Genomic DNA, 58,977 nt, shown 5'->3' with positions numbered 1-58,977 from the left:
GATAGATAGATAGATAGATAGATAGATAGATAGATAGATAGATAGATAGATAGACAAACTATTGCTTTGAAAGATATATAAAAGTGTTTGGTTAGGTGTGAGTTTTGACAGAAAAACATAATCAATTCTGCTATAACTCCCTCTTGTGTAACAAATTTATCTTTTCTTTTTTAATGATTGCTTTTATGGCTATGAGGTAATTTTCCTTCTCACATAAAGAACTTTGTTTTAGGGAATATAAAAATGCTAAGAGAAAAAAAAATAACATGTGGTTGTTGTTGTAGTTGGACCTTTGCTCCATCCAACATCCACCCAGTATGTGTATGTCTATATGTATGTATGATGTTATTGAGGCTTGTTAGAATTTGATTGTTGGAGTTGCCCATATTTTCTCAATCCACCCAATATGTATGTATGTGTACATATGTAGGGTGATGGTTGGAGCCTCTTTAGAGTTTATTCCATCTTTACAATGTATGCATGTATATATGTCTGTCTGCTTGTTTATATTTTACATGTATATGTATATATGTGTGTGTGTGAAAATTGAAGCCTGTTGAAACTTGTTTGTTGGAGCTGCTCTGCTTCATCCACTGTTTGTGTGAAAATGATTCTTTCCTCTCTTTTCTTTCTTGCCAGCCCCCAAAGAGTTAAAAGATTTCAGAATCTCTTTTCAGTCACAGAGAGCACAAGCACCAGATAATTAAGTTTAGTACCCTCAGAGAAAAGTCTGCTGTGTGGTTTATCACTGACTCTGCACACACCTTCCCATTTTTTCCCCTGACCATGTCAAAGCTGGCCTATGACAGTTGTTGGGATTGAAAACTGTTGTAGCTACTCCAGAGATGAGTGGGAAGAACCGTAAAAAGCTAAAAATAAAGCAAACACATGATCTAGCTGTACCACTTCTTGGCATTTGATCAAAGGACTTGATAGCGTCTTTCAGTGATAAATGTTCAGTCACGTTCTATTGCCGCTCTATTCAAAATAGCTGCGGAATGGGAACCAACTTGAACAGATGAATGATGAATATGGTACATATGCACCATGGAATACTATTCAGTTGTAAGAAAACGAAATTTGTGGGTAAATGGATAGAACAAGGAAAGACCATAGTGAGTAAGGTCATTGAAAGCTTCCAGGGCTCTTGCAGGGCTATCCTAGACTCTCTACCTGTCTCCTTTCCTGGGCTAAGGAGTAAGCTGTCTTGTACTAGAAAGGTAGTAGTATGGACTTGGGTAATAGCATTCTTTCCAATCACTGCTCTCATCACCTTCTCCCTAACCCTGACCTGTACCCTGTGGTTTTGTCCCAGCCTGGGTCAGAACAGCATTCCCGTGTGAGCTTCTCCTGCATGACATGTTTCCCTTCAAGCTTGACCATGCCTACCCTGTACAGTACCTCCAACCTGCAGGGCTGTACTGTACCTTGAACCAGTCTTAAAGCAGGAGATCCAACTAGAGCCCTGAGCAGGATCTAATACTTACCTAACTTTGGGGAACAAGTACATGTGCAGACCGAACACAAAAATGCAGTTACCAGAGCCCTGGCTCATGAGGTCACAGGATGGACTAATTTCCTACCAGTCTGTGCAAAAGAGTTCTAGGAACTCTTGTGCCCACCTGTAGTTGAGGATGGAAAGATTCAGGCAGGTTGTTTTAACATCCAAGATTCACAACACACGATGTTTGGATGTGAGTCCAGCCTTTCATAGTAATGCTTATTACATTTATTTGTTTCTGGCCATTTTATTGTGCTTTAAAATTTAGTCCACAACAGAACATTCATAGTGATTCTGTTAGTATTTTGGAACACAACCTACTCCTGGGTTACCCAGCAACCTGTGTCATCATCATGTGTTGACAGCCAGGTGGCCATACCTGGAAGGTGTGGTTATCGTGTCCTTTAAAAGGGCCAATACCGACACGTGGTCTCTCTTATTTTCTCTCTCTTACACTCTTATTTTCTCTTACTTTCTCTTCTTCTCTCTCTTACACTCTCTTTGTCTCTCTCTTTCTTTTGTGGCACCCCTTCCCTTTCCCTTTCTCTCTCCCCACCATGTCCTGCTTCCCACTCCCTCCTTACCCTCCTAATAACTCTCTCGCAGAGAATATCGGGTGCCTCCTGCTTCGTTTTAATTTTTAACATTGGTGCATGGGCCGGGAATCATTCACTTAACGTAGCACAGTGCCATCTTAGGTTCAGGCAAAGAGGCCCTGCCTCCATCGCGCCCTTTCCATGTGCTCCCCCCTCCCCAAGCTGCTTTCCTTTCACTTCTAGCCCAGTGCTTTCTTCTTTTAGCTTTCTTTTCCCAAGCTTTAAGAATAAAAGAAAATCTTTTCTCCCTGATTTCTGTACACTTCACTCTTATGCTTTAAATTCCTTATCTAATGCTTTATATAATTTTCTCATTGGGTTTGCATTAAAAGTCGTAATCATAATTAACTGTTTATCTTATCTTTTAGACTAGGTCACAATAACGAGCCTCATTTCAAATTGGGATGCATTTTTATAAAAATTCAAAGTTACATTTTACTATCTTATGATTCAACCCTGCTTCAAAATAAATTTTATACAATAATAAAATTTCAAAGTCATGAATATCTATTCAAATTAAGTTGGTTTATGTGTTGCTCATATCTAATTTTAAGATTGCTTTATACTGTTCTGCTCAGGGGTTCATTATTACCCTTGATCAATTTGTTAATTTTTATACAAATTGTTTACCAATATTCTAAATTAAGATCTATTAATTTTAGAGGTATTTATTTATGTTAAAACTGTGTCAATTTGCTACATCTCTACTATCAAAAGGTTAAAATATACTTGGTCAATTTTAAATTTGGCTTATATGGTTCTGCTAAATTGTTGGTCTTAAACTTAGAGTTCAGGGGTTCATTATGTACAAGTAGTTTACCAATATTCTAAATTAAAATCTATTAATATTAGAGGTATTTATGTTAAAACTGGGTCAATTTACTATATCTCTGCTATCAAAAGGTTAATGTAAACTTATTCTTGTTCTCTTAAAATGATGTTATTAATCTGTAGTATAGCCTCAGACTATTATAAGCTATAAACTTATATATTAAATCATGCAAAAACTCTTGTGCTCTCACTTTAATAAATTATATTCATGACTTTTAAGATTCTAACTTAGCAAGGACAAAACCTAAAGGCCTAATATTTAATGGTTAACAGATGCAAGTTAATAGTCATTTCATAAAATACATGTTTATAGTCCTACAGATATTACTATATAATAACAAATTTTTGAAGTTATAAATCTTGTGGAGAACTGTTTGTTTGTTAAGCCGCTTTGTTTATCAAAAAACATGTTTCCACCCTAGGCTTTACCTTGAGACTAAAAAGAGTAAGTTTCACCAAGTTCCTTAAAACTTGTTCTAAGTTCCTTAGAGTTTGTTTATGTGACCTTGGACTACCAAGTCTGCTACAGGGAATTTTAGAACAATTTGGCAGTTTCAGAACTTCTTTTTGTATTAATCTAACTTGTCCTTGTTTAGGTATATCAGTTATGTTCAGGCACTCTGATTAGTGCTAAGTGCAAAGCTTTTGCTGTTCAATTTTAATGCAAAGTGGTAGGATCAGCAAGATTTGCTAGCCTCTCTATAAACTGTATTTGATTAAAAGGCTTGCTTTGATTTTAGTTCAGAAAGAGCAGATTCAAAGTTATGCTAAATACTGCAGTTGAGCCTTACCTAGTCTCTTTAGTTTTTTTTTAAGGTTGAGCCAAGGCTACTTAAAATATAGTTCTAAAACATGCATCTTAGAAATATGCCAGAATTAAAGATTATAGCATTCTGTTTTATAGGACACAGTTTAGAGCAGATGATAAAGACAGACAAAGTAACTCAGATATGCTGGCCCTCAAGCTTGTCAGAGATCTGATGAACATGGTCTCACTGCAATTTTTAATAAACAGCTGAGGATGGTCATTGAGTCACCATATAGGAGTTGGTAAAAATTGAGCCATCCCAAAGGGCTCTAAACCTAGACCTAGCTGTGTTCAAAAGCTGCTGATGTTCCCGCAAAAACGCAAGATGTTTGCATAGCCAAAATGTCCGTCCCACCAGGTGATGTGTTCAAATGCAGCCAGATGGATGCTGATCCTGCTGCTGACACGCCAAAGCTGGCTGCTGGCAAACTGGCCTCTGGAAGTCAAAATGCTCCCAAGCAGGCTTGTCCTCTGTGCCCAGCCATGGAGGTTCAACCAGCACAAGAGCACAGACACTTCATCCTTCTAGCTCGTTGGCCTGGCGGAGGACAGGTGGCTCCTTGACTTAGCGGCCTCCACAGCTCTCGCACAGGTCTGTTTTTGACCTCAGAATGAGGTCCCATGGACATATTGCCAACTTCTGTGTTGGGAGACTTCAGGTGCCTTCCCAGTTCTCTTTATATGCAGGAGACCAGGCCTTAAGCCTAAGTCCTAGAGCTGCTACTTTCAGGCCTAGACACTGTCCAGACTCAAAAAACAGGCCTAAATGAAAGCTTTTACCATCTCTTTAGCTAAAGGACAATAAATGTTCATAGCAGTTTCAACTATGTCTCATGGTAAATAACTAAACACAAAGGTCCCTCTCAGAAAACATATTTGAGAGCTGTCTTAAGGTTAATAAATACAAGTTATACATGTTTGAGAGTCTAAAAATGTGTCTTAATGTTGGTAATGCAACTTATAAATGTTTGAGGGTCTAAAAAATGGTTTAAGGTTGATAAATGCAAATTATAAAGGTTAAAAGGTCTAAGGTGATTTAAGGTATCTTAAATAGGTAAAAAGGCTTAATATTTCTTCCTGTTGTTATGCTACTGTGTATTGACTGTCCAGGGTTTTGACCTTTATTAATAGGGCTTTAATTTATTAATCTAACTCTGATACAAAAACATTCCACTATACCACGTACTATCATGGTCCTAAGCTCAAGATTGTAAGCCTCCATAATGTGTATGCTTATACTAAAAGTTAAGATCAAGTGAGTTTCCCTTTTTACTTCATAAAAGGCTTTTGCCTTTTCAGAGCTCACCTTAAAAAGTACTTATGCTGTTAACACATGTGTATGTCTCCTGCCTTTTTCTCAATGCACAGTACAATTGTGATACTAACATGTCTAAAGTTTTATATCCTTCTTAAAACTTAAAAGTAATTCTTGTAAGCTGCAGAAAGTCCACCTAAATCCACCTCTCAGGTCAATTGGACTCCAGATAAGTACTGCACTTATTGCCTATCTCAAAAGGTGGGACTCCTCCCCTTTCCCTGGTTTTGGGACTTCCTTTCCTGGCTACCAGACTGCTATTTATTGCATGCAACCACTGGCTGGATTGGTGAGTTCTCCTTATTGACCAGCCACTAGATTGGTGAGTTCACTCCATTTTGTCAGCATAAATGTCTCTCTTGGTAGGGGAAGCTTGACCGCAGAGCTCTGGTAACTTCCTACTATCTTTTGAGAAGAAGGGACCCCCCCTCAGCCGTAGCCTTAATTGTCTAGTTTTGACCCTCTATGCTGACCTCCATTTTAGGGCCACACTCTCCCTTGGATGGTACGTCTTTTCTCGCACACGGTCCCTTCTTTCCCTCGCTCGCTTGCTTGCTCGCTCATGGGAAGGTCCATGCTTCCTTCTCTCCCTCGCTCGCTTGCTCATGTGGCCCCTCTCTTGCTCGCTCATGGGAAGACGTAGCACTAGGCAAACCATCGTGCTCCGGTCGTGCCTCACTGGGCACCACGCCCTGGTCCCTGGCCAAGAGCTGAAGAGCTCTTGGACAGGTAGCACCCTTCTTGCTCAGAGTCACACCTTCCTTTGGGATGCCACTGGAAGATCTTGACTTCTCTGTCCTCAATGGGAGATACCCAGATGCTCATCCCTCCCAATGGGATATTCTCTGGAGAATTTCAGGTTTCTACACCTGGTGCCGGCTGGCACCAGGGACTCTAAGTTTACACACTTCTGTAACCAAACCTCACCTCAATGACAGATCCAAAACAAAGCCTTCTTTAAATATTGCCAGTGATTGGGTAAATAAAGGTCCCCCCCAGGTAGACAGAGGTTCCCATGTACAAGCCTCATTGATACAAACCTTTCAATGTATACCTACAGGATTTTCTCCCTACTCAACTTTATCTTTTGCCTATGTATGTGTTTTCAGTGTCCTGCCAGACACAGATGTTTCCTATAGCCACAACAGCGCCAAAGCAGCTACGAGTGTTCAACTCTGACCTCACAGACTTTCAACAAGTTGCGGTGTTCAGCTCTGACCTCACAGACTTCCATCAGGCTGAACCTGCACCTTCCCTCCCAGCCATGGATGTTCTTGCAGACTCCAGGAAGCATCAGTCAGCCTATTCTTCCTGGACTTGACCAACATTTCAGCCTTTTGACCTCCCCACAGCGCCCTCAGTGTCAGCAGGAAGTAGCCAGAAGAGAATCTAGACGTGTTATTCACTTGTCAACAAAAGGCTAAAATGGTGTGCTTCAGGACCAGGACAGGCGGTTCCAGGTTCTCCCAGCATTCCCCAGTCCGTACCTGCTGCCTTACATGACTGGCAATTCTCTTTGTTGACAACTCTCTACCCTAAATTTTCCAGGGCAGAGACTTCCCTTACTCTTGACCTTACAATCTGACCATTTTGTTGCCATAATTCTTCTCTCTCAACCTCTTGCATGACAACCAAGAGCTGCTTCCAATGAGCCTAAATTTATATACTTTAACTTACCTTATAAAAAGCAGCCCAAGCTCCCCATTTTTAATTATAGAAAAAGGGAGGAATGTTAGTATTTTGGAACACAACCTGCTCCTGGGTTACCCAGCAACCTATGTTGTCATCATGTGTCGCCAGCCAGGTGGCAACACCTGGAAGGCGTGGTTATCGTGCCCCTTGAAAGGGCCGATACCCACACGTGGTCCCTTTCTTACTTTCTCTATTTCAGGGCACCCCCCTTCCCTTTCTCTTTCTCTCTCCCCACCATGTCCTGCTTCCTACTCCCTCCTTAACCTCCTAATAAATCTCTCAGAGAATATCAGTTGCCTCCTGCTTATTTTTAATTTTTAACAGTTTCAATTTAAATTTTAAAGTAGTCTGCTAGAAAACTGATCTGGTAACTATTGCTAGTCCTTAAAAATAAATTTTGAAGCCAGTACTGGTGGCAACCACCTGTAATTCCTGAGGTAGGATGATCACATCCAAAGGCCTGACTAGGTGAGAGTGAGTTCAAAGCTGGCCAGAGCAATTTAGGGAAAACGTTAATGAAAAAGAAACAAAAACAACAACAGATAAGGATGGAACAGTGGCCAATTCTCAGGCCCATCCCTTACAGCATGAGGACTTTATCTCAATCTATATAAGAAAACAAAACAAAATCAAACAAAACCTTGATCTCACCTATAAATCTGATTCCATAGCTAGAAAAACAATTTCAGTGTGACATTGTGTAGGTGATGGGCTGAAGGGTTGTTCAGAATACTTACACAAGGCTAAAAGTCATGCTTCCTAAGTGGGGCATGGTGGAGAACTCCCTAAATCTCCAAACTAGGCAGTAAGAAGGACCAGTGTGAGTTTGAGAACAAACTGTGCTACACAGCAAGTTCCAGGCCACCCAGGAAACACAATGAGACCCTGTATAAGGAAAAAAAAAAAAAAAAAAAAAAAAAAGCTAAACCAAACCAAACCAACAAAAACCTCAGATTTCTGTTTTCATACAAAGAAACTTCCAAAGTCTACTCAATATCTTTCCATATGTTCACCACTTCCTCAGTCCATACATTCATGTTGGGGTGACCCACAAATATTGTATTTTCTGGTTAAGAAAATGTGTGTTTTTGTTATTTGAATCCAGCAATGCCAGGCTTGCAGGATATGTAAATGTCGCCTCCTTATCTGCCTTTAAAAATAAGGCAAGGTGTCCAAGGAATATGTCTTTTCGCTTAATAAAGAGCTGGCTGCCAGAGCTGGGGCAGGAAGTTCAGGTGGAAGTTGAGGCAGATGGAGACACAGGCAGACATGGACAGAAGAGGGGATGGAAGAGTGACTGGAGCAGGGAGGTAATGAGAACCTTGTGGCAAAACAGTGCTGAAGAAGTCAAGTTAGTAACTAGCTAAGAGACTTCCCCAGCTAACAGCCTTAAACCTTATAGACACCTATAAAGTGTGTTTTTATTAATAAACCGAAAGTGGGATCCACCTAAGCCCCTCACTACATCCATTTATCCTTTTTTTTTAAATTCACTTTTACATCCTTGTAGCCCCATCCCTCCACCCCTTCCAGTTCCATCCTCCCCCTCTTCCCCATCACCTATTCCTCAGAGAAAGGGAGCTCCCTCTCCTATCCATCCCAGCTCATTAGGTTGCATCACGACTGAGCAAGTCCTCTTACCCTGTGGCCTGGCAAGGCAGTCCCACCAGGGGAAAGTGATTAAAACATCCATTCATCCTTTAAGCAATTTAAGAATTTTTCATTTATTTTTATGACTACTAAACCAGAACTTCACCCTTCTGTGCCTCATTTTCAGAATAGAGGCCAAGTGTTCCCAACGAACTGTGTTCATGTTTTCTTCCTCTGCTCTTTTCTCAGAGGAAGAGATACATGGCGTTGTGGTCTTGAGCTGGAGTGCCCAATGTACTGATTCTTGGCCCGACGTCAGAGTGCTTATCACCTGCCTAAGCTTTGATCTGCATTGCTTAGCATCTTCAATTTTGTCTAATTCTGAAATTGTGCCTGAGTGATAGTATTCTTAAAGTCCAAAAGTTTCTCATAGTTTCCACAACTCACAACACAGGAAGATTCCATGAATAAGAAGTAATCAGAACTGAATTCTTGGGAGACAAAATGAGCTACTTGGAATAAAGGAACTCTCATCATTGCATGTATTAATGTGTCCCCATTTTCTCTTAGTTACTGCTACTCGTGGATTTGTCATCCTCGAGATCACTTATACACAAACTATCAGAAATAAGCATTCACACATGGAAGAGAAATGCTGATTTCTAAGCAGAGATAGTAGGACAACACAGCATTGGCAGTAGAACCCTCTCACATCTTCTTAAAAACTTCCTTTCAGTAACTGACAAGATTTCAGTTTATATTAGGTGACAGGAATGTCATTTTTATGATTGTGAGCCTAGCCTTTAACGGCTGAGCCATCTCTCCAGCCTTTTAGTCTTTTTAAAAATATTTATTTTTATGTATGAGTGCTCTATCTGCAATGTATACCTGCATGCCAGAAGAGGGCATCACATCACATTATAGATGGCTGTGAGCCACGATGTGGTTACTGGGAATTGAACCCAGGACCTGTGGAAGAGACAATGCTTTTAACACCTAAGCCCTCTCTGCAGCCCCAGAAATGTAATCTTTATATTGTAATGGACACAGGAAAGTGAATAACGCAGACTGTGGTGAACAGGAAGCGCTAATGCAAGAGTGCAAGTTAGAATCCTGCAAGATTGTTAGTGTTTTACCAAGAATTTAGTGAAAATATAGCTAGAAAATGTGTATCTGATCAGTTTTACTGCACAGTAATTTAATGGTTACAACCTTTTCTCAGGACAGATTTGGCTTTCACCCTTTCACTGTCACAAGAATACACTTGCTGATATAATCAACATCAGTACATTTTGGAAGCAGACACCATCTCTTGCATCAATGCTCATGCTGATTTTTAAAATACTGTTCTTAGTCTTTGGAATTTCATACAATGTATTTTCTCTTTTATTTTTTGCAATTAAATAAACAAAAATTAATTACATTATTTTCCCCTCCTTTTTCCAAGCTTCCCATAGTCCTCTTCCCTCCCCCACAAATTTATGGCCTCTTTTCTTACATATATGTGAGTGCATAAATATGTAAATGCAAGCTGCTGAGTCCATTCAGTGTTACTTGTATATTCATGATTTCAAGACTGACCACTTGGTCCTGGATAACCAATTAGTGGGCACCTCCCTGAGGAAGATTCATTCTTTCTCTCTTTCAGCAGTCATTAGTTGCTCCTAGCTCTTTGTTAGTGAGAATTCCTCATTCCATTTTAGCATGTCCATTGGTGTTGTCATTGTTCAGGTCCTTTGTAGGCAGCCATGTTATTGCGGTACCATAGATGTTACTTGTCATTTCTAGGAGACACAACCTAGTAGAACACTTCCTGTGCTTCTCATACTTTCAGTCTTCTCTTGGTACTCACTAACCCTCAGGCAAGAAGGTTCTGCTGTAGATGTGTGCTGCTTTGTGTGTGTGTGTGTGTGTGTGTGTGTGTGTGTGTGTGTGTGTACACATATGTGTGCATCTGTTGCATCTCTCCAAGAAATGTCCGTCACATAATTGGTCCCTGAGAAGGGACACCTAAGAACCAGTAACTTGGGGAGAAAAATGTGCATGGTACTAGGTGTGGGAAGCAAGCCAGGTAACTGAGGCTGATCAGGTTGGGGGGGAGCATCCAAGAACAAAATTCCAATACAACCATTCTTTCCCAAGTTAACAGTGGCTACATTGTCCCTGCTATGGGAAGTGAGACATGCAACTAAGGATGAGCAATCAGGATTCCCATAGCACAACCTTATAGCATACTAATATCCCAGAACGGCAATCTTTGTCTATGCGATACGAGGTGGCCTTCCTTATTGATGAGTGCAGTCCATCATTTAAATATGGAGATGTCATGAAAACAGTTAAAGGTCTAGAAACAATGTTGCAGCCTCTGACTATAAAACACAAGGGTTGAGATTGTTGGCAAACAGCTGCAGAGGTTGCCTGGCCTCTGTTGTATGTAATAAGAAATGTATCCAAGGCTGTGATGGCAGCCAAACAAGAACTTCTTTGTGTAAAGAAGGAATTCCAAGAAGTAAAGGAGTTGGGGCTAACATCCTCCATCATATCAATCTGTGATCCAATCTGATCTGGCAAGGAAGTTAGACAAAAGGGAAGATGAGAGAGGTGTCTTGGCTTGCCCTTTCTTATAGCTTGGAGGCCAAGAGAGCATGGCAAAGTGATAGATGCTACCCCTCTGCAGAACATGTGAAAGTCACAGTTGGCCTCTTTCAGGAGACCACAATAAGATAGTTGGCATCCCCAGGACAAAATGGTAAAAGTGACAGATTGTACCTCTCAGAAGACTTCAGTAAAGGTCATGGTCAGTACCCCTAATAAAGACAGATGGCAGTCCTCAGAACAAGGTAAAGGTAACTGATGGCACCTCTCAGGTCCTACCTTTGATTAAAAAGCAAAAACAAAAACACAAAATCCAATATGATCCAATATGCATGCAGAGGTATACTAATGCCCAATAAGAGAAAGCAGCATAATCAGGAAATACTCAGCATTTGATCTTGAATTAGGGAAGACTTTTAAACGAGAAATGAAAAGAATCTGTTACAGCCTGGCTAGGGAGGCTATGGGAAATCTGAGTAGATGGGGTCAGTCTGACTGCTATAAAGGCAGAAAAACAGATAGAAAATACACTCATCTCTCCTGAAGGCAAAGGCCTCCAAAGCTGATACAACATGAGGGAAACTATTCCTGATGGACTGGCTTACTTACCAGAGCCATGAGAAACGCCCACTTATTTCTATCTGAGGAGCTCAGAAATACCAGGGGCTAGACAACTAGAGTAACAAGGACTACTGAGGAACCCAGGAATAACAAAAGCTGTGTTTGAACACAGATTCATTGGGAACATAAATAGAACTAATTTCACAAAGGACTCAAAGGAAACCAGTTGATGTCTTCAGGGACCAGGAGACTTAGATGAAGCTTTAGTGGTTTTGCTGAGCCCTTTGGTTGGGCAAGATCATGAAGTGGAAAGCCTTTGATAGAACTCATTGATTTAGGCCAACATGTAAATAATGTCTATAAAGTGAGAGAGCCACCTAAAAGATATCAAAATGTAGACTAGATGGAAAGGTATGTCCAGTTACTCAAAAACAGATGTAGCAAGATTTGTTTTGCGTTAGATTTCTAGACCTCCATATCCATAATGTGTAAGAAAATCTAAAGACAAATGCTCAAAATATCATCTGGACTTAAAAGATATCTACAAAACATTACACAGAACAGACAATGAATATGCATTCCTCTAGGGGCACAAGGAACTATCTCTAAAACAATTCAAATTATAGGGCACAAACAATGAATTTATGAAAAAAAAATCCCGTGCATCCTATCAGAGTATGTTGTACTATAAGTGGAAATAGAAAGACCTACCTCAGAAAGTGGACAATTGGTAACTAAAATATTTATCTTAAAATGAACAGTGAATAAATCCAAAAGGAAGGCAGTCCTAAAAAGAAAGGTTACACTAAGATTCTTAATTGAAATATCACAGAGATCTCAAATAATCTAATGATATACCTCAAAGCTGGAGAAACAAAGCCAAACCAAAATACAGAAGTTGACATGAAGTATAAATATATATTAAAAATAATAAAAATGAGGACTAAAATTTATGAACTACAGAGTTGAAGAACAATATACTGAACTAAACAAATAGTGGGTTATTTCACAAGATAGACAAGATCAGCCAACTCCTAGTGAAACAACCAGGGATAGAGGGGTGATGGTGGAGAAGGGGGAAAAATGGAGGGAGAAAGGAGGGAAAAAAGGAAGCAAAGGAGGGAGGGAGACTGAGAATTAAATAAATGGGAGACAATTTTAGAATGTTAGAAGAAATGAATACACTTCTATACATTTGCAACAGAGTGAACATTAAACCAGAAGATACAAACATCCTAACCAGTCCTATAACAATAACGAAGCAGAAACTAAAAGTCTGACCATGAAATAAAGTCCAGGGCCAGGTAGACTTACTGCAAAATTCTACCAAGCTTTCAAGATCTAATGACACTCACTATTCAAATTCTTTCACAAAGTAGAAACAGAAGGAAACTACTAAGCTAATTCTAAGGAGCCAGTATAATTATCATAATAAAATTAGATACACAGACACACAAACACACACACACACACACACACACGCACACACACAAACCATACCACAACACTATTTATAATGAATGTTTATATACCCCTCCAAAAAAATAAAAAAAAAAAAAACACAAAGACCTCAAAACTTCTTAAACATGTTCCCACTTACTATACATCACAACTAATTGGGTTTATCTCCTAAAGTTGGCTCAACATATACAAATCAATATATAATGCAGCATATTAATATACACAATGACAGAAATCATATGAGTATTTCAGTAGATGTAGAAAAGGCACCTGATGAACTATAAAACACCTTGAGGAAAAAACTAAGAAAAGATGGAACATCTGTTAGCATAAAATCAGTGGATGACGAACTGATGGCCAACCTTTAGTAAGCAGAGAAAAATGTCATTGTTTAATTAAACAATTTCCTGTAAAATCTTAATGAGACAAGGGTTACCTATCTTAATTCTTCTTGTGCTCTAATTGTGAACTACAGAATTAAGACAATATACAGAGTAAAAGTACAAAAATCCAATCCAAAGTTACCTATCCGTATATTCAGATGACAGGATTCTTTATTTAAAAGACCTCAAATACACCACTAAAAACTTGATACTTTCAGTAAAATATCAGCTTACAAAATCAACATGCAAAAATTATTAGCTTTTATATATACATCAAAAACAAACATTCTAAGAATGAAGTCAGTAAAAAGTGCCCATTCATAATGGGAGAAAAAAAGAAGTGGAGGAACATGATGATGATGATGATGGGAAGAAGTAAAATATGTATGGGATAACACTAACCAAGGTGATGAAAGATTTCTTTTTGTTTTGTTTTTGAGTCAGGCTCTCACTATGTATCTGTGACAGGATTGAAACTCTATTCGCAAAATCTTAAAATACTGAAAACAGTTTTCAAAGGAAGACAGTAGATGATAGAAAGCTACCACATGTTCATGGATTGGCAGAACTCATGTTGTAAAAATGGCAATACTTTTAAAAGCTACCTACACACACACAAGGCAATCCAGGGCAAAATTTCAATGACATTCATCATAGAACTAGAAAACAAAAAAACAAAAACAAAACAAAAAAACCCTAAACCCCTTTGGGAACACAAAAGACCACAGGAAAACACAATTTATACAGAAATAATAGTTAGATGTATAGCATTACCTGACATCAAACTATACAAGAGCATAGTGAAAAGAGCTGCAAGGTACTCATAAAAACAAACAAAACAAAACAAAAAAGAGTAGTAGTAGAGACACCAATGTAATGTAAAGTAAGATGCAGACTTGAACCAATATGGCAATAAACTATTAATATTTTTTTTTTCCACAAAATGCCAAAACCATGTAGTGGAACGGATAACCTTTTCAAAAATTAGAGGTGGCAAAACTAGATGTGCAGTGGTAAAAAGATGAAATTAGATCTGTGTCTTTCATCCTACAGAAAAATCAATTTGAGCTGGATGAGAGGCAATAACTTAATATCAAAAATGCCAAAAGGTGATGGGCAGTGTTGGCACATGCCTTTAATCCCAACACTTGGTAGACAGAGGCAGATATATCTTTGTGAGTTTGCTCTGGTCTACAGAGCAAGTTCTAGGACAGCCAGGGCTATGCAGAGAGACCCTGTCTTGAAAAAACAAACAAAAATAACAAAAAGAAAAATGCAAAAAAGTGTTCTAAAACACTAACAGTATATTTACATCAACATGAATATACCACATGTGGTATCAAATTCTGAGAAAAATAATCACAGTAGTAAATTTTTACTGTTACTACATCTGTGATGTTTGTGTATGTACAAAAAGGAAGTAGTTTTGGGAAAGAATGAGGTAAGACAGGGACAAAAAGGAGGACAATAGAAGAACTAGGAACAAAAGATCACGGTGTGTAACAGTAAGTAACATTTTTTACTATTCTTTGGCTTACAGCCTTATTTCCCCTCTTGCTGTGATAAAATACCCTTGTATGAGCAATGTCAGGAGAAACAATTTCATACTGTTCCTGGTACAAGGGCAATGTTTCTATTACTTATTTTTCTGTTGTGATGAAACACCATGACCAACACAACTTATAGTGGAATGAGTTTACTTCACTTCATGGTACAGATGAGATCAAAGTCCATGACAGAGGGAGGGCATGGCAACAAGCTGCATGGTGGCCAAAGCAGGAAGCTAAGAGTTCACATTCTCAACGGCAAACCAGAAGCAGAGAGAGCAAACTGGATAAAGAGGGAGCTTTTTATTCTCAAAGTTCACCTCTAATGACCTACTCCTGAACCTACCCAAATAGGGGCACCAACTCAGGGAACAAGTGTTCGGACCTGTTCCAAGACTACAGGTGACATTTCTCATTCAAACCATGACACTGTGAATCATGGTAAGAAAGTTAAGGCAGAGGAGCTGAAGCAGCTGCTCGTGTTGCTTCAATAGTGAGAAAGCAGAGGATGATAGATGAACAGTTGTTCTCAGTTCACTTTCACCTTTTATACAATACAGGATCCGAGTCCAAGAGAGATGGATTGGTTCCTCCCAAACTCAACAGGTCTGACCACAATTAACCTAAAACAAAACAAGCACACCCTCCACCACAAACACACACACAGCACACTTTGTCAAGACTGATCAGAACCAGGGATGAGTAAATATAATTTTCCAAATTCATCACACTTGCAGTTTCTCTCCAGGATAAATGCTCTGTTAGACAGAAGGCTCAAGGTGGCACCCAGTACCTTTTCACACACTTCACACTTGAAGGGACTCTCTTGAGAATGAGCCTTTGCTGTTTCTTAAAGTTTGGTAAAACACTCTGCTACATTCTTTACATCTGTAGGGTTTCTCTACAGCAGGAAGCCCCTTGTGTTTAGTAAAGGCTTAAAGATTAATACAGGTATGGTTTCTCTTCCATATGAATTTTCTTGGTGTTGTGTAAAGTCCGAAGTAAAGAGTTTTGACGTATTCATTCCATTTGTGGTGTTTCTCTCCAGTGTGAATATACTGGTGTTTAGTAAGTCTTCAGCAAGTATAAAATACCTCACCACATTCTTCCCATTTGTAAGGTTTCTCTCCAGTATGGAGTAATTTGTGCAGAGTAAGGTAGGAATGAGTAGAAAAGCCCTTTCCACATTCTTGACACTTGTAGGGTTTCTCTCCAGTGTGAATTCTCTGGTGTTTAGAACGTCCTGAGCGAGTACAAAAGACCTTCCCACACACTTCACACTTGTAGGGGTTTTGAGAATGAATTCTTTGATGTTCCTTAAGGAGTGAAGGGTAGCTATATGATTTTCCACACTCCTCACATTTGTAGGGTTTCTCTCCAGAATGACCCAGTCTGTGCCGCATAAGGTATGAGTGAGTAGAAAACGCTTTTCCACATTCCTCACAACTGTAGAGTTTCACTTCAGCATGAATTCTTTGGTGCTTAGAAAGTTCTGAGCGAGTTCTAAACATGCTGCCACATATCTCACAACTATAGGGTTTCACTCCAGAATGAATTCTTTGATGTTCCTTAAGGATTGAAGGATAACAAAATGTTTTGCCACATTCTTCACATTTGTATGGTTTCTCTCTAGAATGGCCTAATTTGTGCCGAATGAGGTATGAATGAGTAGAAAAGGCTTTTCCACATTCTTCACAACTGTAGAGTTTCACTTCAGCATGAATTCTCTGGTGTTTAGAAAGGTCTGAGCTAGTTCTAAACATGCTGCCACACACTTCACACTTGTAGGGTTTTACTCCAGAATGAATAATTTGATGTCCCTTCAGGTTTGACCGATAGTAAAATGTTTTCCCACATTCTTCACACTGGTAGGGTTTCTCTCCAGTGTGAATTCTTTGGTGTTGGTGAAAGTACGTAGACCTACGGAATGCTTTGCCACATTCTTCACAACGGTATGGTTTCTCTCCAGAATGAATTCTTTGATGTTGTTTTAGGGTTGAGGGATAGGAAAAGGCTTTACCACATTCTTCACACCTGTAAGGATTCTCTGCAGAATGAATTCTTTGATGTTGCTTAAGAAATGAAGGTAAATAAAATGCTTTGCCACATTCTTCACACTTGCAGAGATTCTCTGCAGAATGAGTTCTTTGATGTTGCTTAAGTAATGAAGGGAAATAAAATGCTTTCGCACATTCCTCACACTTGTAGGGTTTTTCTCCAGAATGAATTTTCTTGTGTATGTAAAGTGCTGAACGAGTACTAAAGGCCTTGCCACATTCTTCACACTTGTAGGGTTTTTCTCCTGTATGACTTCTACGGTGTATAGAAAGTGCTGAGTGAGCACTAAAGGCCTTACCACATTCTTCACATTTGTAAGGTTTCTCCACAGGATGAATTCTCTGGTGTTGAATAAGAAGTGAGTTCCAATCAAAGGCCTTGTCAAATTCTTGACATTTATAAGGCTTTCCCCCTAGTGAGTAAAAGTTTAGATATGAATAAAATCCAAAGTGACATTCTTTATCTTTATAGTGCTTATCTTTAATATGAGACTGTTACTTATACTTACATTTCCATAGACAAATGAGAAACTACAACACATTTCCATACTTATATTCAAGTGAAATTCAGAATACACTGTAGAGGGAAACAATATAAACTTCTACTGAAAGATGAAGACAAAGCAGAATATAGAAATATTGAAGCCATTATCTAAAGTTAAGTGGCTAAGGAAGTAGTACCATCATTAATAATGGAAACTTTTAAGGGCATTATGCTAACAGAAATAAGCCCACTAGGAGTTGGGGATTTAGCTCAGTGGTAGAGCACTTGCCTAGTAAGCACAAGGCCCTGGGTTTGGTTCTCAGCTCTGGAAAAAAAAAGAAAAGAAAAGAAAAAAGAAAAGGGAAGGGAAGGGAGGGAGGGAGAGAGTGAGGGAGGAAAGTAAGCAAGCAAGCAAGCAAGAAAGAAGCCCACTAGATAAACTTTGATTAGACATATACAAAAGTATAAAGTATCTATATTGGATGCTTTTCTGTTGCTGTGATAAAACACCATTATCAAGGCAATTTATAGAAAAGAGTTAATTAGGCTTATGGTTCCAGAACAACATGAATTCATCATAGAGGACTATATGAAAGCAACCAGCAGGCACAGTGGCCAGAGCAGAAACTGAGGCTCATATTGTGAACCCATACCATGAAGACAGGTACAAACTAACAGTGCATGGAGGAATTTAACTCTGAATTTAAAGCCTGTTGACACCTATTATTGCCTGAAGCAAGGCTGCACCACCAACTGGGACTCAAGAATTCAAATACAGAAATCCACATGGTGATATTCTCATTCAACTACAGTAGCCAAACTTGGATATTTGGATGTTAATTTTGATTGTCTTAAATTAAACGAATAAAGAGATATGGACTTTTTTATCTTAAGAATAGAGTTTTAGTTTTAGAATTTTGAAAATATTTGCTTCATGGCAAGTTTACCATCTATAACTCTGTGAAACTATAGATTTAAAGAGCTGAAGACAGTAATTTATGTTATATTTTCATAAAAAGGAAATAAATTCCTAAAAGATACAGACTTTCAATTTCATGTCTAAATGACAGATTTTTGCTAAAGGCAACATTGCTGTCAATGAGTCTATCATAAAGCTATCCTGTTTGTAAAAATACTCATTCACAAGATAAAACAACTAAAAAACATAATATGCAAAACATGAAAATGTGAGACTCATATTTGTCAATGAAGGGGAAACATGTAGTCCCAATGTTCACAGAACTAAAGCTCATACATTAAAAAAAAAAAAAAAAAAAAAAAAAACAAAAACCAAACAACAACAACAAAAAACCCAAAAAACCTTACATTGTGAAATGTTTAGCATTGGATATTCTACCCACAGAAATACGTAGGCTGCATGAGAAGAAATAATTTAAAGCAACCTAGAGTCCTAGAGTACAAGACAGTAACAGAAAATAGAACTGCAAGAGAAAGATTTGAGAGTATACAAAGTTCTGAAGACCTACTGATGAGCTATTCAAAATATGCATTTTAAATTGATACTGAGAATGTTGTAGAAAAGAAATATTAGAATACAAGATGATCACTCATATCTTGATGAGAAGTATGTTATTAACAAGAATGTACCTGATATAGAAGAAATTCATGTTTAAAGTTACTGTAATTTAGAAATGTGTGGGAATTTTCAGAGGTGTTGAAAACAGTAAAAAGTCAGTTACAATGCAGACTCAGCAAAATGAACTCTGTCTCCCTGTAAATACAAGCAGAGCTCACTGGAGGGGACAAACAAAGCTTAGAGACTTAAAGAACCATAGACATATGGCAGGTGTCCTTCTGTGACAACAAAGGACATAAAGGAAATCCCTTAAATATGATTTCCACCAGAACACTGTGTCTCAATGCTCAGGGTAAAGCCTGGCTTTCTCTTGGATCTCTGATCCCCCAGTCTGTTCTCTGATCCCTTAGTTCCAACACACCTGGATGCATGGTAGCAGCTGCTGGTCTCTTCACATCTGAAGGCCCTTGTTTTTGTTCCAGAAATGTGACTAGGTATGGCTTACAGGATGCAAGACCTGTTCATGGGAAAAGAGAACAACAATGTTTGTGTGCTCTTCTGGGAATTAATATCCTAATCCATTATTAAGCTTATAAGAAAAGGTAAGAAGGGGATGGAGAGATGGCTCAGCAGTGAAGAGCACTGTCTGCCCTTTCAGAGGTTCTGAGTTCTATTCCCAACCATCTATACTGGGATCTGATGCCCTCTTCTGGCCTGAGGTGTACATGCAGATAGAGCACTAATATACATACATACACACATACAAACATACATATTTTTTTAAAAAAAGAAAACAAGAATTGTAGAAAATTAGTTCATCAAATGTTTCCTAAGAAGCACATATAGAATACGTAGGAGGTACCTATAATCTGAAGTTCCTTAGCTTCATTTACAAGTTAAACATGAAAGCTGAAGGATGAAACATTCCCTTTAACATGTTTGCCTCATGCCTCATGCCACTGAGTTTATAGAATTACAACCAGAATTAAGGTCACATATTTCAAAAAACAAACAAACAAACAAACAAACAAAAAACCCCAAAAGCCACATTAAAAACACATGAAGAGGGGCTAGAGAGATGGCTCAGTGGTTAGGAGCACTGACAGTTCTTCCAGAGGACCCAGGCTCAATTCCCAGCACCCACATGGCAGCTCACAACTGTTTATAACTCTAAGATCCGACACCCTCACAGAGACATACACGCAGATAAAATACTAATGCATATAAAATAAAAACAAAATTAAAAAAAAAACACAAAAAGAAACAGTATTCTTCACACTATCAGCAAAAGTAGGTATACAAAAGTCAATGTTGATGGCACAAATTGCCCTGGGACGTTCTAAAAAGAGGAAGTTACATTTTAGTGGAGAAGTTACATTTTAGAAATAAGAGCTCATTTATGGAAGTAAGCCTCACCCAGGAAGACAAGGTTGCTGTAATTCTCCAACATTACATCCCTGTACAAATTCCACTGAGCAAGGTCCAGGCATTCCCACTCCTCTGCAGAGAAATCAATGGCCACATCCCTGAATGACAGCATTTCCTGGAATAAAAAAATACATGAATATAATACATATCAATTAAAACCATAATAACAACATAAGCAGCAGCATTATGTGCTTGTGAACACAATTCCAAGTTTTGCACAGGATAAGAGAAAAGCTAGAATGCTTCTGACACAGGTGAGTAACATTCCTAAGATACTTCTGATGTGGTTATATGATCTCAAACCTGATGCATCTTCATGAAAAGAGAATGGAGAGATTCTATTATCCCATATGGATTTTTGACTTTTAAGAAAGATAAAAAGGCAATGAATGCATTCACAGGAACATATGCATTTGTCTTATGCTTGTTTTATACACCCCCCCCACACATATGTTTCTCAGAAGAGAAAGTCAAGGTGAAGAAGGTATTTATCGACACTTAATATGCAAAATCATGAATGTGAAATGCAACAAAAATGTAGATTCTGATGTAGCAGCTCTGGTAGAGGTCCATATTTCTGAATTTGTACGAAGTTCAATAGTGATGCTAATGCCAGTGCAACAGGAAACATGAGATGGAACAGCCAAAAGGTATAACAGTAAAGGAAGAATTCACAGACAAAAACAGAGTAACAAGTATTTTAACAAATTATAAATTAGTAAGTGTAATAACCACATTATTTGAAGATTTAAAATACTAGACAACATTAACTTTTCTCACTTCCCTTTTCTTTTTATTTATTTATTTATTATTACTATTATTATTTTGTATGCCTTCATTTCTCAGGGAGCTATCTGTTGTTGCAGGCTATTTGATCACACTGTGAACCCCAAGACTGTGTACTGGAAAAACCTGTTTTTTGTTCTGGTGTGGCTAAGCCTTAGCAAACACCTTTAACCCAAGAGCTTTCTGTAAACAAGAGCTAAATAAACCTAATCATAGGAAAAGAGGAGACACACCAACCAGTAAACAGAAAGTGAACATGAGAAAAAACTACATAGAGAGTGAGAGGAAGTCCAGAGGATGGCTAGAGACTCACAGGAAGTAGAAAGGAGGGTCATTAAGTTTGAAGGGTTTTTAAGACAGCATGAAGGAGAAGGGTTTTTTCCTTCTGGGATATTGGTGGAGTAGGAAGGTCAGCTGGATGCTTTCTCTGCCTCTCTGAGTTAGCAAGTTTTCATCCCAGCATTTGGCTCCTGAGTCTTCATTGGTAAAATCAAGATTGGGATTTAAAAAAAAAAAAAAAACAAGAACAAAAAACCAACAATCTGTGCATTTGCTATAACCCTTCAAGAGGCTTTGAGTTCATGAGACCTTTGCCTGAGTAACCACAGGCCAAGAATTATAATTTGTGATGCTACTTGCGATTTTCTCTTATTTCAGCATTTTCTACAGCTTAGTGGGTTTTTTTTTTTAATCACATAGAATTCCCAAAATGATCTATGAGAGCGGTAATAACAATTTGCCTTTCTATGATTAAATGTCAAAAATATGAGAAATGTGCATTTTAATGAATTATTTTTTAATAATTGTTACAGGTGTCCTTTGTAGTCTTCATACCCGTTTCATATGTTCATCTCGTCAAACACTCTTTCCCCCTGTTTACAATGTCCAAAATCTTGTTTCCAAGCATCTGGAATATACACTAGGGTCACCTACAGCCACCATTCTGGGCCACAGGTCCATTAGCTTCTTCCTCCTGTCTAACTCCACCAGAGCATCCACTCATCAGTGTCTCCTCAGGCCTCTTTCCCAACCAACACTACCCACATAAGTATGTCATGCAGCAACCATTTCTGTTTGGAGTCAACACATTTTGCAATACTATGACTCACAGTATGGAACTGGAACCCTGAAAAGGACATGGGAGACCACATGCCATATTTTCATTAGAAACCTAGACTGTAAATTTATTTAGACCATTAATTCTCATATCAATGACAGTGTCTAAGTGAGACTGATGTTTAAAATATTTGGTACACTGTTACTGCATGTTCCTAATGAAATATTAAGTGCAGTTTATCCTATAAACAGCTGGGACTTAAATTCTTATCCATATGATTTTTATGTACAAAAATGTTATGCACATAAACAAGAACAATGAATACAGTCTCTGAAAGAGTCTGCTGGACAAACACACTTAGCATCTCAACCCACCATAAACCACTGCACTTGCAAACAACCAGCGCTCATTGACAGAAATATTTATAACTGGAATGGAGAAAATGATGAAAACTTGTACTTACAATTCTTATTCCTTTTGTATGTTTTTGACTCTTATTTCAATCTTTCTCAATACCCTCTATTTCTTCTCTCCTTGGTCTCTGACATATATCACAGAGAACACCAGTAACTAAATGTCATCACCCGGCAAAACTTACCTTCCACATTTTCCAAGAATGATATGTCTAACACAAGCTTACTACTTGAAAAAAAAAAAAAAGTAATTCTTTCCCTCAGAAGGTCCCTCCCAAAACCACTAACAACAAGATAGTCTGTAAAGAAAGGGGAGGTGGAATGAACACCATAAAATGTTAGACTCCTCCCTAAGGAGGAGTGTGGTTTCCTGGCTGGATGTGTCAGCACACCCAGCGGGCCGTGGAGGATGTGGCTGTCCTCATCCACATGTGCAGCTGGAGTTCTGTTCCGGCTATATGTAAAGAAGCAGGCCAAACACGGTTGAACCTGTGGCGTAAGGACCAAGTACAGAGAGGAAGTGTAAACTATGGAGGGCTGCATCAAGGAAAATAGGGAATGACTGAAGTCTCACATTAGATGTTTAAGGATCACAGATCGGAAGAACTCAGGGAAAACCAGAAGAAAACATCATTAAGGTCCTGACAAAAATTGATACAAATGACAAATCAAAGAAAATTAACATTTCCTGCAAATATGGAGGAATATTCAAGCAGGGCAAAGAATAAAATCCTCCCTCACACAGTAAATGCAATTATCTAATTACCAAAATTTAATGCCTTTAACAAAAACATGTTAAGGGCAGATTTTTAAATTACATATCAAATACAGTAAATAGACTTTCTCAAGTGTGTTTTGAAAGTCAGCAAGTGTCAATTAGATGAATTTCTGTCAGGCTGGTGCTAAGCCAAGTGATAGAAGCCACCAGAAGTAGTTAGCATATCGAGAAACTATGTTTAAAAAACCTTTAAATTTTTTTTAACAGAATCTTATTTAGCATAAGCTGGTTTTGAATAATCTATGATATAAAAGGTGACGCTAAACTCATTCCCTGCCTTCACTTCACAGTACAGAGATGATAAGGATGCACCAAGAACAAGCTTCCATTTTGTTTTGTTTCTTCAAACACAGGTGTGTTTAAGTGATACATACGTGAAGGACCTGTAAGTTACAGAAAAGCATATCTCTGCATCATGCCTACTTCGTAGGAAACTATTTTTAGTGCGCAAGGCACTGTACTCATCCCACTTTAAATAAAACCAATGCTATTCTCGTCCCACAAGCTAGTGACATAACTAGGAAGTGTCTTGTCTTACTTTACAGTTACACAGGCCACAGAAATGCTTGGACTGAAGATGGCTTAAAGCCCATATTCCTTATGAACAGACTTTATCGCTGCACAAGCACTTGATTTGACTTGAACTACTGCAAACTATGAAGCCATACAAAAGACAGGCCGAGGAATCAAAGAACCCCTAATGAGCAACAGCTCTTCAAGTTCACCTTCCAAGCTTTCTGACACTTTAGAGATACTTGGACAAATGTTTCCAGAAGGCGGTTCCGGGAGCATCAGGAAACCTGGAAGCCACATCAGGGACAGTGACAAGAGTAGTTGCCAGGGAGTTTAGACATTGTAGTATGCCCTGAGATAGAAGAAAAGCTCATGATTAAAGAGCAATGTAAAGCCTCTGTTGGTATGCAGGATCACTTCTACCCAGGGACATTCAAGTCTTCTCCCTGAAGAAGTCACTAATAATCTCCACGGCAGCTCTCGCCTCTCATCAACTCATCACTTGTTTCTGAAAAGGAGTCCAAACTTCTGACATCACAAATCTCTGAAATAATTGGATGAGGTATTATTTTCTAGTAATTTTTACTCTGCAATATAGGAGGAATAACTGCTTGCATGATGCAAAACTCAAACCTTCTCCCTTAGGACATTATACCGTCTCTACATGTGAGTGTTAAATCACATTCAGATCACAGAGGTGGCCACGAAAGATTCTCATTTAAGACAACAATCCAGAAATCTCTAATTTATTCCAAAGAAAATGGGACTAGCATCTATACACAAACCTCCCTAGCAGAACTGTCCCTGGAAAATAGGAACGTCTAGCACATCAGACCAAGAGTATTAGGCCGGCCATAGAGTACAGGAGTACCAGATCTCCACTACATCTAGAAGTCCTGAGAAATCTGCAGCCAAGTGAGAGTGGGTCAGCTAGTACCAACATGCTTCCCCAGACAAGCTGTAATGCGGGCTCCTATCAAGACCTCAGGCGCAAGCAGTGAGCTGGCCCACCCTGCCGGGAGCAATACTAAGCCTTGCTCCATTCCACACTTCTGGGCTACGGAGCCTGCTCTCCCATCCCTGAAACCTACCCCGCCGCGTCCTAACAAAGCTTTCACTCACAGCTCCACCCCCATACTGCTCTCCCCACCCCAGATCTGCATCCAGGCAGAGCTGAGGTCAGCAGCACAGCATCTCCCAAGTCGGCTTCTCCCCGCCCCTGATCCACCTCAGCTCCGCTCCCTCCAAGCCTGACCCCGCACCCCGCACGGTCCCTCAGGCTGCGCTGTTCCCTGGACCAACCTCCATGTCAGAGATCCAACGGAGAGCGAGGAGCAGACGCCAACACCGCGGAACTTAGGGGAAGACAAACGTCTGCAGACGGGATGCGGAAGTGCGGTTTGCAGCGCGGCTGCTTGTGACGCCACAGGGAGCACGACTACATTTCCCAGAATTCTTTGTTCTTCCCACTGTCAGCGGGGGAGGATGGTTTGAAACAAGAGATTTCAGCTCTGCTAGTGCTGCTTGTTAAAGGAGTTATGCTGCTTTAAAAGTCCCAGTTGAAAACCGGGCGTGTTTGAACGTCAGTTGAGGCGTTGGTAGGAAAGTTTATTAGTTATATCTGGTCAAACTGTCGTTTGAAGACTCGTCTACTAATTATAAAATCTTGCTACCCACAGGGAAAGTTGACATTCACTCAGTTGTACTTTAAAATAACGAAGCAAGAGACTAAAGTGGGAGGGAACACTATTACTTCAAGATAATTTTTTTAAATCAACTTTGATGTCCCCGACCTTTTAAGATGAAAGTATTCTAAATGCAAGACGGCCTGGCCAATTTATAGAGGCCTTGTCTCAAAAGTACAAAACGGAATAGGGAGGTATCTTGGGAGTAAAGTACATGCCTAGAGTGAAAGAAACCTTGGCTTCATACCTAACACTTATAAATAATATAACACATGTAAATAAATACTCCATGTTCTCCTGTGAGCCATACATGTATCAGAGTCCACAACTGAAAAAAGAGTTTTCCAGTGAGCGCTGGAATCCATACAGTGTAGGAGGTCGGTCAGGGACATAGACGGTAAAAAAAAAAAAAAAAAAAAAAAAAAAAAAAAAAAAAAAAAAAAAAACAGACAACAAAGTTAAGTTCTACTCTGACATTTACATGTAAAGACCTCCCAGAATCCACCGGAGGATCTTTCATCTGTCCATAGGTTCCTTGTTTTTACTTTCATCCATTAATCTGTACAAGAAACTTAATTTTATGAGAACCATATCGTGCACCAGCAGATGTTCCCCGAGCCTGTGGCTACCTCCTCTGCTCCTCTCCCGAGTAAGACACACTTCCTAGTATCAGAGCAGTGTGTGGACTCCTGGCCCATCATAGCCATTGTAGACTTTTGTCTGCATTAGGCATGAGCTATCTGGTTCATTTTCTTCTGTCTTCTCTGATCCTGACATTGCTTTTGTTTTGAAAGCCAGGTATCAGAAATACGATCACGGGGATATTAGGTTTGCTTGTTGGAACACAGAAGGTAGATTGGTGCAGTAATTAGACCTGTTTTCTTGTCTCAGGACTGTTTATTCATGTACTTGTCATGCCTTAGAATCGAAACTCACGAGATGGATAGTGTTTCACAAGGAAATATTTCTGATGAAAACACAGGATCTTGCTGGGTTTTTGTTTTTTTGGATTCAACTCCCCCTCCACCCCATTCTTTCTGTCTGTCACCCTCCCTTCCTTCCTTTCCTTTTTTTAAAAGGGTTTCTCTGTGTAGCCCTGGCTGTCCTGGAACTTGCTCTGTAGACCAGGCTATCCACCTACGCACAGATCCATCTGCCTCTGCCTCCCAAGTGCTGGGATTGAAGATGTGCCCCAACACCACCTGGAAGTTTGTTTAATTTTTACAACCACAAGGAACTCACATTCTCCTTCCTATTTTTTTCTCCTTACAATGATTAAGCATGACTTTTTACAAAGAGGGGTAATTACAGTGTACTCCTACAGGCCTTTAATAATAAACAGATGCAATCAGGAAATCATGTATCTGCTGTTTCTGTTTTGTAGTAACTTGACAAATTAATATAACTTCTAAAAATGACAGAGATATAAGCTTCACACCTCTTTCTATCACCAAAGATATACTGCCTAAGAGAATTATGATAGTCCAGTGAACATGCAGGAGACATTGTCACATGCAGTAATGCTGCTCATTTTGGAACACAATTGGAATGCATAACATCCATGAGGAAAGTCAAATTTTGTATAGGAGACTCTGAAGTATAAAATTTTACTGAATTGAATGAAAATAGATTCAAAATATGTAGTATAATTATCTAGAACTATAACCTTCCTTGTTTTGAGACAGAGCAGGCCTCAGCAAGTCAGCATGACACTGTCATCTCTTCCTGCTGCTATGGCCTCGGCACTGGGAGTGGCCAGCAGATTACACCTGTATTTCTTCCTCATTGCTTTCCTAAGGCATGTGACAAGCCACAAGGAATTAATGTTGATTTTGTCTAACAGTTTGAGAATAATTGTAGTGAAAGTTTTGGCTTCTTTCATGTTGTTTTTGGTCCCAAATGTGGGATGTGGAAATGTTTTTCGTTCATCCTCTATTGAAAACAAACTTGTGAGAGGTAGTATGATGCCTTGCTGGAAGCAGTTTCATGCAAGGGCATGGTTTTTGCCAGCTGAAAAACAGCCTTGTTAGGACTCTGAGAAGGGATAAATAGAAGCCCAAGGACAGGGAGACAACTTTTTGTTGCTGTTGGTTTTGTTTTGTTTTTCATCACTACATGTTGTGAGACCCACATTGCTTTGTTGATCTTCTTTTTTCTGCACTTCACTTCTCAGACAGAAGCTTCCAGAACTTCTCGTGGCACTCCAGCTGAGTCTCACCATTTTTGCTGACTCAAGCTGATTGGGGGGTAGGGATGGCGGAGCCTTTCTGTTTCTGCTGAATCATGCTGCTGCTGTTGATTCATGTTGCTGTTTGGTGTTTGCTATTTGACTGGACAATTGCTATTTTATCCAGGCAATGAAAAGTAGAATTGCCCTGAAGGACTATGTCTAAAAAGGTCCACAACCCCATTTTCCTAATAACCTTCTTTCTCCCCTGCCTCTGGTCAATGTGTTGGAAGGGAGGTAGAAGCAATTAAGAACCCTAAATAAAGTAGGGTTTTGGAAAATGGAAGCCTACAGACAATGTCCATTATGGAAGGAAATGCGTGGTAGTATTGAGAGAACCAGGCCTGACCCCCACCCATACCCCAAAAGCCACCAGTCCCAGGAACAGGTTACCAATTCCAGGAAGAAGACAGTGGAGTCCCCTATCCAAGGTATTGCCTGGAGAAAACCCAGTAATATTTAACCATCACTCCTAGAAACAGCTAATCAGTGAATAACCTGAATTTACCCAGGTGTTCTTTACAATAGGATGAGTAAAACAATTTCGGTTTGGCTTGGCCCTCTAGGCAAACAATTTCCTCTGGACACGGAACATTTGCTAAATGCCAATCAATCATAAAATTGCCTAGCTGGAATTTCCCAACCTTGCTGTAAACCTAAATAAAAGCCCACCATTCCCTAAGCGCTTGAGCTTGTAATAAAAAGCCCCTACTGTGTTTGCATTGGAATCAGCTCCTTGGTCTTTGGGGTCCGTGAGTCTTAGGCATAACAGTATGAGTATGAAGTGACAATGCACCAAAGCAAGGAAGCTGAGTGAACACTACAGTTTACTAAAAAAAAAAAAAAAAAAAAAAAAAATTTTTTTTTTTTTTTTGGTTGTTGCTGCCACTTTTCATTCTACTACCCTGGTCAATGGGCTGATGTTGTCCATATGTAGATGAGGTCATAATTATTCAACTTAATCTAGAAATTTCTTCACAGACAGGTCCTGAGGTTGTTTCCCATGGTTATGCTGAACATATAATTGACTATTAAGATAAATCATTACAGCTTCATCTTTGGTTAACTTGATACCCAAATACCTCACTCTAAACTATAACCTTCTGTCTTGGGCACCCTCTGGTTTCATTCTTATCTCTTACTAGGAAAGGCATATAATCTATCTCCAAATGTTTCATTGACTATAATAGTCCCAAGCCTGTCAAAGTCCAAAGACTCTTGACTTTAAAATTCAAACAGTTGCTAATCCCACAGTGTTTATAAAATTACTACTTCAATATACAATGGGACTGTGATAGCCATGTAGCAGGGACAAACAAGACTGAGATGGAAACCAAGTGGGGCCAGTGTAAACCCTATAGCTTCACATGCACAGCATCCGAGGTTCCTGACAGAATAATCTGGACCCCAAAGGGCTTGGTCCATGCTAACCTTCCATTGTTGCTGCTAGCAGCACAGGTGGTCTCCCTCGGGTCAGCTCCTCTCCTTACATGCAGATTAGAAGTAGATGCAAATGCTTATGTGTGCAATAAGCCAAACCTACCAGTCCAATAACTTTGAATTCAGCCTCACTCAGTTTTCAAAACATGGGCAAATGAAGGCATGTTCCTTGCCTGAACACATAAGAGCCTTACTCAAATTCCAGATAGACTCTTCTTTCCTTCTGACACCTCCTTAGCCAGGTGGCCAATGTCCACTTTGTCAAGGCTCTTTGAAACTCCCAGGCAAGGGTATTACTGAGCTATGCTTTCTGAGCTCTAGAGATTGTCAATTGTGAGGACTGAAATCCTGAAAATCAGTTTAAGTCCTGTTAATGGTCTGGTAATGCCCTCCCTTCTAGGTATCAACTTCCCTGTTTTTTCTCCCCCCCCCCCCGTTCCTGTGATAAAGTATCTTATCAAACTAGGAAAAGTTTATTCATTTTGGAACAAAAGTTGGGGTCCCAGCTATCCAGTGTGAGGCATGGACACCAAGAGCAGAAGATGTTGGTCACATTGCATTCCCAGTAATGATGAAGGAAGCAATGGATGCTTGTGTTCAGCTCTCTTTCTAGTTCTAATCCAAACCAGGGTCCATTGCATATTATGCTTTCTGTATTACTTTGCTTTCTACAGCAAAGGTGACCAAACGTGAGAGAAAATGATCTATTTCATCTTTCCACTCTCAGTTGATAGTCACTCACTGAGGGAAGCCAGGGCACAAGTTTAAGGCAGGAACTGAAGCAGAGAACATAAAGGTGTGCAGCTTCCTGGTGTACTCTCCAGGCTCATGTCTAGCTCCTTTTCTTACACCAACCAAGATAACTCACCCAGGGTTGCCACCGTTCACATTGGACTGAGCCTCCCCATATCAACCATCAATAATTGACTGGCAGACTTGCCTACATGATAACCTGACAGTCTCTGCTGAGGGTTTCTCTTCCCAGATCAAAGGTCCTGCCAAGTTGTGAAAAACCTACCAGCACGGTGCCGTCCTCATATATAGAGGGTCATCTTGACTCAGTCATTGACTCTAAAACTGTCTAGTCATTCCCAGAAGTTTGTCACCTCTGTGATTCTAGTTCTCATCAAGTGAACAGTCTTTCACTCTGGGCTATTTAGTTTGAGAGTCACCCTGAAGCAGAGTGGCCACATCAGCTATAGGTGTCCTGGTAGCTAATCCTGGTAATGCACCTTATATTTGTTACAGTACCTAAACCTAGGAGATGGCCTTTACAACACCCCAATGGATGGTAATGTGCAGGATTCTACAAAATTCAGTCCAAAGAATTCCCAGTCATCAAATTCATATAAGGACTAAATGTTCACCTCCCATTCCAAACTCAGAGTCTATCTTTTCTGAAAGCAGTTAAGTGTAAGATGCTTACTATCTCTTCTAATTTTAGCACATCTTCTTGTTTTTAATTTTTAAGTAATATTATTTGTCAGTGTGTATGTTTATATATGGGCACAGCCATGCAACAGTGCACATGTGAAAACCAAACGACATCTTGGTGGGGTTGATTATTTCCTTCTTCATTTATGTGGATTCTGTTTTTCAAATCTGTTTTAAGGATTTCGGGACTAACACCTCTTCCTATTGAGCCATCCACTGTCCCTGGATATCTTGTTTTCAGTATTCATTTGACTTTGTGTTTTTTTGCACTTTGTTTATGCTGTTATAAATGGAATGCTTAGTATTAATATTTCTTCTCCCTTTTCATAATATAAATAACTTCTTGGCTAACCCATTTTAATTTTGTTATTTTATAACTCTGTGTACTTTGAGTGTTGATGCAGTGACTTGACCCATCCTCCTTTATCAGCGTGGCAGTTTTTGCTAACCTATAAACAATGCAGGGTGACATATGTATCACATAAGAGATGGATTTCTATTTGGAACAGTATATGTGTGAAATGTCCCATTTCTTCATTAAATTTTACTAACCCTGGGGATACTAATATTTAGGCACTTGGTGCCTTTCCCAGTTTCTACGCTTGCTCAGTGTTCTTCTACCTTCCCTCTTACTTTAAAACCTTGATACAGAATGACTTCATCCCTTTGAAACTTTTCTAAGAAAATCCCTACTTATCCCCATGTTTTAATACCTTTTTTTAAAATCCTGATGACAGAGTTTATTTTCCCTAAAAAGAAAAAAGTTTGTAGTTAGTTTTCTCACAAGCATTTGTTAAATCTTTACTGTGTGTCCAGTTCCCTTAAAGCAGTGGAAAAAGAAGAGCACACTGGAATTGTCCTGTTTTCTTTGGCTTGTACCATTTTGATAGAGGACCTTGGGCCTCACCCTGCACCCCCTCCCCCACAAAAATTCACCAGTCCCAGGAACTAGGCCATATGTTATGAATTACAGGAACAAGATAATAAAATCCCCTACCCAAGGAATAGCTTGGCGGTAACCACAAGACTTGGAAGGTATCTTATCTAAGGGTGGGGCATAGGTGCTGGGCAGCACACCAACCTTATAGCAGAACATTCCTGGCACAGAAATACCTAACATTCCTGAGGTCTATAGATAGCTTCCTCAGTGTCACTTATGGTAGTTGGCCAATCACTTTGTAACAAGCATCCCCTTTGATGGAATGTCACCCAACATGTAACTGTAAACTGGATTTCCCAAACCTTGCTGTGACCCTAAATAAAAACCTCTCTTTCCCTGAGGTTGGGACTCTATACTCAAGAACCCCTATGTCACTGACCTTGTGGGTCTGACCTCCAGCTTGTAATAAAGATGCATCGAAATCAGCTCCTTGGTGGTCATTGGGGCCCACGAGACTTAGGCATAAAATAGGAAGGCTGTTTTTCCTACTGTGTTGTGTGATCTTTGTATGACTTGTAGTTGAATTTTATAAGAGCCATTGCACCTGGCATTTACTCCAGAGTGATGGCTCTTAGGCTTTGTGGTAATCTGTGAATAACCAGAGATTGTTATCTGAGATTCATAGAATTGTTATTCCTTGGGAATTTCAGAACAGTAGCATGACCTCAGTTATAAAACAATCCTGGCAAATCCAACATTCTTATAATGGTTGTGACTGCTTAGGTAATGGTTCCCTAAGACAACTCCTAGATCAGATATGAGGTTGTGGTATGTGGGAATTGACTTGCTTAAAAGCCATTTGTGTAAGAATCAATAAAAGACCTTCTGCAAAGCTCCTAGGCAGTCAAACCATAAGAAGCTGATTCATCTAACACTTTTTCTAAAGCTTATCATTGCAGTGTCTCTCTTTCTCAGACCATCTTGCTAACTCACAACACTGACAAGGGCTCACACAGGGTGTCAGCGCAGGAGAACTAGGCTTCCTTATGTATGTGCAGTACTGGGTATTAAGCCAAAGCTGCCACTATTCTAGGCTAGTGCTTGGTTCCCCTAAGGAAGCTCTCTCTGTTTTTCTACCTTGGATTTTGAAACAGAGTCTCAATAGCTTCCCCCATCAGCTTTGGTTTCAGGGTTCTTCTGCCATAAGCTCCAGAGCAACTGGAAGCATAAGCAAGAACATCAAAAGGGGTTTCAAAATCATTTTAAAAGATAACTGTTTTAAAAAGATAACCCTCATCCCCACATTAGGTTACTGCTTCCCTTATTTCTGAGTACAACTGGACCAACCTGATTTTTCCCTCCCTCTTTGTTTTGGGGACAAAGTCTCACTTATGGCTCTGACTCTCCTGTCTCTTCCTCCCAAGTGACTAAAGGATCATTCCAGAACACCTAGCAAGTTCACTTCTGTTCAAGATTTACTAACATTTTGTAATAAGTAGACTGAAGACTAAAATCACAACGTAATGATGAAAGACATCTTGTAAACCTAGTAATTGTGTAAAGGCTGGATTCACAACCATCTTTTATTAAGAATCTGGATTGTTTGTTTGTTATGTGTTTTAAGACAGGGTTTCTCTGTGTAATCTCAGTTGTCCCTGGAGCTCAGTATGTAAACCAGCCTGTCCTGAAAATCACAGAAGTGCCTGCACCTGCTTCTCTGAGTGCTTGGATTAAAGGAGAATATCACCACCACTACACGCTGTGAATCCTGAATTTTAAAATCAGTCTAACAACCTGCTTTTGCTCTCCATCCTCTGTGACAGCTAAGGAAAACTTCATTTTGTGCTAGGCACCCACTAAACTCCTAAAAGATTAGCTCCCAGCCACTTTTCCTCCTCCCCAAAATTGTAAACATCTTGTGAAATGATTAACGCTTGCTCTGGTTTCTGTAAACTAGCTTATTGCCACCTAACTGGGAGTGAAGCAGCTCCTCAAAGAGATGTAAATTCCATGGAAATGAAGTAAATGTGACCTTTGCCTTTTAACTCCCTCCTCCTCCTCTAATCTGGGTCACGAGAACTGAGGGAAGCTGCATCTTACATAAAAATTCGGCTCATTACAACTGGATACAGTTCGTGGTCTCCGTGTTTCCAAACTACAGACATCAGTAGGGGAAAACCAGGACCTGTAGAAATTGCACTCCCTGGCCGCGCACAGACTTGTGGGAAATGTAGTCACCGTGACGTCACAAGTCAGTAGAGTTTGGCTTTTGGTAAGCTTGTGCAGATCTTCCCCAAAGTTGGATCTGGTCCTGCTCGGCTCTACAGGTGGATCTCGGACATGGAGGTTGGTCCAGGGTTCAGTGCAGCCTGAGGGACTGCGCGGGGTGAGGAGGACCGGAGGGAACAGGCAAGGGTGGAATGGAGGCAGGAAGGAGCTGACCTGTAGAAGCTTTGCTGAAGCCAGGGGACATCAGGATTCTGGTCACTGCTGGGGAGAAGGCGCTGTGTTAGAATGTATCTGTCTGCCTTGTCTGCCTGAATCAAGGTGTGCTTCTGGGACAGAGAAGCTGGCTCGGTACTTCAGGAATGGAAAAGTTTGGAAGAACCAGGATCGCTGGGCAATGTGGGTTGCTGAAGGTCTTTGGACTTAGTGCTGGGTCCTAAGTTTCCTCTTGGTTGTGGAAGCATTTGTTCCTTAGTGAGGCCACTCCCACAAGGCTGTTACTGGATTTCGCAGTACATTTCCACGAGGGGAGATCTGGTCCTTCTGTACACAGTTCAAGAATACCGAGAAAGACCACCAAACAAAACTAGCAATTAAAAGATAAAAAGAAATCCAACTAACCAACAAAAACCGCTTTATTTAGAGACAATCTCCTTTGCCAACTTGAGATCTGCTGCACAAGGGAAGCCGGGCTGGAATTTAAGGGGCACAAACCACAGCTGCCTCAGCTTTGGGGACTGTCTGCTACATAAGGCATGTTATGTTTTTCGTTTTCTGAGCAAGCAGCAGTTAAGAGATATTACAGAATAAGAATGCACATCTGCTTAATATTTTAGGATAATTACACAGCAGGGGAAGGGGGACAATTCTGGGATGAACCATGTGGCACTGAGACCAGCTGTCAAGCTTACCAGCCTTAGGCTGAGAGTAAAGTCCTGCTGACTCCCGGGTTTGTTGTTTGTTTTCTTTGTTTTTGTTGTTTTACACGGCAGCTTAGTTGGAAATGAAGCTAGTTTTTAACCGTTGCACATGTAATTATTCTTGTCTTGCTTTGAGTTGACAGAAGTTGCGAGGTTTTCCCGAGTCCGAGTTCTGTAGGGAAGATTGGTGTATATGTTTATCCCACTGTGGAATGAATTGTGGATTTAAGGACAGTTCACTTGGAATAGGCATCCCTCCTTGAAATGGTTTAATTCCTTGATCGAAAGTGGCCTGACACCCATGTGTGCTATGAGGATACTGAGCTGCTTCTCAATGGAGGATTAATTAAAGTCTCCTTGGTAAAACAGAGATAGAACATTTGCCTCAGGGGCTGTAACCTGAGGGCTTGTAGCCTTAGGTGTTTGGAAAATATGGGGTTGTAAAACCGAGCACAAACAACACCAGAGATGCCTAATCTTAAGATTGCAGCCATGCTGCCTATTCAGTTGGCTGACCATTGGCCAAACTCTTTTGTAAAAATGTGCAGTTCTGCTGTTATGGTTTTTGTGAGCGTGCGGTCTGTCCTGATTGGCTAACCTATGGTTGAACCTGGCATCTATATTCCCTGTACGTTCTCTGTGCATTTAGATATCATGACTGCTTCAGTCTTGCCTACCAGAGGGACTGTAAGTATGGCCCTGCCATGAGTAAAATTATCCTTCAACATCTCAGTGTTAACTTCTGGTTTTGAATACCATAACACGTCTACTCCTGTGAGCTGAACCCTCACACGAACAATCCCACAGGGAGGCAGAATAGTGCCATAAAGGGGATCAGCTGGGCTTTGCATTGTCCCAGCAATGTTGACCTTTCAGGCGAGATAAAAAATAATAGAAGCTAACTAGTCACCCTGTTCCATCAGAGTATGATGTTGGAAATGTGGACCCCCTTCAGGGTGGAGACAGGAGCTGCTGTGAGGGCAGATGTGGGCCTAGGGATCGTTAGTACTGGAGGGAGCTTTAAGGCCTGTGGAGGAAACAGCCCTGCAGACCTGACAGGCGGTGTAATTGCACTCTCTCCATTCATAGCCTTGTCTTCCATGCTTCTGTATTTCTCTTCAACCAACTCTGACACTGAGTGTGGCATGCAAGTTTGGTGATGTCCGTGTAGAGGTCTCCTGGAGTGTATCTCCAAGCACTTACACTCCGTCATAGACACTAAAAGATGGACTTGAAGAGCTCTGGCTCACTCAGAGTCCTGTGATTGGCACATTGTAGGCTGCTCACCCTGTCCTTTGTACAGTTTCACCTTTTGCCACTTTTCAGTCAAACCAAGTGTTTGTGAGCTGGAGACTGGCTCATGACAATGAAGTCTACTCTTAGAAATCATGGGCTACAAAACAGCTCACCTTAAATACCAGCATTTTCTGTGTGGTGTGCGACTATAATTAAAACAACAGACAATTGTTGAATAACATTAATATCCTGGAGAAACATGGTAGCATTGTGGTTTACGTTTTCAAGATGAAAAAAGTACACTGCCTTGTCCATCAAAACTGATTTCTTTCTCTTCACAGATGCTCAGCACCATGCTCACTTATGATGTACATACCTATCTGTATTCATGTACTTTACAGTAAACAGACCCATAGGAAAAACAAAACAAAACAAAACAAAACACCAGCCTACTCTGTGGCATATCTGTCACCTCTGCATTTGTGAGGGGGAAACAGGACCCTCTTGTGCTTCCCTGCTTCATAGCAAGTTCCAGGCAGCCAAAGCTACCTGTGTCTGTGTCAGAAAACACTTGAACATAGTTTGTAGATTTGCTAAATACTTTCAGTGGTACATTGCAGGTTTCTTACAGCCAGCACCATGACAGAAATCCATGCAATCAACACTTGGTGATTTAAGAGAATTGTGCTTAAGTTCTTTTGACTCAGTCAACATGTAATTTGTACTTTTCTCACTAACATACTTTAGGTAAGGACATTAAAATTTGAAGATTAGATACTTGTTTGCATTTAGAATGTGAGGACCGATTCTTTTCTTTGAATATTCTTTCCTATTTGCAGGGAATGTATGTTCTCTGTGGATAGTGGTCTGAGCTAGTTCCTATCATGAGCTGATGATACCTTTATCAGGTTTTCACTGAATTTTTCCATTTGGCTCCTTTTCCATTGAATCTGAGATTCCCATGATTTCCCATTTCACTCTGAGCTTCTCGTTGACTGATGCAGCTGTCTGTGGTTCACATTCGTGGCTCTTTCTCTGTTTCTTGGATGCCATCCCAGTCCTTGTTTCCCAGGTTCCACTGTGTTGAATGTGTCTTTACACTCAGTCAGAACAGACCTCCAGCTCTGTATGTGGATAGTGACAAGCATGTCCTCCACTGTGGTTGGCCTGTGGTGATAGTATATGCAAACAGTAAGCCCAGCTTCTAAGGTGGGTTCCCTTCCTCTTCCACAGGGTGGACTCCAGGCTCCATGGTGTCCAGATATTTCTTCCAAAGTCTTTTTCTTGTGTGCTACTGTTTGTGTGCGTGATGATGTGAGAGAAGACGTTCTACTCGTTTCTGCCGGCTCACGGAGGAGCAGTGCTGTGTGAGGTTGCTCTTGGAAAACTCTGGAGGGAAGGTGGCTGGATCAGACATTCAGTTCCTGGAGAGGACGTGTCATGACTCAGAGGTCATAGAGAGCAGATGCCCAATTTATTTGGACAGATTTGAAAAGGAGTCAAATACATAAGCAAGAAGTAAACTTGAGAGGCGCAGGTTTTCATTACTTTCTGGTTTTTGAGTTACAGGTTTGTGTCAGTGAGTCAGTCAGTAATTATTTTCAAATGCAGTGATGTATTTTGGGTCAACAATGTATGTGTGGTTGCCTGGCTAACTCTCAGCAGTGCAGACCTTGTTCTCTTCTTTGCCCTTGTTACATAAAATATGTCAGATAGATGAGAGTGTGAGTCCCAACTGTTTACTGGATACACTCCACCCACTATTTCATTACGGCAAGTCAGGAGCAATGTACTGACACTAAAATCCACAGATACATCTAGACACCTAACAGTCAGAGCAAAGCATGTTGTATTTATCTTGAAAGGAATATTCTAATTAAACATTCCATGTTGCCAACAAAACTTGGCATATAATCTTACGTGTCCTCTTCAGGGTCAGTTCCACACACCGAGTCAGGACAGCCATCTGTGATTACCTACGGCAAAAATGAGTGATTCCTGTGTGCCACACTCATGAGAGTCAAGAGTGGGACAAAGACCTGAGAGGTGTTACTCAGGGAAGTGTGGAGTGTGTTTTCAAAGTGGTATGTTCTGTAATTGATAGACAGGCCAGGTCTGAATGGAGGGCCACTAGTGTTTGGAGTCTGTACAGCTAGAAGCCCTGTCTTTGCATGTAGCCTTGAACTTCCCCACAATCTCCAGGTAGTCAGGTTTGTGTGAATCATGTAAAAAAAAAGATGTCCGGGGGACACTGAGAGGGGATGTAAGAATTGTTATGAGTTCTGCTCTGTCAGTCTGTGGTTGAAGCCTTGTCTCTAGGACCAGTCTTCACTCAAGGAGAGATCAGTCAGGCTCCAAAGATCAAGCTGGTAGTTAGTCTGAGTTTGCGGCAAGTTTTGATGAGTCTCAGTTTGTCCCTCTCAGACTGTACATTGTTTGCATTTCTTGTTCATTAAAAATGACCATTTCCAGTCTCAACTTCCTCTGAACTGTTTGCTCTAATTATGTCAGCTAAAATCCAACTAAATGAGACTGTGGTAGCAGGCCTTCTACCCTACCCTCCCGTGAACCCCACAGTGAGGAGAGTGGACTGAGACAGCAGGCACTTCCCCATAGGGAACAGCGGTGGCCTGTCCTGGGCAGCGTTAGGGAGTGATCCTGGCAGTCAGTTCTCCATTGGATCTGCTCCAGTTCTCTCAGGAACAATGTTCCCACCTTCCCTCTGCTCTGGGTTCTTGCTGTTCTCCAAGCTGAGCATTTTCACCACAGTCATAGAGTTCATAAGAATGGAAGCATGGAACAGAAGGTTTTCCTTTACTTGTAAGTGTGGAAGAATGTTTTAGTAGCTACAAAGAAGCTTTCGGCAGAGTCTAATTGCTTTTTTCTTGAGCAGTCACTGGATTTTCTATCACTAAGTTTCTTCAGTGTAATATGACTTAGTGATCTGTCATTCTTCATATTGCTGCTTCACTCTGTCTGTTAGATAAAATACATTATTTCGGGTAAATTATTCTTTACCAAGCAGTTTTCCACTATACCAAATGTCTTCTAACTATAGGTATTCCCTCCTCCTAAGGCTGAAAACATCTTGCACTTTAGACCCAAGGCTCAGAGGATTTCAGCTGGATCTGACGTGAAGGTCTCCTGCTGAAGGATGAGGTATCATAGTGATGGAAGGTGCTTTGCAAGCTTCCAAGGGAGAGAAGCGAGAAACAGATCTATTTAGCGATGAACAGTTCTATCTGTGGACCACAACAATGACCAGTGTGGCAAGATCTTCCTCCAGGTGCACCGTGACTCTCACATCTTGGCATAAGCAGCAGCTGTCTAGTCGGACTTCCGTTCTACTCAAAGCAGGTTGACGATGCCTGCCAGCATAGCAGCTGCTCACAGCTGGATGGATGGTGGATCTTAGAGGAGTTCCTGCTACTACCATTGACTAAACCACCGTAATTTCTAAGTGCATTCCAAATACTCTTCCTAAGATCTACAGATAAGTGCAGCTGTCACTGCTTCTTAAAGGTTCTCTTAGAGTGCATTACGGAAGACAAAAGTGATCCAAGTGCGCAGTAGAAGGATCGATCGTGTAGTGGTCTCTCCCAGTGGATACATCTACATCATAATCCCTGTGAACTGGCTCAGGGAATATTTCTGGAGAAGGAGCTGTTGGGTTATATGAGCCAGAAGTTAGGCATGTCTACTGTGAGGTTGTGTCTCATAGAAAGTGAAGGGAGCTGCAGCCATGATACCTGAACAATGTGACTTGCTGGAAGAGAATAAACAAAAACACTAATGTCCATGATCAGCCATCAAAACACACATGTGGACACAATGAACAGATTCAGAAGTGCATATTTAGTTACATCTGTGTGTATATATTCATACAGGTGTGATAATAATTCAAAGGAGTAACAAGTGGGCAATGGGAATGGTTGGAATAAGGAGAAAAAGGGAAATTTTATATAATTATATGTTAAACAATTGTTGAAAAATAAAAGGTATAAAGTAATAGTAGTTGTGTCAGCAAGGTTGAAACTGAGAATTATTTCAGGCATAGAAGGATAAGTACCAGCCAGGTACGGTGATGCATGCCTGTAATCTCAGCACTCAGGGAGGCAGAGGCAGGCGCCTCTGTGAGTTTGAGGCCAGCCTTATATCCAAGCTTTGTCCAGGATAGCGAAGGGTACACAGAGAAACCCTGTCTCAAAAAAAATGGGAGGGGGCACCACTTGATCACATCAGTATCATCGATATGCTACATTCAAAGAATTTTAAGTCACAGAAGTTGGAGATGTAATGATTTTTCCCATCAGAACAGGACATGGGAGGCTGAGCCTGGGGATTTATGCCCTGGAACAGTGTGCTCTGAAGGCAATCAATGCTCACAGTACTGTTGCCCCAATTGCTGGATTTGTTAAGTATTATCTAATGTACATTTCTGAAGGCTGTATAGTGTTAGAGGAGATTAACATGTGAAAAGTGATGGAATGGCTGTGTACAGCTTACTCATAAAATTATTACCAAATTCCCTGTAATATAAAAATCCTTTCTATTTTTCATGAATTACTAAAAAGAAAAACAATATTATTACTTTCATAGAGTATTTAGGGTCTTTACTCAGTAAGATGTGAAAAACAATAGTTCTGAATTATAGAATATTTTGAAAAAATAAAGTAGCTGCATCAGCTCAAGTAGACACTAGTTGCTTTGCTTTATTCCAGTAATCCCTTTATAATTCAGAGCAAAAGCACCTCAGTACAATGAATGAATTCACTAGGAGTCAAAGGAAAGTTGTGACCTTGACAAGACATCCCACCTGCTATCTCAAACTAAAGGAAATAGACTTAGTAGCTTATCGTTGAGAAGGCCAGCCCGAAAGCAATCTTTCTTCTGAGATCTAAAAAACAAAGCAGCCTGGCAGACCAGTGGCTCCCAACATCCCGCCTTCGCTTTCCTTGAAGATGCATGCAGTGTGAGTTCAGTTTGTGTGACCACTTCAGAAAAGTCTGAGGGGTGTTGCTCACCTGTGTCAGAAGCACTTCTAGCTCTCCATTCATTCTGTGCATAATCTGGAACTGCATCCACTAGTACATGACGCATATGTTAGGGTTTCAGGAACTGTCATGTAGACCATGACCCAAGGCAGCTTGAAGAAGGAAAGGTTTTGTTTAGAACTTTGGGTACAGAACACCACTGAGGGAACTCAAGGCAGCAAACTGCAGGCAAGAAGTGGATCAGAGCCACAGAGAAACATTAGTTACTGGCTTCCTCTCCATGGCTTGCTCAGCTTATTTTCTAGTACCTCCTCACTAGGGGTCTGGTGGTTCCACCCACAATGGGCTGGGTTAGGTAATATGAATCACCAATTAGAAAAATAACAATAGGCTTGGCCTACGGGACAGGCTGATGGAGTCTTGCTATTGGCTCTACTGAGATAACTCTAATTTGTGCCAACTTGACCTGAGAAATAGGCAGCAAAATGCCCATTTGTTTAAGTGTGTTATCATTCATTGGTCTTCATTTCAGGAAATCCTATCATTCTGGGATGTGGCCATTGATTTCTCTCCAGAAGAGAGGGGGTGCCTGGATCCTGCTCAGTGGAATTTGTACAGGGACGTGATGTTGGAGAATTACAGCAACCTTGTGTTCCTGGGTGAGGATTGCATCTATAGCGCATTGTTATTTCACCACCAATGTGTACTTTCCTGCTTTTGTACAGTATCTCATTGAGCTTTGCATGTGAGTTGTATATCCTTCATTTATGGAATCTACCAAGATTGCTGTGTTACTAAGAGACATGTGTTGCTTTTCTCTTGGTCTGTGTTGGAAGTATGTTTCCTTTACTCTACTGGGAATCTTAGAAAATAAATGAAAATATTTCACAATTGGATTTTTAATGTTTTCCCTTTTAAATGTAAGTGCCTCTGCAGTATTCTAATATACCTATCAGAAAACATTTAAAGAATTAATTTTTATGATTTTTTTAATTCCATTATCTCTCTTTAATAAGCACTGTACTAGACAGTACAAGCCAGTTCCCTGTACTCAAACACTATTGTTCCTCTTTCCCACAAACAGGTCTTGCTGTCTCTAAGCCATACTTGGTAACATTTCTAGAGCAAAACCAAGGGCCTTCGTGTGTGGAAAGACAAGCAGCAGCCACCGTGCCTCCAGGTGTGTAGGAATAAGGGGGCAGATGACAGATGAGAAGTACAAGTATACAGCAGAAAGCCAGGCTTTATTGTGCACATAGAGACACTATGCTGCTGGGTTTTTTTGTTTGTTTGTTTTTGTTTTTTTCCAGACAGGGTTTCTCTGTGCATCCCTGGCTGTCCTAGAACTCACTCTGTAGACCAGGCTGGTCTTGAACTCACAGATCTACCTGCCTCTGCCTTTTGAGTGCTGGATCCGGCAGATGGAAATTACTTTTAAGGGATTGCCTTCAATGTCTTCTGTTGTTCTGAAAAGGCAGCTTTCAGGCATTTATGATTTTTAAGTGTCTAAGCTTTGTTCTTCCCCTCTGGTGAGCTCTGCTTATAGTTAATGAGCATGAAAAGTTCCTCATTTTGTTAAGTGTACATTATAAAGTAAGATAAAGGAGAATGCCACCCAGTACTGTCATACTAAGTCATTTATTTGCTGGCTGTGAAGAGCAGGCTCACCCAGAAAGAACTCTCCGCCCTGAAGTGAGGCATTGGCCCTGGGCTTTTTGGGGGGTTGGAGAGTAGGGCGTTGCGAGACTTTTAATGACCGCTTCTATTTTTATTTTCTTAGGTGTTATAGGTCTATTTAAATTCTCTATGTGATCTTGCCTGCAACAAGTGGTCCCTATCAAGAAAAGTGATCATTTCTTTTAGATTTTCCAATTTTGTGAAGTACAGATTTTTGAAGTGTGATCTAATGATATTTTGGATTTTCTTGGTGTCGTTGTTATGTCCCCCTTTTTGTCTCTGATTTTGTTAATTTTTGGATATTCTTTCCCTTTTGGTTTGGATAAGGGTTTATCTATCTTGTTGATTTTTCTCAAAGAGCGAATTCTTTGTTTTATTTATTCTTTGTGTCATTCCTTTGTTTCTGTTTTATTGATTTCAGCCTCCAGTTTTATTATTTCCTGCTGTCTGCTTCTCTTGGGTGAGGTTGCTTCTGGAGCTTTCAGGTGTGCTCTTAAGTTGCTAGTATGAGATTTCTCTCCAATATCTTTATATAGGCCCTTACTGCTATGAACCTTCATGTTCTTAGCACTGCTTTCATGAGTCCAATCAGTTTGGTGATGTTGGGCATTCATTTTATTAAATTCTAGGTAGTCCTTAATTTCAATTTTCGTGAGTTTGTAGGCTTTCTGTTGTTATTGAAATCCAACTCTAATCCATGGTAGTCTAATAGGATACAGGAAGTATTTCAATTTTTGTGTATCTGTTGAGACTTGCTTCATGACTGATTCTATGGTCAGATTTGGAAAGGTTTTATAAAACATTGAGAGGGTATATTCTTTTGGGTTTAGGTAACATTCTTTAGGTACATGTGGTTTATATCATCTGTTAAGTCCATTATTTATCTGTTTAGTTTTTGTCTAGATGACATGCCCATTGGTGAGAATGGGGTATTTAAATCTCCCAGTATTAATGTGTGATGGTCGATGTGTGATTTAAGTTTTAGTAATGTTTCTTTTACAAATGTCATTGTCCTTGCATTTGGGACATAGACATTAAGAACTGGGATGTCATCTCAGTGGATTTTTCCCTTCTATGAGTATAAAGTGTCCTTCGTATCTCTTTTGATTTATTTTGATTGTATGTCTATTTTGTAAGATATTTGAACAGCTATGCTATTTATTTTGCTTCTTGGGTACAAGGAAATCTTTTTCCAACTCTTTACTCTGACTTAATGTCTATCTTTGATGTAATCTTAATGTCTATCTTTGAGGTGTGGTTTTTGTATGCTGTAGAAGGATGGATCCTGTTTTTTATCCTTTTTGCTAGCCTGTGTCTCTTTATTGAGCAATTGAGGTTATTGATATTGAGAGATATTAGTGACCAGTGATTGTTAATTCCTGGGTTCTTAGGTGGGGGTGCTGTTGCTTGTGGTGGTGCTGATTGGTGTGTGTGTGTGTGTTTCTGATGCTTCCCTTTTTTGTTTTTGCTGGTGTGAGACGCTTTATTTCCTGTGTTTTCATGCATTTATTTAACCTACTTGGGTTGGGGTTTTTCTTCTAGTATGTTCTGTAAGACTGGATTTGTGAATAGGTATTGCTTAACCTTGACTTTGTCATGAAATATCTTGTTTTCTCCATCTCCGGTGTTTGAAAGTTTTGCTGGGTACAGTAGTCTGGGCTGGCATGTGTGGACTCTTAGAGTCTATAAGATATCTGTCCCCAGCCTTTTGGCTTTTAGAGTCTCCACTGAGAAGTCAAGTGTAATTCTAATAGGTCTGCCTTTATCTTTTACTTGGCCTTTTTCCATCACAGCTTTTAATATTCTTTCTTTGTTCTGTATGTTTAGTGTTTTGCTTATTATGTGGCAGGTATACTTTCTTTTCTGCTCCAATCTATCTGGTGTGCTGTGAACTTCTTGTGCCTTTAAGGGAATCTCCTTCTTTAACTTAGGAAAGTTTATTTCTATGATGTTGTTACAAATATTTTCTGGGCCTTTGAACTGAGATTCTTCTTCCATTCCTATGATTCTTAGTTTTGGTCTTTTCACAGTGACCCTGATTTTCTGGATGTTTTGTATCAAGAATTTTTTTACATTTTACATTTTCTTTGACCACTATATGAATTTCTTCTATCATGTCTTCTGCACCTGGGAGTCTCTCTTGTATTCTGCTGGCAATGCTTGCGTTTGTAGTTCCTGATTGCTTGCCTAGATTTTTTCATCCAGGATTCCCTCAGTTTGTATTTTCTTTATTTCTTTTCCCTATCCAGGTCTTGTACAGTTTCATTCATTTCCTTCACCTGTTTGTTTGGTTTTTCTTCTTGGCTTTTTAAGGGAATTTTATTAATTTACTCCAATTGTTTGTTTGTGTTTTCATGCATTTCTTCAGGGGTTTTATTAATCTCCTCTTCAAGGACCTTTATCATCTTTAGATAGTTGGTTTTAAGGTCTTTTTCAGCTGTGTCGGGATATTCATGATTTGTTGTAGTAGGATAGGTGGGCTCTGGTGGTGACAAATTGTCTTGGCTGTTATTTTGTTCTTACACTGGCCTCTTGGGGTAAATATAGATATAGGTGCTGATTTCTGAGTTTATATTAGTTGCATGGGTGTTTTTCCTATGGTTTCTATTTCCTCTTTGATCTTCTTGGCTGAGTGGCCTGTGTTTATACTGACCAGTGAGTTCACTGGTTCACTATGGTACTACCACTGGGATTTTGGCAGCGTGGGAGGTCACTTGGGTTCTGGGTACTAGTATTGCCTCTACCTGGGGTTATGGTTGCTGTTAGAGCAGGGGGCTTCTGCCAAAGTTATGGGCTGGGATACAGTGGTGGGGGGAGGGGCAGATTGTTGGGGGAAAGCTGTGCCAGGTGTGAGGAGTGTCAGTGATCTGCCTTATGTTGGGTTCTGGGTACCAGGCCTCTCCTGAAGCAGGGGGATGTTGCAGCATTGTGAGTCCTAGAATTTAAATTTAAAAATAAAATAAATGACTAAGTAAAATTTAAAAATCATAAAATTTTAAAATATTATAACTTTTAAATGTGATATTCCCAGTTGTATTAAAGCTAGTAAAATGTTTTTGTAGAGTCCAGTCACGGGCAGCCTTTGTGACTAGTCCTATAGGAACTATATTTAGTTTATGTCTATATTTAGTCCAAAAAGAAGACTAAGGTCTCCTGTTGATACTTCATACTTCCTTCACCCGTGTATAGGACCATTGGCCTCTGGGTTTATTCAGGGAGCCTTCAGTACAAAGGAACAGCAATGGGGTCTCGATTGCTTGAGACATTTAAGATGTGGGTGCAGAGTCTGATCCATCTGAGTTTGAGAGAGTCCACTTGCCTGTCTTGAGAGACATGAACAGTAATTCATCTTCCCTGCAGTAAGGAGTAGGAGTTCCTGGTCTGGTTTACAGGCCAGAGGGAGACAGGAGCAGGAGATGCTGACAAATCCTATTCTCTCTGCTTTCTTATCCTGTGCTGAGTTGGCAGGATAAGTCTGTGTCCCATCAGAGGTTAACTGTGCTAATCTGTCCTGGGTGTATAGTGCCATGCAAGTATACTGTAGATTTAACCCTTCTTACTCAAGCATTCAATTTCAATAAACTGATTTTTTAAGTACAGCTGATTTTGAATATTATTCAATATTGAGCAAACTTTAAGTTGAACTTATATTTGCTTGAGATACCTGCCTCATGCTTAACTTTGACAACATGTAGAGAACTGTATAATGCTCAGGTATAAATTTGTCTCTTCTTCTAATTTGTCTCTGTAAATGAATTACATTTGTATTTAGCTTGAATTTTTTGCACACATTAAAGATAGGCATTATTTATAATGTGAGTCATCATTAACTATTACACATTAATTACCTTTGTTGTAACAGCTTACAATAAATTAGTGACTCCCATAAAATGATGATTTAAGAAGTGAAAGTAATTTATTTATTAAAAATTTCAGCCTTGACCTGGAGTGATGGCTCAGAGGTTAAGGACACTGGCTGTTTCTTCCAAAGGTCCTGAGTTTAATTCCCATCAACCACATCATAGATAATAACCACCTATAGTAAGATCTTGTGTGCAGGAAAACTGTTGTATAAATAATAAATAAATCTTTAAAAAAATTTCAGCCTCAAAAATTCGCTCTTGTGATTAGTGTCTTTTAACCTACATAATGTTTTGACCCTTTAATACAGTTCCTCATATTTTGGTGACCCTAGTCATAAAATTGTTTTCATTGCTACTTCATAACTGTAATTCTACCTGTGAAAGATTCCTTCAACCACAAAGAGGTCGTGCCCCACAAGTTGAGAACCATTGTCTTATAGCGTACTTTGTAAAATCTAAATCAGTCCTACAGATTTTCTTTATTAAGTAGCTTGTTTTATCATAAAGAATAAATTAGAGGAAAAATAATAAGGTTGACTTTCTAAAGACACACCTGTAAGAATAAAAAGATGCACAATTAATTATCTCCACAGTTCTTGTCATGACTCAGTGTTTGCAGATGGCTACAGTTTAACAGTATTAGGAAAGACATAAGTGACTAGATAAACATCTTAATTCGTTTTTTTTTAACAATGCAGAGAACTTTATAACTTTAGGAATAATTCCCTTAAACAGAGGAAGGGCAGTAGCAGCTCCATAGATTCAAGCGATTTGGTTTAGTGGATCTTCCAAAGTTTCAGGTGATAGTGCATGAGAACATGTTCTCAGCAGGGTTGGTTAGCTGGGCCAGCAGGTGGATTAACTCAGGCAAAATGGAGTCACAGTGGGCCCTTCAGTAAAATGTTGACTGTTTCTCTACCTCAGAGAACTGCATGCATTTCTAAAGATCACAGTGTCAAACCAGTGTAAGGCAGATCTTCATATATAAGTTCTTCCTTCCAAGCAAAGTCAGTAACATTCTTTCCTAACACATTTACAAAGCACTTTCATGTAATGAAAGTCATCTCGTAAAAGTGCTTTATGAATTATGAAAATATCTTCTCAAATTGTCTATCACATAGTCAGTAATAAGGATTGAAATGCATGCCTTTCGTCAATATATATTCAAAGACTGAAACTGCTCCCAGCTAGGAGAATGTACTTAATAGCTCATCAATGAGCTTTCAGAAGTTTCTTTACTCTGCAACTTGATGTTCTATGTTGTTATGTTCTATGAATGGATAAAACACATCGATGAAACACATCCAGATAGTGCAAGAAAAAATGTTTGCTTCTGTGAATTCCTATTTCATGGGTAACCAAAGTCTCTCATTTTCATGCCTTGTTCATTGTCTCTTTCGATTGAGTGCTCAATGGTATTTAATGAATAAATCTTAGAAATACTTAATCTTATCCCCTAGGCCTAGTCGCTCTCTCTATTAATCCCAGACCATAGGAGGCTGAGCCGAGCCGATCTCTTGAGTTCAAGGCCAGGTAGCAAGTTGCACATAGCAAGTTCCAGGATATCCAGGGCAACACAGAGAAACCCTGTTTCAAAACCCAAAAACACGGGAGCAAAAGAAATAGGTCCTTTTCTCATCTATTCGCTGGCAGAGATGATGCCTCAGCAGCATTTTGTTATTCACAGGTAAAGTGAAGTTTTCTGTCATGACTTGATATCTTTTTGGTATCTATTTTCTTGTCACCAGAATTAAAACATAAAATACTGCCTTAACTGTTGAAATATACTATTTAGTCTTGTTGTGGGCAGTCTGCTTTTTATGCAGCATATCTTCTGTACTTTCAAAAATAAAACTCTATATTATATATACATACACACAAACACACATATATAAATACATACATACATATTTTATTTTGCTGACAGCCCATCTCACTCAATCACATTCAACTTTCTCTTTCCAGGCTTCACAACTTTATACTTTCATTAATGTGAAGCTACATAACATCTATATTGCTTAATGGGCTTATTTCTGTTAGTGAGATGCCCTTACACAGTACTTAGCTATTTAACTTTGGAAAATATGGCATTATGTCTGTGTTCTACTCGGTTGTGCAGTTAGTTATTCCTGTAGAAGAACAGGTTGGCTTTACCTACTCTATTTTGTGATTTGTGTTCAGTACCTATAACTATTGAAATATGGTTAAATATGTGTGAAGAAATGCCTCTGTTTTAGAGATAGGCATTATAAGTATGATGAATATTTTTACCTTTTGTTCATATCTCAACTTTTGCCCAACAGGAACAACAGTCAATGAGTTTAACGATCACAACAAAGCCATTGATCAAAACTCACTACCCATTCAATGCCAGAGGATTTATTCAGGAAGGAAACCCCACAGGTTTGAAGAATGTGGTAAGCTCCTTAGTGCACACTCAGCACTTTCTAGACACCAGAGACTTCATACTGGAGAAAAACCCTACAAGTGTAAAGAATGTCATAAGGCCTTTAGTACTCGCTCATCGCTTTTTATACACAAGAAAAATCATAGTGATGAAAAAACTTACAAGTGTGAAGAATGTGGCAAATCATTTTACTTTCCTTCAATGCTGAAGCAGCATCAGATAATTCATTCTGGAGAGACACCTTATAAGTGTGAAGAATGTGGCCGATCATTTTACTATCTTTCCACACTGAAGCAGCATCAAATAATTCATTCTGCAGAGAAACCCTACAAGTGTGAAGAATGTGGAAAATCATTTCACTGTCTTTCAACGCTGAAGCAACATCAAGGAATTCATTCTGGAGAGAAAAGGTACAAGTGTGAAGAATGTGGAAAATCACTTTGCTATCTTTCATGTTTTAAGGAACATCACAGAATTCATTCTGGAGAGTATCCCTACAGATGCAAAGAATGTGGCAAAGGGTTTTCCCGTTCTGTTCACCTGCAGGAACATCAAAGAACTCACACTGGAGAGAAACCATACAAGTGTGAAGAATGTCACAAAGTCTTCCGTTACCACGCATCCCTTAAGTACCACAAGGCAGGTCACACTGGAAAGAAAGCCTACAATGGGGACCTGAGTGGAGAAGGGTTTACCAAGCCCGCTTTCTTTATTGACTACAATGTGATCCATACTCCAGTAAAAGATTATAAGTGTGAAGAGTGTGGCAAATGTTTTTCCTTATCTTCGTACCTTAGACGACATAAAAAAATCCATTCTGAAGACAATCCCTACAAGTGTGCAGCCTGTGGCAAAGGGTTTTCTTGTTCTTTTAACCTTCGAGAACACCAAACAGTTCACACTGGAGAGAAACCATATAAGTGTGAAGAGTGTGGGAAATGTTTTCGCTTATCTTCATCATTCAGAAGACATCAAACAATTCACTCTAAAGACAATCTTTATTAGTGGAAAGGTTGTGGCAGATGGTTTTGCTCTTCTTCTGAACTTAGAGGACATCAACAATCCATTCTGAAGACAATCCCTACAAGTGTAAAGAGTGTGACCAAAAGTTTCCCTGTTTTCTACCCCTTCAGGAACATCAAACAATTCATACTGGAGTGAAACCACACAAGGGTGAAGAATGTCACAAAGCCTTTGATCGGGCTGGGGAGATGGCTCAGAGGTTAAAAGCACTGCTTGCTCTTCTAGAGGTCCTGAGTTCAATTCCCTGGAACCATATGGTTGCTCACAACCATTTATAATGAGATCTGGTGCCCTCTTCTGGCCTACAGATGTTCATGCAGGCAGAACATTGTTTACATAATAAAATAAATAAATTAAACAACAACAACAACAAAAAAGGAATAACAAAGCCTTTCTCAGTCCTTAGAATACACAAGACAGTTCGTACTGGAGAGAAACCTTACAAATGTCCAGAGTGGGGAAAATGTTCTTCCTTTTACAGCCCTTAGAAGGCATCAAATAATCCATTCTGAAGACACTCCCCATGAATGTGTAGAATGTGGCAAAAGGTTTTCTTGTTCTGCATGCCTTCAGGAACATCAGAAAGTTCACACTGGAGAGAAAATGTGAAGAGTGTCAGAAAACCTTTATCACTCATTTCTTAGGAGACACAGGGCATTTCATACTGCAGAGAAAGCCTACAAGTGTGGAAACTGTGGCACATGTTTTCCTTTTCTTCATCCCTTATATGACATCGCATAATTCATTCTAACGCCAGTTTCTACAAGTGTGTGGAATGTGGCAGAGCCTTTGCTATGCTGTCTGCTCTTACTACGTTCAAGCTGGTATTTCTCTGGAATGCCAGAGAAAAACCATAAAAATGTGAAGTATATGGGAAAGCCTTTTCTTCTAATGCTTCCTTAATTCAGCACAAGTTATGTTATACTGGAATAAAATCTTATCAGTGTAAATGTAGCAAAATGTTTTATTCTACTTCAAAACTGGAAAAAATAAATCGTCAAGAGAAACCATAGCAATGTGATGTATGTGGAAAAGCCTTTTCTGTTAATTGTTCCCTGTTTCAGCATAAAATAGTTCATACTGGAGAGAAATGCCACAAATGTGAAAAGTGATGTGTAATGTTTGTACCTCAAAAAATGAAGAGACATGAAACAATTCATTGTCAAGAGAAACCCTACAAACGTGAAGGGCTTTTATACTCGCCAAGAACTTGCTGTACACATGAGAGCTCGCACCAAAGAAAAACCATACAAATGTGAAGTATGTTAAAGAATCTTTTCTATTCTCTTAAACCATCTCAACAAATTATATCATACTGGGGAGAATTTTTTTTTACTAATAAGCCATGAGCTTTATTAATGCAGCAGGCACTTTACAATGAACCCAAGAAAGCCTGTCTTCTCTGGGAAGACAGGATGTCTGTACAAACTCTCAGGTTTTTTCCACTTCAGAATCCAAGCTGTCCTTTTCACCACAGAACCTTGGATCTATACCTGCCCAAATAGTTCCCTCCGAATTTCAAACTGTGCACAAAGGGACACCTGACATAATCTGCCCAGTCGGCCTGATACTCAAGGGTCGGTTCTGTGTTACTCTGTAGACAAAGGCAGACACTATCCTGCAAAGAATTTAGGAAACAACAAGACAATGTCTCCGTCCACCTCAAAAGTAAAATACATTCCAGCAGGTATGTACTGAATTGTTTTTAGTTGGGAGTTCTAGGAAGATGGTCCATTGTCAGTCCCTTCTTCACCAGCCTGGGCATCCAAAATTCTTCTCAATGTAAAAGAACTCTTCTAATGGAGCCTAGTCCTCCTACAGCTAAGTCCCTTTCATGCCAGTGGAGTACCGCTGCACTGCTATTTTCTGTGAGCTTCTCAAAACCCTTTATAAAATGTACTGCTTTTACAAGTGAATCCCATTTCCGTTCAGTGATGCACAGCCGGATCAGTTTCGCTGCTGCGCCGGTTCCTTCACAGCTGGATTCTTGGTGTTGATTGGAGAGTTGCGCAAGGCTGCATGGAAAGCCCTAAGCATGTCCCCTTGCCGCAGGAGCCTGTCTACCTCACTGGGGCCCGGTCTTGGCTTGCCCGCTGCCACTGCGGCCTCTTCCTGCTATGAAATTGTTGCTATCCACTTGGAAGCGCGAGGACAGCGTGTTCTGGCCCGTAGCGGGAGCTCGGCGGCCGCCCTTTGCAGCTCGGCTGCACTCCGTACCGGCTCCCCTGTGCACTGGCTCCTCTCAGAGAAATCTTACTAATGTGAAGAATGTGGCAAAATGTTTTGTACTATTTTAGATCTTAAACATCACAATCCTCATCCTGGAGAATAACCATATAGGTGTGAAGAATGTCTGATTCTGTGACCTTACATCTGTGTAACAATTAAGTTAATTATTTTGGAATATTAAAACAAATGCCTAATGTCGACCAGCACAGACGCTAAGACTGTGATCAGAGAACTATAGAGATGTATCCTTGATGCATCTCCTCACCACTTTGTAAAGTAGTGTGTTTGAACCATGCCTTGACTGAGAAATTTCTTTCTTCTGTAACTATCAATGTACCATGAAGCTGTTACCATGATGTTACACGGTTCTTTGGCTGACTGAATCTGAGTTCTGGGCCACGCTGTACTTACTGTGCTTTTCTAGGTGGGGGTCACCCCCGTTCCTGTAATAATGTCTCTTCTGGGTGTGTATAAACTCACATTTCTCACAGTGTTGGGCTTTGGTGAAATGATCTGTATTGGTACCAATCTGAGGTAAATGGGCTTAGTGTTTCTCTCCCCAGGAAACGTGATAGAGCTCATCGTCAGTCATATTTGGTTTCAGAATAAAGAAACTCTTATCCTCTAAGTTCAGAAAAGTGTTTGTGTGTGTGTCAATACCTTCATCATTGTCATAGCAACAAACTCTTGTACTGTAATTAGGATCAAAGCCAAATGCACTCACTGAGCAGAGGATGGACGTGCTTACCAGATGTCTGATCTACAAGTCTGAAGCGTTGTATGTGCAGGTCTTGCTTTACTATAGATGCCTATTCCCAAGAGCTTCTCAAACTTTCTCACCTGGGTTATTTCATTTGCCGTAATGAAGTGAAGATAGAGTTCTCATTTTGTGAACTATAATATCAGTGGTACTAACATATGGGACTCCTCCCTACTGGCTAACTTTCATAGTGTTTTTTATGTATGCTCTCATGGGTGTAAATCATAAATATTCTTACCTTGCTATAAGCCCTGGGAGTATAATAAGTGGCCTAGCAAGATGTGCCTTCTGTGCCATGGCACCTAAAAGTTATGGGAATAACCAAACATCTTCTAATTGGATTTAAAGCTCATTTCACAGGCTGTAACTAATAACTGTTGGTGTTGGTGTGATGAACCTTTGCCTGGCAAAGTGATAAAGCCCTAGAGAGAATGTAACTGTTACTCTGATAAGTGGGCATAGTTACTAAATTAAACCAAGTGCTTTTCGTTTATTTTCTTTTTGATTTTTGTACCCACAGGTTTAGGTACTTTCAATACCCACCAAAAAATATGAATTGTGTGATACCTCAAGAATAATACACAGACTCACAATTGGTCAAAGTTTAGAGAATAGTAGCTTGTGGAGGACACTGATAAAAGTGGGGTTTCTATATTACACCCCTAACGCCAAAACTCTCAAGGAGAAGAGGTAGAAAGATGGTCAGAGCCAAATGTTGTGATGCCTACAGTGCAACAGTATTTACTAGAAATATCAGTACCATCGCCTGCATGAACAAGCCGTGGCTAATAATACGTGGACATCTGCAGAAGCTAAAACCAACCATAAAACATGCATGGATGCATAAGGGTCTTAGTATGCCTCACCCTGAGGAGAGGAGCTATTGGCAATTAATGAAAATTAATGCCTACTGTGGGAGACAGTCAGTCTGGAAAGCTTACAGGTCCCACTCCGTTGTTCCACTCCCCTACACATAAAGCAAGCACTAGGTGAAAACATGTGAGGAACTCTAATGGTCTGCAGTCATCTACTGCACCGTCTCTTTCCTTATGCACACTGTACTGCAAGGAACAGTAGAAGAGCATTAAACAATCTTGTTCCCCTTTTTTCTACAAACAGGTCTGGTGACATATCTGAAGCAAAGACAAGGGCCTAGTGGTGTCACGAGACAAGCAGCAGCTCCCATGCATTCAGGTCTGTAGGAATGAGGTCAGGAGCAGAGATGCAGTGGCTTTCCCCTGTGCCTGGAAACATGATAATATGGGAATAATTCTTGACGTCTCACCTTCTTGTCTTTGTTGTCAAAGAAGCACATCTCTCAAGCATTTATCGTGCTTAAATCTCTGAGGCTTTCCCTAACAGTGAGTTGTGTGTGTATTTACAATGACTTCCAAGGTTTTCTTTTTTTGAGGGGTCTCCATTATAATGTAAGACTCAGGAAAATACCTCTCAGTGCTGGTCAGACAGAGTCATTTATGCTGGGGCTGAGAGCAGGCTCATGCCAGAAAGAGCCCTACACTGAGGTGAGCATCTGGGTTTAAATGGCCAAACCCACAACTCCATCACACAGGCAGGCAGGAGCAGAAGGGTCAGCAGTTTCAGCTCTGTTGATTAGAATAATTTGTGGGTGACAAACAGTTGGATAAACGTCAGACAAACCAGAATCACTTTGGGCAATTCCTTCCCTATTGATCTTAGGGAAGAGTGAAAGAATTGACTTATTGTTTAAGGTGTTGTATTAGGCCATTTGGCACACTAGTTTAACAGAGGCCATTTTGTTTTTCAGCAAAATTTTACAGCTAGTTAACTACTAGGGCCAGACTATTAGACCTTGGCTAGAAAGATGAGAGGTCTTTGAAATCCTTCAGCTGTTCAGCCATGGATCCCCACCACACCAATTATGGATCCAGTGATTGTATACCTCTGTTTCATGGCAGTTAGTAGATTTAGGCCTTTTACTGAGTTGTAAGGCTCCTTTTTTTTTTTTTTAAGGAAAATACTGACATCATATACAAAGAGTAACTGCTATTCAAATATATACATCCATAAACCATTTTAAAAAATCAGAAATTTTTATTTATTTTATAAAATAATTTATTTATTTTTATGTACATTGGTGTTTTGCCTGTACGTATGTCTGTGGGAGGGTGACAGATCTTGGACAATTGTAAACTGTCATGTGGATGCTGGGAGTTGAACTTGGGTCCTCTGGAAGAGTAATAAGTGCTCTTAACCACTGAGCCATCCCTCCAGCCCCAGAAAATTTTATTTATTAAGCCGACATTCCCAGATACATCTGAGCTAGTAAAGTGTTTTCTTTCAGAGTCTTGCCCTCCTTACCTCAGGATTTGAACACAGGAGAACAGCACACTTCCAGTCAGCTCACCTTGCAGTGGGTTCTTTTAAGGTAACTGGACAGTTAGTAAACACTCAGCAAATTCTGCGACCCCCTGTGTTGACATGGGATAAGCAAGTACAAACTGGCTGTTTCTCAGCAAGAACTGTTTGGGGGATAATATAATGAATAATGAGTTTAAAACAGTGTCAGGTGTGCTAAAGTTGAAAGGCCGCTAGCTATGGTGCTGGACAAATATTTTGTAAGTTTGTCAGTTTTGGTGCCATTTCAGGCAGGACATTCTGAGTGAGCCCAAGAACTAAGGAGGCATCAAGAGCCACTGGGAGATAAAAGAAAACATTGAATCTTAAGATGATTTTCATTTCCGCATTTAGTGTTATTACTTCCTTCAAGTACAACTGAGTCAGCGTGATTTTTTTTTCAGGCTGTGTAGTAAGATTAAAACTTCAACATAGGAAGTGAAAGTGACTTGCAGCCCTAATATTTCTGTGAAAGGCTTGACTCACGTCTCCTGTTGCGGATCTGGAGGTTAAAAGCGCCATGGTTATCCTGGCTAGGAAGGCAGGATCACAGGAGAAAGAAGAGGAGAGAGCAGGAGAGGAGGGGAAGAGAAGGGAGGATCAGCGTGGGTTAGCTTGGAGAGAAGCAAGTCTCGGGAGGAGCCTACTTTGAGGAGAGAGAAAGCCCGGATGGGAAGCAAGTGCAGGTATTTATGGGATTATGGATGGCAAGTAACTGAGATAAGAATGGTTAGAGCATGACCTGGGATGTGCGACTGGGAGATAAAAGATAGTTTAGGAGGTCAGTTTCTGCCCAGTTCCAGTGTATAGGCGTATTAAACATCTATCTGGTGTCTGTCTTTTATTGCTGTGATAGCAGTTAAATAATAACTGCCCAAATCATTATAGGCCATTGATTGTAAATATTAACAGGCTTTGATGATTTTCTACAAGGCAAGCATGACCTGCCTTTCTGGACACCTGAGGAAGTGACAAGGTTGTCTTCATGTTCCAGCTGGTGGCTCAGCCAGCTTTATGTTCACAAGTTAGTAAAAGATCAATGGGAAGGAAATTGATTCACATTCCAGAAGATTTTCAGAATGTGTGCGGCTGTACTGAGAGCAAGGTTTGCTGCTGCAAACAAGTATAGTTTGGCCTTATACAGTTTGATGTATTCATGAAGTTTGTGTTGTAAATCAAATTTATTAGTAGTAAGTTGACAAACTGGTTAACTGTAAAGGATAGCTTAAAAGAAATCGTAAACAAAAAGAAGGTAATATACAAGTGAACAGCAGTCACACTGTTACTCTTGTTTTTTCATATCTGGGTGGTATCAATAGAAAGAGCCAGAGCACTCATCCTCACACAAAAGCATGTTCTGCACAGTTGCACATGCTTGTGTGATCCTGTGCGTGAAAACTTCCTGATGTTAGTGAAATAAGCCTTTCTTCCTTGTGTTGCTATTGGTCATGGTGTTTTACCACATCAAAAGAAACCCTATCCTCAACAGAAGTTGGTACCAGGTCATGGACTACTGCTGTGACAAGCATGGCAGTGCGTATTTGAGAAAGACTTTGGTGGCATTTGAACTTTGGGCTAGAAAAGCCATGTGGGCTCAGAGCTAAATGGGCTATTCCGTGGTAGTTTGGAAGATAAGAATGTTGAGGGAAATACAGATGATTGAGACTCTGCTTATGAAGTTTCAGATGGAAGTCTGAGAATGTCTCAAAGATTTTACCATTTGTATGATATTTTGAATTAGGAGCCACGAAAGTGAAACTTTGCTTTGCTGGAATAATTGATACTGGTGAGTTGGAGCTGAAAAATTACTGATGATTAAGAGTAAACTAGTCTCACTGAAGAGTCTCATGTTCTGTAAGCCATACCTGGTGACATTTCTGGAGCAAACCCAAGAGGCTTCAGATGTGAAGAGACCAGAGTCAGCCCACATGCAGCCAGGTGCATCTTAAGATTCAGGTGTGTACAAATGAGGGGGTCAGAGGGCAGAGTAGGAAGCCAGAAATCCAAGAGAAAGCCAGACTTTACCATGTATAGTGAGGCATGATGTGGAGGTGGAAATCCTGCCTCGCTCTGTCCTTCCATGTTCCTTGCCATCACAGAGGATATCTTCCAGACATATATGATGCTTTAATTCTCTGAGCTTACTTATCTCCCTGCAGTGAGCTCTGCTGTGCTCACAGGGATGCTCAAACTTTGCCATTTACAGGAGAACTTGATTTTTTTTTCATAACTTGTTCTCTTTCAGGAATTTATTTCCTTGTGAAAATATGACATAAGGTTCCCTGTCTTAAATACTTAAAGTACATTAGTAATATCATTAAGGACAGTCTGCTTGCTTTCATCACATCTTTCTGTAACTTCTAAAACTAAAACTCTACACTTAGGATATAAATTGTCAAACTGTGCATGGTGGCAAACACCTTTTATTCTAGGGAGGCAGAGGCAGGCAGATCTCTGTAAGTTCATGTCCAGCCTGGTCTACAGAGTGAGTTCCAGGACAGCCAGGACTACAAAGAGAAACCTGTGTCAAACAAACATACAAAAAGTTGTGTATTTCTGTGTCCATCCAATCTCACACCATCACAATTAACTTTCTTTTTTTCCAAGTTTGGCTACTTTACACTTTTTGTATATGTCTAGTCATACAATTTTCTTTTTTTTTTTTAATATAAATGTTTTATTAAAAAATTCACATCTTATAATCTTTTAATGTAATTTTGTTGGAATTTAAACCCAATCTGGAGATAGTATAATCCAGATGATAGTGATTCTTTTTTTAATTTTTATATTTTTATATTAATCACAGCTTAGTTACTTTGTATCCCAGCCATAGCCCCCTCCCTCATTCCCTCCCAATCCCACCCTCCCTCCGTCATCTCCCCCTTGCCCCTTTCCAAGTCCACTGCTAGGGGAGGTCCTCCTCCCCTTCCATTTGACCCTAGCTTATCAGGTATCTTCAGGACTGGCTGCCATGTCTTCTGTGGCCTAGCAAGGTTGTTCCTCCCTCGGGGATGGAGGGTAAAGGAGCCAGTCATCGAGTTCATGTCATAAATAGTTTCTGTTACCCTTACTAGGGAACTGAGCTACCATGGGCTACATCCGAGCAGGGGTTCTAGCTTATATTCATACATGTCCTTGGTTAAAGAAACAGTCTCCTAGAAGACCCCTGTGCCCAGATATATTTTGTCCTTGTGGGGTTCCTATCCTCTCTAGGTCCTACTAACTTCCCCTTCTTTCACATGATTTTCTGCACTCTGCCTAAGGTTTGGTTGTGAGTCTCAGCATCTGCTTTGATACACTGCTAGGTAGAGTCTTTCAGAGGCCCTCTGTGGTAGGCTTCTGTCCTGTTACTTGTTTTCTTACTTTTCTTTTTTTAATGGGCTTATTTGTATGAGCATAATGCCATTAACAGTTTTCATTATTATCGATGTAACAAATTCTTTAGCAGCTTAACCTTAAATAATATTCTCTTGCTTCTGTGTCTATCTAGTCTTTCTCTTCTCATTTCATTTGAATTTTAGATTGTTTGTACTTACTGTATTTTATAAATTATACTACAGTGAATATAGGTGTGAGGATTTGTCTATAGTTTCTCAGTTATACATAAAAATATAAGTGTGACTAAAAGTCTGCGTACTATAGACACACATCATAAATATAAAAAAAA

The 58,977-nt window shown here is 40.0% G+C and overlaps 2 protein-coding genes across 5 annotated transcripts; one reads left to right on the top strand and one right to left on the bottom strand.

Annotated features, from left to right (window-relative positions):
• Positions 1 to 13,491: 13,491 nt before the first annotated feature.
• On the bottom strand, positions 13,492 to 25,305 carry LOC129676289 (zinc finger protein 58-like). Its single transcript, XM_055606625.1, has 4 exons — positions 25,236 to 25,305; positions 20,375 to 20,501; positions 19,380 to 19,475; positions 13,492 to 17,350 (listed from the first exon to the last, which is right to left on the bottom strand). The coding sequence occupies exons 1-4, from the start codon at positions 25,239 to 25,241 to the stop codon at positions 15,957 to 15,959; spliced, it is 1,623 nt and encodes a 540-aa protein (XP_055462600.1). The 5' UTR covers positions 25,242 to 25,305; the 3' UTR covers positions 13,492 to 15,956.
• An 8,558-nt stretch (positions 25,306 to 33,863) lies between these two features.
• On the top strand, positions 33,864 to 52,803 carry LOC129676290 (zinc finger protein 58-like). 4 transcript variants are annotated; one of them, XM_055606629.1, is made up of 5 exons: positions 33,864 to 33,945; positions 39,058 to 39,140; positions 41,508 to 41,634; positions 42,060 to 42,155; positions 48,819 to 52,803. In XM_055606629.1, the coding sequence occupies exons 3-5, from the start codon at positions 41,601 to 41,603 to the stop codon at positions 49,925 to 49,927; spliced, it is 1,239 nt and encodes a 412-aa protein (XP_055462604.1). In that variant the 5' UTR covers positions 33,864 to 33,945; positions 39,058 to 39,140; positions 41,508 to 41,600; the 3' UTR covers positions 49,928 to 52,803. The 4 variants fall into 4 exon arrangements, with proteins under 4 accessions (XP_055462604.1, XP_055462603.1, XP_055462605.1 ...); XM_055606628.1 differs by having other exon boundaries at positions 39,058 to 39,543; XM_055606630.1 differs by having other exon boundaries at positions 39,040 to 39,543.
• The last annotated feature ends 6,174 nt before the right edge of the window (positions 52,804 to 58,977 follow it).

This window comes from Psammomys obesus, unplaced genomic scaffold, assembly GCF_907164565.1.
Source record: "Psammomys obesus unplaced genomic scaffold, mPsaObe1.curated_primary_1811, whole genome shotgun sequence".
In the NCBI taxonomy this organism is placed as follows: domain Eukaryota; kingdom Metazoa; phylum Chordata; class Mammalia; order Rodentia; family Muridae; genus Psammomys; species Psammomys obesus.
Note: the sequence above shows the minus strand (reverse complement) of the source record. Positions and strands in the feature narration are given on the sequence as shown.

What these genes read in the sequence shown, in the direction of transcription:
- LOC129676289 (XM_055606625.1), bottom strand. An exon ending in CAGCAACCTTGTCTTCCTGG is followed by an intron (nt 19,476 to 20,374) that starts GTGAGGCTTACT and finishes TCCCATGAACAG; the next exon opens with GTCTTGCATCCTGTAAGCCA. An exon ending in AGCTGCTACCATGCATCCAG is followed by an intron (nt 17,351 to 19,379) that starts GTGTGTTGGAAC and finishes TTTACTCACTAG; the next exon opens with GGGGAAAGCCTTATAAATGT.
- LOC129676290 (XM_055606627.1), top strand. An exon ending in CAGCAACCTTGTGTTCCTGG is followed by an intron (nt 41,635 to 42,059) that starts GTGAGGATTGCA and finishes TCCCACAAACAG; the next exon opens with GTCTTGCTGTCTCTAAGCCA. An exon ending in AGCAGCCACCGTGCCTCCAG is followed by an intron (nt 42,156 to 48,818) that starts GTGTGTAGGAAT and finishes TTTGCCCAACAG; the next exon opens with GAACAACAGTCAATGAGTTT.